This window comes from Ctenopharyngodon idella, chromosome 3 (assembly GCF_019924925.1).
Source record: "Ctenopharyngodon idella isolate HZGC_01 chromosome 3, HZGC01, whole genome shotgun sequence".
Lineage (NCBI taxonomy): Eukaryota > Metazoa > Chordata > Actinopteri > Cypriniformes > Xenocyprididae > Ctenopharyngodon > Ctenopharyngodon idella.
The window spans coordinates 53,963,290-54,024,237 of record NC_067222.1 but is presented as its reverse complement, the minus strand read 5'-3'; the positions used below and the strand labels follow the sequence as shown (position 1 = coordinate 54,024,237).

The 60,948-nt window shown below is 39.6% G+C and overlaps 1 protein-coding gene and 2 long non-coding RNA genes across 5 annotated transcripts; all 3 read left to right on the top strand.

Moving 5' to 3' along the window:
- The first annotated feature begins 18,733 nt into the window (after positions 1-18,733).
- On the top strand, positions 18,734-21,696 carry LOC127508988 (uncharacterized). Its single transcript, XR_007929071.1, has 3 exons — positions 18,734-18,785; positions 20,192-20,350; positions 20,874-21,696. It is a non-coding gene; the product is annotated as an uncharacterized LOC127508988 (long non-coding RNA).
- Positions 21,697-23,096: 1,400 nt separating this feature from the next.
- Positions 23,097-24,189, top strand: LOC127508977 (uncharacterized). The gene is made up of 3 exons (XR_007929057.1): positions 23,097-23,189; positions 23,356-23,406; positions 23,813-24,189. It is a non-coding gene; the product is annotated as an uncharacterized LOC127508977 (long non-coding RNA).
- Positions 24,190-33,903: 9,714 nt separating this feature from the next.
- LOC127508803 (gastrula zinc finger protein XlCGF57.1-like) lies at positions 33,904-54,810 on the top strand. 3 transcript variants are annotated; one of them, XM_051887181.1, is made up of 3 exons: positions 33,904-33,958; positions 34,499-34,619; positions 43,597-50,834. In XM_051887181.1, exons 2-3 carry the CDS (start codon positions 34,499-34,501, stop codon positions 45,006-45,008), a joined length of 1,533 nt encoding a protein of 510 aa, XP_051743141.1. In that variant the 5' UTR covers positions 33,904-33,958; the 3' UTR covers positions 45,009-50,834. The 3 variants fall into 3 exon arrangements, with proteins under 3 accessions (XP_051743141.1, XP_051743140.1, XP_051743142.1); XM_051887180.1 differs by lacking the exon at positions 33,904-33,958 and having other exon boundaries at positions 34,162-34,619; XM_051887182.1 differs by lacking the exons at positions 33,904-33,958; positions 34,499-34,619 and adding an exon at positions 52,821-54,810 and having other exon boundaries at positions 45,010-51,684.
- The last annotated feature ends 6,138 nt before the right edge of the window (positions 54,811-60,948 follow it).

The window sequence follows — 60,948 nt, the reverse complement described above, 5'->3', positions numbered from 1 at the left end:
CCGGTCAGGTGGCTTGGGCACCCACGGCAGGTCAGGTGGCTTGGGCAACCACGGCAGGTCAGGTGGCTTAGGCGGCCACGGTAGGTCAGGTAGCTTGGGCGCCCACGGCAGGTCAGGGTCCGTAACCGGCCACAGCAGTTCACAGGCGGTTGAAGACCGTGGGCGTGTAAGGTCCCCACCCGCAAGCTCAAGCAATTCGGAGGCCGCTGATGATCGCGGCCGTGCAGGGTCCCCACCCACAAGCTCCCCACCCTCAGGTATATGGCCCCCCCCCAAAAAGTTCTTGGGGAATTCAACGGAGGCCGTGGCGGTTTCGTGGGTAAGGAGCTCGGGTGGCGCCGGCAGGGCGAGGAGCTCGGGTGGCGCCGGCAGGGCGAGGAGCTCGGGTGGCGCCGGCAGGGCGAGGAGCTCGGGTGGCGCCGGCAGGGCGAGGAGCTCGGCGACGGCCTCCGTGGCCGTATCAGGAAGAGCGGGCTGCTCTGGGACGGCAGCGGACCGCTCTGGGACGGCCTCCGGGCTTACAACGGGCTCTGGGACGGCCTCCGGGCCTACAGCGGGCTCTGGGACGGCCTCCGGGCCTACAGCGGGCTCTGGGACGGCCTCCGGGCCTACAGCGGGCTCTGGGACGGCCTCCGGGCCTACAGCGGGCTCTGGGACGGCCTCCGGGCCTACAGCGGGCTCTGGGACGGCCTCCGGGCCTACAGCGGGCTCTGGGACGGCCTCCGGGCCTACAGCGGGCTCTGGGACGGCCTCCGGGCCTACAGCGGGCTCTGGGACGGCCTCCGGGCCTACAGCGGGCTCTGGGACGGCCTCCGGGCCTACAGCGGGCTCTGGGAAGGCCTCCGGGCCTACAGCGGGCTCTGGGAAGGCCTCCGGGCCTACAGCGGGCTCTGGGAAGGCCTCCGGACCTTGAGGGATGGAGGAAGCCTTCTTCCTCCTCCTCCTCCGTTTACATGGTTGAGGCGGTGGCTCTATGCCTACCTCCTCTGTGGGCGCTGCAGCGGGCTCATGGGTTGAAGCAGACTCACGGGCTGGAGCTGGTTCTGGAGTGGACTCACTGGCTGGAACGACCCCTGTGTTGCCAGACACTGGCGGGGCGGCCATCTTGCCCGTGGGCACTGGCAAAGCGGCCATCTTGTCCATAGCATCCAGAGAGTTTGAGTGCGTAGCAACCGGCGAGCTTGAGTGCGTAGCAACCGGCGAGCTTGAGTGCGTAGCAACCGGCGAGCTTGAGTGCGTAGCAACCGGCGAGCTTGAGTGCGTAGCAACCGGCGAGCTTGAGTGCGTAGCAACCGGCGAGCTTGAGTGCGTAGCAACCGGCGAGCTTGAGTGCGAAGTGGCCGGCGGAGGCTTAGGAATGCCAGCCGTTCGTGCTGAAGTCAGCGGTGGATCAGCCACGCTGGAACGCAACCCACTCCGCTCCCAAACAGATCCAGAGACGTGATGTAATTCTAGAAGATCAACGGAGACTTGACTTGGCTCTGGAAGATCAGCAGAGACATGATGTGATGATGTTGTGGCCGCCATTTTGTGAATGCTCTCTTTAGAGGCAGCCATTACATGGGGGAACGAGGTGTCGCGTTCCTCCGCGACACCCACAGTAAACAGTGAACCAACAGTAAGCAGAGCAAAGTCCAGAAATTCCACGAACGACCCTCGGGGACCATTAATAAGTAAGTAGTCCTTCAATGGTTCGTTTAATCCATAGCCAAAGAAGTCAATGAGGGCACAGTCAGGCAGGTCAGATAAATAGGCAATGTCTAGAAACTTCTGAATGTGGTCCTCGAGTGTAGAATTACCTTGCCGAAGGCGGACGAGACGTATTGCTGGGTCCATGCTGGGGCTGGAAGCGCTCGTAGAAGCTGCTGGATCGTTTGATGGCGAAGTCTTCTGTAATGATGGGTCGAATGCGTGAGGATCCATTTGCAGCTTGTTTATTAAAAGTACTTACAGAGTAGACAGGGCAAAGGCAGAGACACAAACAGGGACAGGCAATGGTCGAGGCAGGCGGCAGACAAGCAGAGTAAAGTCACAGGCAATGGTCAGGGCAGGCGGCAGACAAACACAGTCCAATGGCAACAGAAATACAATCCACAAGAAACCGCTCAGAAGTGATCACCGGGGCAAATCAAGACTTCGCAAAGGTTGTGTGTGTGTGTGTGTCTTAAATAGTCCAGGTAATGATCTGCAGGTGTGTGTGGCAATTGGTGATTGGTGCATGTGATTGGAAGGGAGGATTATGGGAAGTGGAGTCCAGGAACTGACAGGAACAGACAGTGATCGTGACAGGTGTTAACATTGTTAGAACATCTCCCTAACCTTCTTATAATGTTTTTAGTGGGTTTTGTTCCCAGAATGTTGTTTTAAAAGGTAGGGTAACATTTCCCAAAAAAACATTCTAAAAATGTTTAGCGATAACATTGTTAGAACATGATTCACTTAATGTTCTTTTAATATTTCTGGCAGGTAGTTTTATTTTTGTCCCCAGAATATTCTCTTAAATAATGGGATAACATTTTAAACATGTTGGACCATTCTTCCACTAACATTCTTATAACATTTTGGTGGCTAGTTTTATTTTTGTTCTTACAATGTTCTTCCAAAAATTAATATTTATTATTTAAAAACATTTTAAAAATGTTTTGTGGTGATCTTCTATAAAAGTTTAGACATAACATTGTTACAACATTACTCCCTAACATTCTTGTTTTAACTTCCCAGAATGTTCTTCTGAAAGATAGGATAACGTTCTCTAAAACATTTTAAAAGTATTTAATAACATTGCTAAAACATTATCTCCTAACTCTCTGAAGTTTTATGCAGTGTGTTTCATTTTTGTTCCCAGAATGTTCCTCCAAAATACACAATCTTTAAGATCATTTCAAAGTTTTTCTACTTCTAACATTGCTGGAACTTATAACACAGCTTTAATAACATGACAGTGTTTACATGAACAATGCTTTAATAGCAAAAACTTTCTTAGCTTCAACAGAACTTAATGTATTAATTTCTTCACATAATGTGCACATCAAACATAAAAAGATACATTTTAATAATAGTTTATAAAAAATCAATTTTGGGCTTTTTTGGAAAAATTGAACAATTTTAAACATTTGTAAAAAAAAAAAAGAAAAAAAAAAAAAAAAAACCTGCAACAAAAAAATGTGTAAGAAACAACTGTTAAGTTAAACTTGAAATTGTAAGAGAAATGTATTCATCATTGTTAAATAAAGAAGAGAAAAATCTATCAGATGAAATGCGTTTTGATTTGAGATCAAAATGAATGAATACTATTGGTTGTGGGCATAGTGCAACCTGGAAGAAACAAGGAAGGTGATTGGCCATTGGAACTCAGAACCAGGTGTGCTGGTTTGATTATCCGTGTGCAGAGGAGCTCTGCTGGCAAAGTGAATGTGCATCTTCTACCCAGGTTGGTGTTGATATTGGTTGTAAAATCAAAGGAGAAAGGTCGCTAAAGCATGCACGGATGTAGCCACTGAGTTTGGAATAAACCACATGCTGAGTTTGTTCAAAGACAGCTGGGAAAAGCCACAGTGTGTTCATCAACGTTGAGACGCTACTGGTAAGAAAAAGAGTAATTTCTTAAGACTACAGACTGTTTAAAAGAACAATTGTGAATGTCTTGCAAGTTGTTTGTTAATGCTAACAGTTTTAGCATTTAATATGCTAACTGGCCATGTGCAGTAAACGCATTTGTTTTAGTGTTGCTGTTGAACTGCCATGTACTGTACTTTGATTTGTGAGTATTCTAGTAACATTGTTTGTAGTTTAAATGAGTTAAATCCTTAACTGATCTCATTGCTGTGTGTACTGACTCATATTTGTGTATTTCTCTGTATAGGTTATTAAGCTAAGCATCTGAATTAACCTGTGAAGAAAAGCAAATGAGGATCAAGTTGTTGCTGAAAGATTTTCAATAAATTGCTTCGATGAAGGATGTTTTGAGTTATTCCATGTGCCCTCAAGAGTTGATTGAAGCCTTTGTCAAGTTTGGGCAGACATTGAGGCAGAGAAGAATCCCTAAATAACTTGACAACTATGAGAAATTATGAACTACTATAAACAACATTCTGATGAACTTTTAACTTTTTTTTTTTTTTTTTTTTTTTTTTTTTTCTTGAAAAGAGGGTTTAATCGGAGCCAGCAGGTTCCAACATGGCGCTCTCCTCTGGTGCATCTTCGTTATCTTGACACATGGACAGTCCTTCATTGTTCACCTGAATAGATAATATCATTTAAAATCAGAATAATTTCTGTTTGCTCAAAGGAAATACTTGTTTTTATTGTGTATATTTTATATTCTACAGTGGCATTTACTTCTGACCATAGTCAGTGTTCTTTCTTAATAACTGAACCACAGTTTCCTCAGGCCTGATAGCTCTGAGTGGGAATATATAACAATACTATAATAATAATGTAAAATAAAAGACCCAAATATATTGCTATTGTACTATGTATGCACTGTTAAATAATTTATAATACTAAATTTCCTAGGTTCCTTGCTATTTTAAATATACTTATCATACATCTGGTGCAATGCGGCGCCAGGTGCGACGCAAGTGTTTTTTTTGCTAATTTCAGCCTGTACAGTTATCATTTTCACGTCCAGCACCACGTTGTTTAAATGTTCTTCCATGTTTCTCCCTCGTTTTGGCAGTTTGTTATATAGGGGTAGATTTTTAAAATGCTTAAGGTGCCTTTTTTTTTTTTTTTTTCCTATCTCCATGGTCATATTTTAATATTCATGTGTCTGTAATGAGTGTGTTGCAGGTCTGTTTCATTTTGTGGGGCTTTGTAAACCTGTATTAACTCTAGTGTGGAATTTTTCTACAATATTCACTCATCATGACCGTAAAACAGGGCATTCTAGTCAATCTACTGCAGTATTTCCTCTCAATCAGTAGAAAATGTGGTTAACGCCCGGTCATACATAGGGGAAAAAAATACCGCCATATACCGTGAAACCGATATAATTTTGAAAAATACCGTGACATAAATTTTTGGTCATACCGCCCAGCACTAGTTAAGAGTTTATGTAATGTAATGTTAAAGGGTTAGTTCACCCAAAAATGAAAATTCTGTCATCTATTACTCACCCTCATGCCGTTCCACACCCGTAAGACCTTCGAAAAAACGTCTTTGGTCTAACCGACAAAGTTCAAGAGACAGAGGCTGCGTTTACACTTGGCATTAACATGCGACCTGTGTCTGGATGTTGTCCACATACGCATTGAAAAGACAACTGTAAACGCGTTTGTGATTGGAATGTTATCCGATCAACGTGTCCTGGTTTGGAGGTAGTCGAGGACGCATTGTGGTCGGATCTCAGTGTAAAGTAAAAGTGATCCAGCCATCGTATCTACATTCAGAGGGCGACGTCATTTAAATCCCCGCCCAGTCTCTCTGTGTGGCAGTCAGAAAATAATGGCCATTGGACAGACGCAGTTTTGACAAGAAATTAAACTTCTTTGAACTTAAACGTCTATCTTTAAAACAGTTTATTTAGACTTACATGATACCTTCCCTAGTGGTAAATCCAGCTGAAATCAGCTCAAGCTGGTAGCTGGTACAAGCTGGTCATTAGCTGGTGGGGACCTGGTTGAGCTGGTGGACCAGCTGCACCTAGTATTGCATACCAGTCACTGTACTTAGATGATATTTGTATGGCCCTTTTAGAATGGATATAGTATGCCTATGCTATATTGACTATTAAAAACATCCCATGATATTTTCACGAATTTTTTCCAAACTTGGAAATCACAATTTTGAAATTACCTCATATTCCCAGGTTTTTCATGAAGCTGTTAGATTAGCTTATTTATATAAAAATCCAAGCGCCCCATTCAAGCCATTTCTAAGATGCATTTGATTTGAAATTAAAGATCCCATTGTTGAAAGAATTCCTGGTGCAGTTTACTCTCAGCCAATAAGATCCATGTTGCATTTTCAAATATAGGTATATAGCCTACTGCATGTAGGTATTCAGATAAAAAGTCAGTCGGACAGAAGGCTAAAACATCAACAGCTAACTGGCAAATAAGTAACTGGATTCATCCTTGTTGCTGATTTAAAGTTTGTTAATTGTAGTCTGACGCATGCGGAGTTGTGCGTATTTGCAGCACAGTAAAATGAAGGTGTTCTTAATTTGCTGGTGTTTTTTCTTTCTATGTGCATGTGTTTTCTTCAGTTGCAGTGCGTTGAGGTTTGTGCTAATTACAGCACATTTGCACTAATTAAATACAAAATAAAATACAGATCAAATAAATAGCATATATGAAACTTTCAATAACAAGTTAGGCAAACAGATATTAAATAATGAAACCGAAATTTAAAAATGATTATAATTCATGCACAAGATAAAAATACAGAGCACAGAATACAGCACAATATGCCATTTTAATTAAACACTAATTTAAATAGCTAAACAGATATTTAAAAAATATAATTTTTTAAAAGATATTTATAAAATATACACATATACACATAAAATTTATAATATAATATAATTTTTTAAAAGATATTTATAAAAAATATAATTCATACTTTGGAAAAAAAATACAGTGTACAAATACAAATTAGTACATACTCACCTTTTAAATGCTTTAAATATCAGGTAAAATACTATATATGCTAACATACTATAATTATTCAAAATAATTGTTTTTGCACCTAGCTATATGTAATAAAGTGGAATATCATAACACATGTGACACAATATCACACATGTAACCTAACTTTTTACAATAATTTTGTGGTGCTGTTATAAAGTTCATATTTTCAATTCAATTAAATGTCCCTTTCAATTGTGTTTGGAAAGATGCAGATGTATTTTTCATTCGTGAAGGTAATGTGCAAGCATTTTTTTTAAATTTCGGTTGGTGGAACTGCCCGTAACTGACCAAAATTAGAAGCGCACAGTAAAATATGAGGAAGAAAAACCCTTGATCTTCTATTATCCAAAAGTGGTGCATCAACTGGACAGATTTCTTTTATCAGCACAAGGCATCTCTCTGACTCTTCAATTCTCAAAGTTACGATAAATGCCAAATGTTCCATCCTTCAAAACAACTACAGTGTCATTTGACCTGATTTTAACCTGGTTTTTGGTAATCCGTGGAGTGAATGACCTCAGAGTTTAACATCTACTGCTGACTGATGGTGAACTCTGAGGTCATTCACTCCACGGATTACCAAAAACCGGTCAGGTCAATTGACACTGTAGTTGTTTTGAAGGCCTATAGGCATGTTTTGAACAATTTGCCTCACAGCAACTTCCTCCTCAAAACTGAGTGACAAAATTTCAGCAGAGCCAAGAAAACAGACTTCACCAAGTGAGTCAGTATGCCTCAGTCTGTTTGTTTCAGTAACTTCTCGACAAAACTGGAGTGTGCTCTCACTGATTGTGTCTGTGCTTGCTAACAATGGAAGAGTTCTACTCATAATGAACTTGTTAACAATTTGAAGTGCTGCTCCCCTGGCATATTTAACAAGTCTTACAAGCTTTCCATTGCCATTTTCAAAATTAAATGCTAAATGCGCCCAAAGAGGTCCACAATTTTTCACACTCGCTGACAAATGCTGTAGTAAGTGGACATACACTTTCCTCCATACAGCATCTGAAAGCGAAAAACAAACTCAAGGAGTAGTTGGTCTGCTGTGTTTACATCATCTTTTGAAATGCTGTCACTCAAAAGTAGGTAAACAGCTCGCACTAATAGCGCAAAATGGCAAAGATGCAGTGCATAAAAAAGAAGCCGCGCTCTCCACTCAGCAGCCTTCCAGTGCTTTCTTTCACTGAGATCCCTGGGAAGTCTGCGAATATACTGAGGGGGTTTTATTTTAGACAACACGTTGATTGTCTGGAGAGCCAATGTAGAACTCACTACCAGATTCCTCCAGCCACAACTTTGACAATTGTTTAGTCACGCCAAGTAAAACACAATGCATATAATCTGGCACAAATATATAAACCACATCAAAATATGGTAAATTGACCAATGGTGATAGGCCCTTAACCCCTCTGAGTGGTTGCCCACCGCTAACTGCCTCCTCCATGTCATGGATCATTTCTGATCATTTCTGTCAGCGTGTTGCTCTTCACTAACAGGGTACCTGACTGCTCCACAGATATATTCTCCTGGATGGTAACAAAACCCACAACCATAGTAGCCATTAAACTGGGTGAGGTTTTGCATCATGGGTCTAGCAACAGAGTCCACTCAACAGCAAAGCCCTACCAGTTTACTTTTTATCCATGAATTTGTGATTTTGTTCCACCACATTACTCCATCTACAACCAGTTTTTTTTTTTATATATATATATATATAAGAAATATATCCATCCTTGGTTCCCCTTTCCCATGCCACAAACCAGCAAGTATCACGTTTTTTCTACGTTCGGCAGGTGGAATTTCATTTATAGCCAGCTGTATTGGCCAGATTGATGTACCTGAGGCTTTGTACAAGGGACTTCCGTCTGAATTGAACACGTATGAAAGGTTATCCTTATTGTGCAGAATTCCACCTGGGTGCGAGAGCTCTTTGTACATATCACCATCATAAATGTCCCTGAGTACATTCTCTGGTGTTGCTCTTGTAAATCTAAAATTGAGTGAATTTCTTAAGTTGTCATTTTCAAGGAGTGACTTAACCTGTAAATCCACTGGTAAAGTCTTGTTACAGTGCTAACACACACAGTGTTTCCTCTGATTATCTTTTTTTATGACTTGCAAGATATGACTGACAGAATGTACAAAGGAAATGTAGTTCTGTTCTCTGGCTGAAGTGTGTGAACACCTCACTAAGCTTGTGCTTACTGGCCGGCAGCACCGTTTTAGAGAAAACTAAATGAATCAATTTCAAAAGGTCGAGCAGTGCAAATGCTAAATTGTGCTTTAGTGTGAATGTTATGAGCAGCAGGAGGAGTTCAGCATTTGTAATTGAGAGAAATCTGCATATTGGGACATTTAGGTTTTCATCAAATTTTGGACCCGTATCATGTGCAAATGACTGGCTTTCTTCTCCTCCATCATCATGTTCCTCAACATCACTGCCTTCGTCACTTTCATCGGCTTCAGTGACTTCCCCATCACTTGCCGTTTCACTGTCACCATCTACAGTTTCCTTCCTCTAATTCCATTGCTTCTCCATCACATACTTTGTTTGTCTCACTTCTTCCTCACCATGTCCTTCAATGCCATGTACACGGTTTCTGTGATCTAGTTCAGGATGCCCATAAAAACTGTCATTGTTAGATGGTCCAGGTGCATCATAAGTAGTGTCTGGCTCCAGGTACTTCTTATACCTCTTCATTTTAGAACACAGTCCCTCCGTTGTTGTCTGGTTCTTAAACTCTGTTAAACAATGTATAATCTAAGCTGAGACATAAGCCTACCATATATATATATATATATATATATATATATATATATATATATATATATATATAGATATATAGATAGATAGATAGATAGATAGATAGATAGATAGATATAGATAGATAGATATATATAGATATATATATATATTGCTTCTGCTTTGAAAGTTTTCTTTTTGATTCACACTTTCCAGATTCTCACACACCTAATATAATATAGTTGATTGTTGGTGATTATTTTTCTTCCTTTTTGTTTTTCTCCTAATAACACAACACATGGTTTACACAGCGAACCCTAAACATATATATAATTATATATATATATATATATATATATATATATATATATATATATATATATATATATATTTAAAAAAAAAAAAAAAAACATAAGCAAACCCAAAAGCTCTTTTAAGATGATTGTTGGTGATTGATTATTTTTCTTTTTGTTTTTCTCTCAACAGCAGCCAACATCCAGCGAACCCAAAGGCTTTTTAAAGAGCCATCCACCCTACATCACAGTGTGTACGTATTTGTTGCTGTCATTTTACCTTTTATTTGGAGTCATTCAAATGTTTTGTTTGTATTTTATTTGGAACCATGTATTACTACTAGCTTTTTCTGATTCTGATCTGATTCTGATGAGTGAACTATCCCTTTAAGATCAGAAGATAGCATTAAGGGTTTGTCCCTGTGGAGGTCTGGTAGAGAGGTGAGCAAATACAACAGCCTTAGTGACAACATTTACTGAACTTATTACAAATTTTGATATTTCAATGCATTTCATGAACTTCTGTTATTATTTATTTTTTTAAAAGACTCCCGACAGAGGATTTTTCAGCTATTTTCTTTATTTTTTAAAGTCATGGAAAAAGGTGATAATACACTAATAACATTAACATCAGAACAAATAAGAACAAAAGTAACTGCATATATACAGTGGCAAGAAAAAGTATGTGAACCACTTACAGAATCTGTAAAAATGTGAATAATTTTAATAAAATAAGAGAGATCATACAAAATGCATGTTATTTTTTATTTAGTACTGTCCTGAGTAAGATATTTTACATAAAGGATGTTTATATTTAGTTCACAAGACAAAAAAAAAAGCTGAATTTATTAAAATAACCCCATTCATAAGTATGTGAACCATTGATTCTTAATACTGTGTGTGGTTACCTGGATGATCTACAACTGTTTTTTTGTTGTGTGATGGTTGTTCATGAGTCTCTTGTTTGTCCTGAGCAGTTAAACTGAGCTCTGTTCTTCAGAAAAATCCTCCAGGTCCTGCAGATTCTTCAGTTTTCCAGCATCTTTTGCATATTTGAACCCTTTCCCGCAGTGACCGAATGATTTTGAGATCCATCTTTTCACACTGAGGACAACTGAGGGAGTCAAACACAACTATTAAAAAAGGTTCAAACATTCACTGATGCTTCAGAACGAAACACAATGCATTAAGTGTTGGGGGTGAAAACTTTTGAATTCAAATATCAAGGTAAATTGTACTTAATTTTTCTTCCGGGAAACATGCAAGTTATCTTCTGTTGCTTCCGAAGGGCAGTACTCAATGAAAAACAATGATATTTAAACAAAATAAGAAAAATTTGGACCTCTTCACTTCACTCACACTTCTTTAACTGCTCAGGACAAACAAGAGACTCATGAACAACCATCACACAACAAACAAACAGTCAGAGATCATCCAGGTAACCACACACAGTATTAAGAATCAATGGTTCACAAACGTATGAATGGAGTTATTTTAATAAATTCAGCTTTTTTTTTTTTTGTCTTGTGAACTAAATGTAAACATCTTTTATGTAAAATATCTTACTCAGGACAGTACTAAATAAAATAACATGCATTTTGTATGATCTCTCTTATTTTATTAAAATCATTCACATTTTCACAGATTCTGCAAGTGGTTCACATACTTTTTCTTGCCACTGTGTGTGTATATATACATAACATTTAATGAACCGCATTTAAACAGTTATGGCAGTAACTAGTAAACAGTTACAACTCTTCCATTTCGTATTCTTCCTTCCTATTCCACAGGCTGGATGCTGTGCACCCTGTGGTCTGTATGTCCCACACTTACTCTACGTGGCAGACTGCTGAAAAAAATCTTCTGCAGTGGCCGTTGCCACAGCAGCAGGACCGATGTACTCCTCGAAGGTCTCGGATAAAAGCACCATTCCATCACCATCTTTTAAAATCCCCTCGATGACCATCTCCTCAAAGCTGATTGTTGTTCCAGAACCTTAATTTTAAAGAATGAAAACTGGGTGAAAATTTAATCTGGAATTGAGAATCACTGGTCTAATGTGTTGCACTTAGACCCAATCTCATTTATACCACTTACCCCTACTTGTTTGAAGTGGGGTCCCAAAAAATCCTTGTTTAAAGGGCTAAAACTCCAACTAAAGGAGAATTGAGACGCCCCTACCCCTTCACGTGAATGTGCACAATGGAGGGGTAGGGGCGTCTCAATTCTCCTTTAGTTGGAGTTTTAGCCCTTTAAACAAGGATTTTTTTGGGACCCCACTTCAAATGAAGAGGAATGACACTTGCCTGCATATGTTTGTAGGTGGCAGCAGCAACACGGCTGCCCAAGCGACCCATAAATAAAGATTTTAAAGAATAAAGAAGACCCATAAATATAAGTGTTTTTTGGCAATAAGGATTTTAACCACAAATAATCATTTGTTGTATGTTATGTTAAATCTTGTTCATAATTATAAGTGGGATTGGGCCTTTGTTATGTACCTTGATGGATGAAAAGGTTGACAAATGGAACTTACTGTATCCATTTTGCCTGACTGTGGCCTTCAGATGTGAGACCTCAACTTGGTCTCCCAAATGAAGCTCGGATAATGCTTCGTCCCACCAGAGAGAGACGTCAGTGATCCTCTGTCCACATTTTAAGGACACATCAAGAATTGGGACATTCCCATCTTTAACAGGAGTCATTCGGACCATCTGTAACTACAGTTAAATAAAACATTGTTTTATATATATATTGCATTACCAACAATTACATACAATTGCAAAGACTAGATGAACACTTTCCCCTCCAGTGGTTTTTTTTTTTTTTTTTTTACACAATATATCAAAATAAAGAACAGAACGTCTGATTGGGAAGCATCTTTAAAAATGGAAAATCTTATGGCAGTTAAAGTGTTAAATTCAGCAACGGGTGTGTATATTAAAGGAAGACCTATTATTCATTAAACAAAATATTTTAGGGGCCATGAAAGTTGTGAATCTAAAACACTAGCAACTTAAAAAAAAGAGAAAAGAGTTCGTCAAAGTGATAGAATTTCAATTAACAAAATAAGTAAATGCATTAAAATTCCATTAAAGGGTTAGTTCACCGCCAAAAAAGAAAATAATGTCATTTGTTACTCACCCTCATGTTGTTCTACACCCGTAAGACCTTCGTTCATCTTCAGAACACAAATTAAGATATTTTGATGAAATCCGATGGCTCAGTTAGGCCTTATTGACAGCAATGCCATTGAAAATCTCAAGATCCATAAAGGTATTAAAACATTTTCAAAACAGTTCATGCGAGTTCAGTGGTTCTATCTTAATATTATAAACCGACGAGATAGCGACTTTTAGAAACTCAAAATAGTGACTTTTCAACAATATAGTGATTTCAAAACACTGCTTCTGAGATTCACTGAGCCACTGGATTTAATCAAAACATCTTAATTTGTGCTCTGAAGATTAACGAAGGTCTTACGGGAGTAGAATGACATGAGGGTGAGTAATAAATTACATTATTTTCATTTTTTGGCTGAACTAGCCCTTTAATCTCAATAAATCACTTACTTTTCAATTCTGCCTTTAAGGGACAACGTTACTTTAGCATTTTATACCCGTTTACCTTGAGGAGTTTAGTGCGTGAGTACTGTACTGTCCTCCCTTGAGAAGTCAGACGGCGGGAGTGGAAGGGAGATCGAGTGGGCGGGATTGTGTGTTGCTGTCGCTCTATAGTCTCTTAATAATAGGCCTCAAGAATTTGTCAATAGTCCCCTCTTGGTATTTCAGAAAATGAACTCAGCACTATGATTGGTTTAACTCTTGCTTTTACTTGGAGTACTACGCGTGCACAGAGCCAGGTTTCTGTGTAGTTTAGAATAACAACGTACTTCGAGATCAAAAGGCTTACCCTCTACGCAAAATGCGTACAGGCTGACAGATCTGCAGCAGAAACTGTAAAGTGACTATTGTAGAGTAATCAAAATAGACAGTAAAATTAGTCTGCGCTTTTATTCCCATTTTTGTTAAGATAATTTAACTTCTGCTTTAAAAACATTTTTATATTGTAAAGTTACAATGTTAGAATGGCTTTAAATATTCAAATTTTATAAGTAGTAATACATCACACCACTTTTTAAATTTAACCTCCCCCCAGCCGTCAGTGCTTTGTATAAACTTCTATCACAGCACTTAGATTAGGGTAAAAAAAAACACTTGAAATGAGCGTTCTTTGAACAAGATATATTAGCCTTTAAATCCAATAAGTGAATATTAACTTCACAAACGAAATGCTCTTAATTATGAAAATGTTAAACCAAATGTAAATCAAGCATTTACAGAATATAAAGGTAACATTACAATATGCTCGTGTTTTTCACAAAAAAAAGGGCTTAATTTACAAGCCAATTTACCTGCTAAACTAAAATATCCATATTAAAATTAAATGTTTAAAAAACAAACAAACAAAAAAACACTTGAAATGAACAAGATTAGCTTTTAAATCCAATAAAAGGGAAAAACAAAATGCCCCTAATTATGAAAATGTTAAAACACTAGATGTAAATCAGGCATTGCAAAAAAAGGCTCCATTTACAAGCCATTTTACCTGCTAAACTCAAAAAGCTACCTAAAATATCCATATTAACATTATATAAATGTTAAAGCAATAGAATTAAACGTATACATTTAAAAAAAAAAAAAAAAAAAAAAAAAAAAAAAAAAAAACTTACATGAGCAGATTGGGTTAATTCACTAAAAAAAAGAAGTCATAAACTACTAACCTGCATTTCGTTATAAATAGTAAAGCCATAAATGATTAACATGAAATATGAATAAAATGCATGAATATGAATATTGACCATTTTGGATCCACCAGTCATCAAGTACTCACCCTCATGTCAGCCGAAACCCATAAGACGTTTGTTCATCTTCAGAACACAAATTAAGATATTGTTGATGAAATCCAACGGTTTCTGAACCACACATAGGCAGCAACATCATTGCACCTTTTGATGTCTGTGCAGAAAGGTAGTCAAGACATTGTTAAAATAGTCAACCTGACTACAGTAGTTCAACCTTAATGTTATGAAGCGATGAGAATACTTTTAGTGCGCAAAACAAAAATAAAAACAGTAGTATTGGCTGAAGCTGTACACGTGAGCACAACGATGGATGCGTGTGATGCTGACACAGGATTCGGCCAATACTGAGCTGGTGTTCGGACGTAAACATGGAAGACTGCACTACATCAACTCTGTATGACAACAGTTCAAATTGTTAAATAAAGTCACTATTTTTGTTTTGGTTTTGCACACAAAAAGTATTCTTGTCCCTTCATAACATTAAGGTTGAACCACTGTAGTCATATTGACTACAGAATAGGGATGTGTCACAATTTTCGAATATTCGATTCGTTGATTTAATTATAGAATATCGAATAGGTTGTGCGATTTTCGTCTTTAAAAAATCCTCACGTTTTCAGTGGTGACACGTTCATGTAAACCGAGGGTGACGCGCGCTGCCAATAACGCACCTACAAGCTGTCAATCACGTTGTCTCACACACAAACTGTAGACTAGCGTGGCATGTAACAGAGACGTTAAAATCAATGTTCACACAAGTGCCGTCATTCAGGCTGTTGACAGTGTTATAACGCGTTTAGGCAGCCTAAAATCATTATGGCTTGAGGTAGGCTTGCTGCGATAGTCGGTGTTGTCCCGCGGCACCGCCTCCACTGTCATTTTGATTTTTTTATAGTAATAAAAGAGACACTTCAATTACAAACTGAACACGTCTGCTCAATTCAGCGTGAGCCAAACGAGAGTCGCAGCACAGATCAGCAGAAGGAGTCAGATTTCGCCTCACTCTTGAATAACAAGACTACGGCGGTAGATTTGGTTTCAAAGCGAAATGTAAAAGTGCCCATTTAAGTGAGTTTGTCATTGTACTGTTTTGTTGTTGTGTTTTTCATTAAGAATAATAATGACGCTAATTTGAAAGTGAAAGTAAAATCCCCACGGTCATTCATAATGGTGCGCGAACACTGGCGCAGAGCGAGCGTTTTCAGTTAACGTAATTCCTATGGAAGCTCAAAATAGGAATTAATTAAAAATGTTAACAAAGTAAAAAAACAAAGTACTTACAGATGTAAATTTCATTTTTGGGTGAAGTAACCCTTTAAAGAGGAAAAGATGATCACGTTCTCTCACACTTGAAATGTGGCGCCTGTAAAGAGATCTGTCATGCCACATCAAGAAGCGTAAAAATTAAAGTTTTTGTTTGAATTTCGAGAATAAAATGGACAGGGGTACGTACGTTCAGTATGCAATGAGAGTATCACGGTACGTACCGTACCCTAGACCAGACCAAAGCTGCAGGGGGTACTAGGAATAAATGACACTCAAATATGGACTACAACAAACAACATCCCCAGTGTGAAAACTACATTAGAGTCCTTAATGTACTCAAAAGAACACTGATGTACTGACTGGAGATTGTTGGTAATGAAAGTGTAATAATGAATAAATGAACCATACTGTTATTATAAGAAGTGAAATCTGTGTTATGCTTTTCTGTTAAAATTTTAGTGTTTGTTTACTTGTGTTCGTAACAAGCAAATCTTACCTGCTCCACCTTTCTCAGCGACATTGGGCATCTCTCAGGCAGACCATCACGGAGCCGGCTATGGTGTTGATCCACCTAACACACAAGGTACAAGAGCATTAATTAGGCATGAGGGAATCAAACACATTTAAACAATCTAATACTTATAATTACATCTGTTCAATCCATAGAGCACACCTTTTCTGTCCTGAGACCCTCAGGTGACCACCAAGGAAGAGAACAGAGTATGTTACCTACCAAGTATTTTTGTACATATATTGTTTTATGCTGTCATGAAAACCATCAGCCTCAGCTTACTTTAAGTTTTTACTTTCCAACTCCCCATTTTCAGCTCCAGTGTGTCTTTTAAAGGGTCAGTTCACCCCAAAATGAGATTTGTCATTAAGTACTCACCCTCATGTTGTTCCACACCCGTAAGACCTTCGTTCAGAACATAAATTAAGATATTTTTGATAAAATCTGAGAGATGTCAGTTCCTCCAGTCTTTACAACTGACACTTTGACTCTTCAAAACGATCATAAAGGGCCTGTTTACATCTGGTCACTTCATGCGTTTACACAGATCGGACGATTTCATTTACACTTGGCCACATAAATGTGTCACTGCAAAACGGATATAAATCCGATCTTCAATTCCCACGCTATATGCAAATTTAACGGATTACACGTCAAGGAAAGAAACAGATATGAGCTGCATTTTATTGATCATCAGCTAGCTAATTTCAGAATCAAAGGCCGCAATAGGAGAGAGAGCAGCATCAGCACTGGTAAGATCAATGATCAATGTTTACATGCGAGTAAAAACCTAAATTGAATCTGTTCATCATATAAAGCATAGGTCACTACCAGGCGGACCACGGTCCGGACCCGGACCCAGAAGCCGTCCCATACGGACACGAACCTACAGCCAAAACAGAAGGTTATGATTTAAAACCTGACGGGGCGCTTCTATTTCACCAGCGCAGCTTTTGTAGTCTTTACGGTAGTGGTTTAGAGGATGATGAAACACACAGACCAATTGCATGCGAGTTTAGCTATCCCACGTGATACCACTCAGCCAATCAAGTCCGTGCATCCCAGCCGGTAATCTTTGACTCTACAGTGCAGACAGATGCGAGAGTTAGAGGCAAGTTACACATGAAAAGACGGTAGAAAAAAAAAGAAAGATAGCGATACATGTAGAAAACAAAGGCAGAGACACAGACAAGCAAGACGGAGAAAAGGAGAGAAACAGGCGATTGAGACGGAGAAAGTTGAGAAAAATACGAGTCAGACGGAGATAGGGAGAGAAACGGGTGAGTGAGACGGAGATAGGGAGAGAAACGGGTGAGTGAGACTGAGATGGGGGAGAAACGGGTGAGTGAGACTGAGATGGGGGAGAAACGGGTGAGTGAGACTGAGATGGGGGAGAAACGGGTGAGTGAGACTGAGATAGGGGAGAAACGGGTGAGTGAGACGGAGATAGGGAGAGAAACGGGTGAGTGAGACGGAGATAGGGAGAGAAACGGGTGAGTGAGACTGAGATGGGGGAGAAACGGGTGAGTGAGACTGAGATGGGGGAGAAACGGGTGAGTGAGACGGAGATAGGGAGAGAAACGGGTGAGTGAGACGGAGATAGGGAGAGAAACGGGTGAGTGAGACGGAGATAGGGGGAGAAACGGGTGAGTGAGACGGAGATGGGGGAGAAACGGGTGAGTGAGACGGAGATAGGGAGAGAAACGGGTGAGTGAGACGGAGATAGGGGGAGAAACGGGTGAGTGAGACGGAGATAGGGGGAGAAACGGGTGAGTGAGACGGAGATAGGGGGAGAAACGGGTGAGTGAGACGGAGATAGGGGGAGAAACGGGTGAGTGAGACAGAGATAGGGAGTGAAACGGGTGAGTGAGACTGAGATAGGGAATACATTTTCTTTAACTGGACCTCCTTAAATTTTAGTTGAATACCCCTGATATAAAGCAATCGAGTCTTCAGAAAATTTGGACTAAACTGCTAAATTCATATGGATTAGTTTTCTGATCTCTTTATAAACGTTCTGAAGAGTCAAAGTGTTCATTGCAAAGGCAGTATATGAAGGAACTGACATCTCTCAGATTTCATCAAAAATATCTTAATTTGTGTTCTGAAGATGAACAAAGGTCTTACGGGTTTAGACGTCCTTTGGGTGAGTAATTGAGGACATAATTTTCATTTTTGGGTGAACTAACCCTTTAACCAAACCAGGTAAAAGAGTGAAAAAAAAAAAAAAAAAAAAAAAAAAAAATTACATGAGTGGTAACATCCACTAAGTCAGAGGCACACGTGACAATGAAAACATTGTCACAAAACATTGAAAACCTCACAGTAAATTTTTACTTACAGCTACTTCTGGCGTGAGACAGGAAAATCCAGTCTTGAGTCTTGTACCAAATCAATGTACATGTAAGTTATTTGTCAACTTTGTCTAGACCGGCTGGAGCAAAGTCTGTCAGACAGAGGGTTTCTGCAGAGAATGGTAAGAAATGCAATTGTCCACCTACAACTACTAATGAAATGAAGTGTGTATGTTTACATGCTACTTGCCAAAAGTTTGAAATGAAGATTTTGAAAACATTAACAGTTAAAGGAACGCTCCACTTTTTTTGAAAACAGGCTCATTTTCCAACTCCCCTAGAGTTAAACAGTTGAGTTTTACCGTTTTCAAATCCATTTCATGATATTACGCAGCGCCTGTGACCCCTGCTTGCACAGGGAGCGTGGCTTGCAACCATGGAGACATTTGTGAGAGACGCTGCGTAATATCATTGCGCCTGCTGCACCCATGGTACGGCAGCAAAGCTCCTTGATTATTACGCCGGAATGAGAGTATAGTTCCTAGCCATATCGGCCTAGAAAATCACAACTTTTCATTTTCCGTCGGTCTTAGTACACGATGTAACTACAGAGGAGTCGAGTTTTAAATAGGAAAAATACTGAAACTCTTTGGTCATTTTTGAGCGAGATGCTAACGGTCTAATCAGATTCAATGAACTATGCTAAGCTATGCTAAAAGTGGTACCGCCAGACCCAGAGATCAGCTGAATGGATCCGAAAACTGTGAAACTGAACTGTTTAACTCTAGGGGAGTTGGAAAATGAGCCTATTTTCAAAAAAAGTGGAGTGTTCCTTTAAATATTATTACTATTTTAAATAACTTTTCAATTTGAATATATTGTAAAATGTCATTTATTCTGATCAAAGCTTGATTTTCAGCATCATTACTCCAGTCTTCAGTGTCACATGACATTCTAATAAGACATTTTTATGCTTGGATATTAGCAATTACTATTGGTGGTCAATTATTGATGATGGTTCTTATTATCTACGTTAAAATAGTTTTTGCCGCTTCATGTTTGAGGAAACTGTTCATCAAAGAATCCTAAAAAAGGATCACTAAGTTCAAATGAACAGCATTTATCTGAAATGTAAATCTTCTGAAATGTTATAAATGCATTTGTCATTTTTGATCTTTGCTGATTAAAACTGTTACTCACCCTAAACTTCTGAAAGGAAGTTTATCACAGTTTCCACAAAACTATGAAGCAGCACAACTTTCAACACTGATAATAATCACAAATGTTTCTTGAGCAGAAAAATCAGCATATTAAAATGATTCCTGAAGGATCATGTGCTGCTGAAAATTCAGCTTTGCAGAGCAGGAATTGCTTTTCAAAATAGAAAACAGTTCATATAAATATAATATAAAATGTTTACTGTTGGACTAAATTTTGTATCAAATCAATGCAGTCGGTGAACATGAACAGACTTTCAAAAACATTACAAAGATTAATTATTCCAAACATTTGACGGGCACTAGTGTTTAGTACAGTACAGAAGAGGTCCATTTCTTTGCTAAAGCGTATTTTAATGTACCTGTTGAAGGTGAACAGATTATCCATCAGCGGCGGGCCGACAATGAAGAAGACCGTCTGGAGAATCTGCTCCAAGGTCTTCAGCACTGATGTCGCCCGCCAGCTGAACTGGTGTGGGAGAGGAGACCAGCGGGGATCAGAAAGACAAACATCGGGTCACTGTTAACCGGTAAGTTCAAATGTTGTACATGCATTAGATCCAATGGCAGGAAATTACAGCGTTAAGTTAAATAAGTACTTGGCTAACATGTTCACGAGTCAAACATAATCAAACATGTGGTAATACCAACAGCAAAGTGCCATTTTCAAAAATAGTTAGCAAATATAATGGCTTGTTTACCGGACCTTGGGTTAACCGATCAGATGAGTGTCGTTGCCCAACCACAGAAACGGGCACAACTCGCTCGTTAGTCGCTAACTAACAGATTATCATGATCAACTCAATCAACATAAGGTCATTTCAAGGCTATTATATAACCGATCACAGACACCACACAATTAGTATTAAAATATATTTGTTTTATACTTACCTTAAGCACATTTTCCCTCACAACTCGTCAGGACACGCGCCAGTAGACTCGCGCAGGAAGAGTTTGACGCACCTGAACTCGCTGATTGGCTATCTTTGACAGATTTATTCGTTTTAAAAAATAAAGTGTTTTTATTTGTTTGTTTGTTTTTTTTACATGCAGCTTCAGCCATGAGGAATCCCGTCCTGCCGTCTCCAACGGAAGCAGAGGCGGAGAAATATATCAAAGATTTTCTTCGCTTGGCTCCAGGGAGGGTGTAATTGTTTATTTAAATTAAATGTATGTTATTGTAAGTGTATTGTTTTGTTTGAAATATATGTTATGGCGTTATGTTAATGGATTTTTATAATTAATTAAAAGTTGTAATCAATATAATGAATTAGAAATACGTTTTTTTTTTTTGCCTAATAAATATTTTTAAAATCATCAACAAATGCGTGTTTTATTGTAGGTTCAGAACAGCGTGGTTATTTAACGTTATTTAATCGTGAAGATGTGTAATGGCTGGATTTTGTGAGTTAATTTTATTAATGGGAGGAATTATATCTTAAAACGATGTCTGGGCTACATAAATCAGATGTCTTGCAGCCGTATAAACATCTGATAAACGTCTTTAAAAGAGCGGATTGCCGACGTCCTGAATTATTAACGTCTTCTAGACATCGCCTAGACGTCGTTCTGACAGCAGGGACGCCTCGCCCTAAAATATACGTCTTCCAGATGAAAATGAGTCGTCGCACAGATGTCTGCACTATCTGGGTGCTGAATTCAGGCAAGACGTTTCAAGCTTCATGAAAACATCATAATATCGAAGTTTTCCATCATTCTTTCTAATTTTGAACAATGATCAAGCGCCACTGACACTTTATTTCTTTTAAATCATTTTACTTCTTTTAATCAGTAATGTTTGTGAACGACAGTACGCTTTTTACCTCGAGTCGATCATGATCGTCGAGCTCCGTGTTTGACATCAGAAGTTGTAGTAATCGTGACATGAAGCTTTTGAAATTAGAAATATTTTAAGATAAAGTTGATAAATATATTTATTTTATGTCTAACAATAGCAGTTATCGTTCGCATGTATCTGTATATGATCACGAACAAAACATTCGAAAAATCCCTTGGCAACAGCACTTGTGACGTCACAACCAGAGTGTCTCACATGGAGCCTCGCGCAGCCTGAAGTTCAGCTCATTTGTTTTCTGCTGCATCAATCGATCTGACTAGTGTTGTAGTACATCTGTGGTGAAAAGTGGCTCAAATTGTGTTATATCACTCGGTCTGTGTGTTATATCACTTGATTTGTAGTTTTTCACTGATCTGTGTGCTATAGAAGTTAAATCGATTTGTGATAAAGTTTGTGACAGAACATCAGCGAGACTTCTGACGCAATGGGGCAGTGCACATCTCACAGCTGCACTGCAGTCCATGATCCTTCTGCATGTATGTCACCAACACCTGTCCCTGAGAGAGTAGAAAAGAAGAAGAGAGGGAGGCTTTTTACATGGGCTTTTTCTAGGAAATCCAAGAAAACGCCCATCGAAGCCCTACAGGGTCGGTGCAGAAATTGCAGGAACCAAAAACCTCAGAGATGCTCTGATGGTGAAGATGAACAGAAGATCAACACCCAGAGCATCAACACTCCCAGCAACAACAACATTGTTCATTCACTGGACAAAGCTGAAGAGAGCAGTGACACTAACAGTTCAGTGTTCAGCCATGTGTCTCCCTTCAGCGGTGTGTGGGTAGTTAAAGTAGATGTGCATAGAGCTGAAGACAGCAGCGCCACTACACTGCACAGCCATGTGTCTTCCTTCAGCGCTGTGGAGAAGGTTAACGAAGATGAAGCTGAAGAAAACAGCAGCACTTCAGTGTACAGCTGGCACAGCTGTGTATCTACCCTCAACACTGTGCAGGAGGTTGATGCTCCCAGACAAGAGCAAGAGGACATCAACGGGAACAACAGTACTTCTCCAACTGTGTCATCCAACGGGAACAACAGTACTTCTCCAACTGTGTCATCCAACGGGAACAACAGTACTTCTCCAACTGTGTCATCCAACGGGAACAACAGTACTTCTCCAACTGTGTCATGACAATTTTTGGAAAACTGAGGATGAAATTATCAATTTAAGTTCAAATGCAAAGAGAGGTCAGTTTACTACCACAGAGTAACCCCAACATTAAAGTCTTCTTCATTAATGTGGACTGAGGATGGATTTTGGTTGTGTGAGGCCCCATAACACCACAGTAATGTGTCCATTTTTAAAGTGTTCTTTCATTTTATGGTTTATACTGTACATTTACTATATACATCATATATATATATATATATATATATATATATATATATACATATTTAATCTTTCTTTTATTTTTACAGGGGACATTAACAAGGACTATAAAATTGGTAGACTTCTGGGTCAAGGAGGATTTGGAAAAGTGTATGAAGGAATGCGATTGTCTGATTCACGAAAGGTTTGTTTCTTTCCTTGCTAATAAAAGTATTTGGTACTCTTTAAATTTATTAAAAGTTACATCAAGGTTCATTACTAGAATCATGTGACCTCTGCTCAGATAATTAATTTATTGTAACCCATTCTCACTAAAAAATCTTTCTGTTTTTGTTTCCCTTGGAGAACAGGTGGCACTCAAATATGTGTTCAAGACAGAATGCTATGAAAATGAGCGACTTGTAAGTAGGCTGCTGCTCCCCTTATTTTCTTACTCTCAGAGTACACGGTCACATTAGCGGTTGGATATTTTAACGAAATTTTGCGGGCAAAAAAGGTCCATTGTCAGTAGAGTATTAACTTTCAAACCAAGCAGCTTTCTGTTGGTCAGCAGGGCACATTCACATGACCAACATGATCGAGCTTTTCCACCCTCACGCAAAACTCCAGAGCGTGTGGATTCCTGTTAAAATGACTGAATTTTGCCCCGCGAAATTTCGACAATCAGCCGTAAATGTGACCGCAACTTCAGTAACTATTTCCAGTTGAATTAGTTTAAAGACTTCAAACCTACTTAGGACATAATTAAGATGAGTTACATCACGTCCTCTAATTATCTCACTTTTGTGTAACTTTTATCTCCTGTAGAGTCTATTTGGCAAATTGCTTCCAAATGAGGTCGCTATGATGATTCGTGTGAGCGAAGGCCCCAGCGTTCCCCAAATAATAAAGCTGCTGGACTGGTATGAGACACGGAATGACTACATACTGGTCATAGAGCGGCCCACGCCTTGCAAAGATCTGCGGCAGTATTTAGTGCAAAATGGTGGCAGAATCAGCGAGTCAAAAGCACGAGTTGTGATGCATCAAGTTGTTACTGCTGCAAGAATATGCTTTGAAAAGGGAATCTACCACAGCGACATCAAGCTAGAAAACCTGCTAATCAATGAGAACAGCTTGCAGGTCAAATTAATCGACTTCGGTGTTGGTAGAAGCTTCAAGACGTTTGGTTATACAAGGTACATTGGTACGTATTCTACAAATCTATGGTGACAAGTTATAATGAGCTTTCTAGACAGAGCCAAAAACAGCAAAGATCACTTGTTGAATAAATAGACAAAAAGCTGTAGAAATACAAATTCATTGCAATGGACAAAATCTTGTTCTTTCTTTCAGGTACAAAACTTCACGCTCCCCCTGAAGCTTTCCGGAGAACATGGAGGTACCACGCCAAGCCGGCAACAGTATATTCTTTAGGTGTACTGTTGTTTGTGATGCTGTTTGGGAAGTACCCTTACAAGGTCAAACCTGAGGTCATTGCCGACATCTTGAGAAAAGCAGGAATTTCCAAAGGTAAGAGCATGTGAACGAATCATACAGGAACTTTCATTACAGCTTAAAATAATGTGATCAGTTACACAAAGTATAAAATTAACAATAATAATCTGACATCTCTCCCCACTTTCTTCACAGAAAGCAAAGAACTGATATCTTCGTGTATGGAGACAGATCCAACCAAGAGGATTGACTTGGACAAGATCCTCGACCATGACTGGTTCCAAGTTTTGCTCCTTAAGCCGGAGAGTCAAAACGAGGAACCCATAGTAAGTGAATTCCCATGCGTGGATTCATGCGTCCTGAGGAAAAGAAAGCTTCGCACGGATTCATGCGTCCTGAGAAAAATGTAATCCTCGTGTGCTAGGAAAAAAACTTATATGTACATAGATGCAAATACGGGTCCAAGCACAGCTTACATGAACTTTGGAAAAGAAGAGAAACAAGATTTATTTAAAAAAATATTTATATAAATTACGGGCGACTGCCGCATAAATTTAAACAAAACAACAACATAAAATCCAGGCCTGGTCCTCTCTCGTCTTGCACTGCCGTCACTCTTTTTATCCTTCCGGAGCTCCTCCGTGGGACTCGAGACCGGTGTGGTGGGCAGGTGATGCTCATTTGCACTCACTTCGTTCCCACGGCCTTGTCCTGCTTGTCACTTACCCCCTAACCTTTTCCAGCACCTAAGGGTTAGGACAGATGAGGCGAGAGAGAAGGAGACGGAAGGATGAGGAGACACAAGAGGCACTGCCATCCAGTCTTCCACCAGCTGGGTGAACTCCTCCATGATACCACTCGGTGGACGGCTCAACACTCCTCTGCTGCCTGGTGGACGGCGACAACTTCTCCAGCTTTGCGCACCCGGCAGTGAGTCCCCCTTTCCCACAGCGGTGAGGGATCTTTGGCAGTGCGTTCCTCCTTCCTTCTGGGTTTCGGCTCAGGGAAGAAGGAGGATGGAACCGGCAAAACAAAACAAAAGTAAAGCAGCAGTCGTCCTCTTTTTGTCCTTCCGGAGCTCCTCCATGGGACATTTAATGCTTAACGTGCCGCTTATATCGCTCCGTTCCCATGGCTCTCGTCTCCCCCCTTTTTTGAAATAAAAAAAGATTTATTATTTTTAATAAATATTGCAATATTTCATAAAAAAACAAGTATTATCAGTTTTGATTTCATGGTGACTGTAAAAATGTTTTTGTGCTCATCTAGCAGCTGTTGTGGTTGCTAAGAATTCATCATAAAAAATATGGTGACATTGTTTCAGGTATTATGGGATGGCATATTGATGTCAATATACTTTACAACTTATAACTGCATATTTCATCAAGTGATATAATGTTAAATCATTACTGATAACAAAAATGAGAAGCAAAATTATATATATAAAAAAAGAATCATTTCAATCAACATCACATCATACAGACTTCTTTTGGTAATGTCTTTTTATTATTTTTCATTGGGACTTGTACATCAATGCATTGCTTGCACTTGTTAAACAATTTATATCAGGGGTATTCAGTTAAATTTCCATGAGGTCCAGCCTCCATATTTCATTTCCAGAGGAGGTCCAGACTATACTTTTTGGAATAGTTATAAATGTCCATGTGGACAGCACTAGTAGAAAAAAGAAATTCAAAATATCAAGGATTAGGGTGTTGGGAGCACAGCATTTATAGCCACAAGCACCAATGAGCCATTAGTGATCCAGCTGAAGTGTGTCTTATGATGTGGTTTTTACAGCAAAGTCCACCTTGAATCTTCACTGAAAGTTCAGGTTTGATCATTATATATGTGCTATATGTTTGGATTCATTAAAAAAAAAATAATATAAAGATCAAACTGTCATATTACTTAAGACAGCATGTTATAAAAAATAAAATTAAAAAAGAAAACATTTTATGTATTTAATTTATTTAAAATAAATATAATTCTCGGGCTGCAGGAGCTATTGAGCTGGTGTCAGGTTATATGAGAATGTGTTGTCTGTACGATTACTCATGCTTGCAGTTTAACACAACACATTTGTTTTATTATTCATACCACAACAGTACTTAATAAAAAATGTTATAATATATAATCTTGAATAAGACAAATGAAATTAATCGAGTAATCTGATATTTTTGTGGTAATAAAAATAGACCTAAGCAAAGACCCTTTAAAATGATTTAAAATACATATATAATAATAACAATGAGGCAGTAATATTTGGTTTAAATAAAGTATCAAGAGCAAGTAATCATATGGTTTTATAGAACAACACTATTAAAATACATAATATACACAATTTAAACAATCATCTTATGTACATTATGTATTATAACAAATGCCTGCAGAGGGCGCCAACGGCCTGGTGATTGTTGCACTTTATAGCAGATCAAATCCTTTAATATTGGCCAAACAACATTTAATTCTAATATGTACTTAATCTTTCATATGTGGCCACTTTACGATAGAAATGCTACAGCTACTGTAATTTCTTGAACAAGAATATGTGGACATCAAAACATGCAAACTCAGTATAAACTTTTATTTTGAAATTGCGCTGAACATATAAAGTCTACATTGATATCCTGATTAGAAACATAAACCTATTTTGGCGTAGGTTTATAAATGATTTACCTTACAAATCTGATGAAACGGTGCACACTGTGTTATTTAATTGAATTGACCCTTCGCCAAGAGATTGATTGACAGGCGATCTAACCAATCATAATGCCGAATCCACCATTTTGTCCGACAAAGCAGTAGAAGTTGAAGATTCAAAAGTATTTTTGTTCACAGAAAGAGTACATACTTTTAGGGCATAGTAGAAGTAGGCGAATTGGGACGCAGCATTGGTATTTGGACAGGGCTATTCTCTATGGTAGTGCTAAACCACTACGGATGCAATATTCTTTCGGCCACTAACGCTCTTGTGGCGCTCTTCTGTGTTTTGGCACCCCCAGGAAATTTGAAGTCGCCATTTTCATCCCGACTGGAAAAGTGAAAACCAAGCAGCAACGTCCCCCAGTTTCTCGTGAAGCCAGTACGTAAGCCGCAATTCATCGACTGGCCGCTAGGAACAGGCTCCAAAAGAGAGCAGAATCTCATTAGCTGTGTCCGAGACGAGATGGTCCTCACTGCAGAACATGAGATCCAGGGGCGGAGTTGGATCTAGATCCAACTCCTCCCACTTTCTATACCACGCTCCTCCAGAACAGAGCCATAGAGACATATGTCAGATAATGGTGGCCACACAAAATATTGACACTTTGGGCCCAATTTAGACATTTTCACTTAGGGGTGTACTCACTTTTGTGGCCAGCGGTTTAGACATTAATGGCTGTGTGTTGAGTTATTCTGAGGGGAATTTACACTGTTATACAAGCTGTACACTCACTACTTTACATTGTAGCAAAGTGCCATTTCTTCAGTGTTGTCACATGAAAAGATATAATAAAATATTTACAAAAATGTGAGGGGTGCACTCACTTCTGTGAGATACTGTTATACCAAGAACAAAGACAAATAGATAATTTCAAGAACTGGGCATTGGGGCCATTATCTTTTCTTTCATATTTCTCATTTTTGTTAATTTGCTTACAGTTGCCAGCATCTGTTCTGGAGGACATTTTCATTGATGCATTGATGCTTCAGAGACCTTGTGACACAGGAAGCCTTCAGGAGACGAGCCCATATTCTTTGGCTTGACAGTAAGTGTTAATTGCATTTCATTGCACACAACCATGCATGCACACAGTAAAATCCCCCAAGTTATATCAACTCCACTCAGAGTACATATGGTCCCTCTCTAAATAGTGTTAAAGTAACACTGAAGCAGAGTTAAAGTTAATGTGATGATTAAGCAATTAATAAGGCTGTGACTGAAGTCAGTTGTAGTTCCTGTGTCTCTTTTTTCTTCAGTGATTCTGCTTGTTAACAGCAGGTGTTCATCACTAATGCACAATCATCACTTAATTAATTGCTTAATTATTTCATTAACTTTAACTCTGCTTCAGTGTTACTTTAACACTATTTAGAGAGGGACCATATGTACTCTGAGCAGAGTTGATTTAACTCAGGGGATTTTGCTGTGCAATATACTACTGAATGCTAACTATTTCAGTAGGGGTTCAATCTTCAGCTGGCTGGCAGGAGCAGCCACTGACAGGTCACGTGACCTGGTGGCAGCTGCCAGTCTGATTCTGGTGGGCTGGTGGCTGGCAGAGTGCAACGCGTTCCCTATCACTCTTGCTGCATGGAAATACATAATCATTTTATTATTATGAATATAATATTATGACTCTATTCTTTTGTATGATTTACAAAAGTGAACTGATTTTTTAATCTGTGTGATTTTACATGTGTACAGGTGTCACAAATTGGACTGTGTTCTCCACATCCTACAAGACAGAGTACTATAAAATGTACAGACTGGAAACTTGTAGGCAATGTGGAGACATTTTCAAAAACTGCACTCCAGGAATGAATTCATTGTTGGTTGTTTCCATGGGGTGTTTTGCTTTCAATGATGAATTAAAACACAACAAAAACAATGAACATTGAAATATTTCCTTTCTTTGCTAACCTGTAGGATATGTAGGTAGAGGAAGAAGGGGAGAACTTGTGGGAATTTTTAGTGAGGACACCCACCCAGACTTCTGCCAAATCTGTGCTGACCTGATTTGAGTGTGTTGTGAGCATGATGTAGTGCAGTGCAGTGTAAAAAAAAAAAAAAAATGAATGTGTGATTGATCATTTAATTCTATGTGGAAGTTTTAATTAATTTTGAATCTCCTGTGGTTTGTTAGTAATTAATCAGTGTGCTTACGATGTGCTCCCAATTTGGTTTTCCTTATGTTTTGTGTTCAAAGTTTCCCTACTATATTCAGTGTCTGTTTTACCTTCTGTGTTAATGTTTTTTTTTTTTTTCTATTTCATTGTGCTGGTAATGCATTTTGCCTGCATTTAAGTGATATGTTCTTATTATGTTATGTAAAGTAATTTACCCTTGTGAAGTAATATATAAGTATAAAATTACAGAAGACAACCAGACAGTGAGTGCTGCTATACTTCAGTCATATACAGTTTTATTAGTGGTCACCTTTGTGAGAGATGGCACAAATATTCAAATTTCTTCATTGAAGGTTAGCTCAACAAGTGCCCTTACTGATGGAAAACATGTATACTTATCTTCAAAGAACAACGACACACTAGAGTTTGAAGAGGGTGTTTCATATTTTCTGAAAAACTTAACAATTAGTAAGAGATATGACCGCCAGAATGTATATTTTGTCCGGTCATCTAGTAAATTCAGAGCAGCAGCACTGGCCTTTACTGAAGATGAGGAAAAGGCTGCTAAACAGGCCCTGTGTCCTCCCTCACACCCTGACAGAGGAGAGGAAGACGTCTTCTCCCGAGGACACTACTGGACTCTTCAAGGGCAAGTGGAAAAAGAGAGTTATTTTAATGCCATTACTGGGTGCTTACATGAAGATGAAAATGAAGAATCAAATTTACTTACAAAGGTTTAAATTTTTTCAATTACTAGAAACAATAATATTAAATTAGTAAAAAACAAAAAAAAAACCCTCAACCATAAATTATTTTCCCATAACACAGGGGTCTCTATACTCGCTCCTGTAGGGCCACTGTCCTGCAGAGTTCAACCCCAATTAAACACACCTGAACCAGCTGATCAAGCTCTAAATAAGCATATTAGAAACTTCCAGACAGGTGAGTTGAGGCAAGTTGGAGCAAAACTCTGCAGGACAGTGGGTTTGAGTTTGGACACCCCTGCCTTAACACGACGTAACCATTGGCTATTATTCTGCAGATATAACCTCTGAGGATGGCTGAAGTGCAGGAACCAGGTGCCCGTCCTGGACCTGTCCCTCAGACTTGTATCTGTGGAGAAACGAAGCATTGTGCGAGCTCTAAGTACTCTAAGTAGAGCTCACACATCTCAAGGTGTTCATTTGGGAGAGCAGAAATGGCTAAATGAATTCATCAATGTACATGACTGTTGAGGTACACAATATAATGTGAAATACATTGCTGCTTCTCTAGAACTAGGGATGCACAATATTGGATTTTTGCCAATATCCTACATTTTTTAACTCATTTTGGCCGATAGCCAATGCTAATATCTCTTTATCCTGGACATATTTACAAAGTGTATATGTGTCAGACTATTCAATAAAAGGTTCTCTGTTAATATTTTAAATGAAAGGTTTATATGTAGATGAAGCACATGTTTATGTTTGAGTGGTACCACCTTGTGTGACAAGAAAATATTCTTTAAAAGCACTTCATTGCTAGATTACAATTACCCTCAATGAAAACGTTTCTGCTGGAAAAGATGGTTCTGTCTTAACTGAACAATGTTTTCTCTTTTTGATAGATGCTATGCTTATCTTTTTGATGATACAGATTCTGAAGATGTGGATTTGAATGAGGCAATTGCAAGATCCTTCCTAGATGTGAATCAGTCACAGCACACAGAGTGAGTGAATGTAATTGTACTGTATAGACAAAATAAATGAGGCTATACACTAAACCTGAACAGGTGAATTAAGGAAGTAAACAATCAGCTATAAAAATTGAATCTCAAGTTCAACTATATGTGTTCAATAGTGTTATCTACTATGTGATTTACAACGTTTTTCATTCTACGTTCTGGCATGGTGCATTCTCCTTTTCCTTCAAAGTCAGTTAATCTTCTCTAAAGAAATCTTTTTACCTCCTGGGATGGCATTTCAAGTGACATGATCAGTTTTAACATCACCAGGAAGTGTGTGTGGGAAAGTACTGAACGGACCATGAGACATCTAAATTTCCTACCTTCAAAGACCATTGTCATTAAATTTACAGATGATGTTGGCATTCCTGAAGGTGCAACTGACCAAGGGTGTCCAAAAGGTGAATCCTTTAGGCTTGTCCTTCTGCAACAGTGGAATGTTTGAGGGTGTAAGGATAAGAAAGTCTTAACATGTAACCTGGCTGGTACTGAGAAAAATGTCACAGAATTATTCCAGTTAGTAATTCAATTGCATTTTTAAAAGCCTTTTTTTCATGTCTCTCTTTATTTATTAATTTTTTACAGCTCTAAATAACAGCAGCTATATGAGGGCAGATGTCAATTGTCCAATCTTTACTTTTGTATTTATTCTAATGTGAAAGGTGCAGTCAGTGATTCTTGAGTTTGTTTTGCTGGTGTAACCGGTCCCATGTGATGGGATGTGGACTCTGCGGGGGGTGGGTGTGTGTGTGTGTGTGTGAGTGAGAGAGAATAAAATGGACATCAAACTTCTTTGACTGATCTCTAGCTGCCTCTTTATTTTCTGGACAGACGGAAGAACTAGACAAATGGAGAATTAACATTAGAAAGCATGTATTGTGTGGCTTCTCAAAAACTTCATATTTGGCTCCTTGAGCCACCAGACATCCTCATCTCAGTGTAGCTTAGCAGTAACTTATTTTATGTAAAACATATATAAAACTTCACATAACAGTTTAACAGTTTAATAAGATTTTCACATAACAGTTTAAACAATAAACATATCAGAACAATGACATACTTGGACAAACGAAGCATTAATATTAGAAAGCATGTATTGTGTGGCTTCTCAAAAACTTCATCTGTTAGGAAATAACAGCAGCTTAAGCCACGCGAGCATACAAACAATATAAACTTCGACAAAAACGCCACATCGGTGTAATCCCACACTGTAAATCAAGTTTAAACACTCAAAAGAACAGCTTTTGACATGAACATCAACTAATATGTTGAAATTGTATTACCTTTGGCTCCGTGAGCCACCAGATATCCTCATCTCAGTGTAGCTTAGCGTTACTGAGCCACAGGAGAGAACGCGCCCAAAGTTAAGCGTTTCTTAAAGGGGCAGTACACTTCATTACAAATCATATATAAAACTCCAAAAATATACATACCAGCATAATTAAATCAAAAGACAATACAATGAAATCAAATAATATATTCAAAATAAGAGATTCAGTGTTTTTAATAAGAAAGAAAAGATTTTGAGTGAAAATAATAATCGTTACACTGGCCAATCAGGGTCTTTGGCTTTATACTGAGTGTTGTAGACAGAGAATCTTGCGAAAGCAAAACCTTTTGATTTCTTCATTAGAGATGTACTTTAAGCTGTGCCTTCACTCCATGATTTTTCTGTTATTTTGTGGTGTCACAGACAAATTTCCAAGCTCTGCAACAAAACCCTCAGATTGCAGTCAAATTATGAGCAGTTTGGACACATATCTAAGCCTTGAGCTGTCACAAATACTGCAATTTATCTTCACGCATGTTTGAGATTTTCGCACTCTTTTATATGAGAACAGCACACACAAGGAAACTCAGTTAACATGTGGTAAAAATTCAAAATGTGGAGTTTTTATATTTATAGATACAGTTAAATGCGATACTGATGTCACGACAGTTCAATAAACAAATAGTTAATATTAAGTCACTTACATAAGACGCAGTATTGACTGTTTTTGTTGTATTTCAGCAGTGAAAACAGTTCCGAACCAAGATCACAACAGAACCATTGCGCACGCACCTCACAGCAAAACTCGGCCATCTTTACTGAATGATTCAGTGTTTTGAATGAATCGGTTGAATCAAAGATTCAATGACTCATTTATAAACAACTGCCTCATTCTTGAATAAATCGGCCGTTTGAACAAATCTTTTGAATCAATGACTCAATCATTAAGGGGGTCAAATGCAGCCACTTACTGCCGCTTCATGTTTAAAAGTCATTTTCTCCACAATATTTCTTAATTGTATTTTCAAAAAATATTTAAAACAATCTCTTATTTAAAGCAGCTGTCATTTATAAGTGCCATTGATTTGATTGATAATAGCCCTGTGTGTCTAATTATTCTAATTTAATTTATTGATCAAATAAAAAAAAAAATCCAGCATACATTTAATAAGGTTAGGGGGGAAATACCCTTTATAAAAGGTTAAAAAAAAAAAAAAAAAGCCTTCGGGGTAAATATCACAAAAATGCAGATTTAAATAAGATGAGATATTGCTTCAGAATAGGTTATATTTACACCACACACAAAAAAAACTGCATTTGTAGCATATTGATGTGTAACAAAGACTGAGTAACTTGGCAACACTGATGCAGCTTTCTGCAGGTCACAGCCCGCCACTGTCCAAAACGGCATTACGACAATTTTGCACCGGCCGGAGGCAATTACCAAACTGGTTCTGTGTGTGTATCACATCAATGTACATATTTTTTGACAGCAAATCAAATGTATTAATTATGAAGGCTATATTCAATATAAACTGGTAGTAGTAAAAAATTTTTATACTTTTAATGCCCCGCAGATACCCTGTTAGACAATGCTGTGTGTGAACAGGACTTTTATTTTGGATTGACGACATGACGTCATAAGACTGCGCCGCTCCTGCATCTGTTGTGATTCTGATGAAGAAAGGTTTGTTTTATGAATTTAAGCTGTTTTAACCGATAGAAACAGTTCAACGAATTATACATTTGTTTTTTTTAACAAGCGATGTGAAATGAGTTAATTTAATGTATTTATTTATCTAAGTGTAATGAAGGATATTTGTGTGAGTAAAGCTCATCCACTGATGAGAAACAGTAAACCTGCGTCTCATTTCTCTCTATATATCATAAATCAGTTTATCATGAACACGAGTTCAGTCTCTGGCGAGTAATGATGGAGAAACTGAACTTTTCAACCCCGAGTCAATTGAATCAAATACTTTGAGAAATGATTCAGTGAATCACGACTCGTGCTGCTCAAACGGTGAACATGAACGACAACAACAAACACTAACAAACTAACTAATCATGTTTTCATCAAAGTGTAATCATTTAAATATAATCTAGAATTCAATAAATACCAAGTGTAGATCATAAATGCCTAAATATTAAGTGTTTATTATAGTGTTAGTTTTGAGTGTTTTTTTTTTTTTTTTTCTCTAAACCGTTAATTATTCTCTTCTTAAAGATGGAGTTTAATAAAGAGGAGGCTGAAGACATAAAGATGGAGTTTATTAAATATGAGACTGAAGACATGAAGATTGAAGAAACATTCAGTGTGAAACATGAAGATACTGAGGAACAAACAGGTTGGTTTTATTCTCACAGCTGAACTCAGTCATTTGATCATTATTAAAATGTCCAGCTTTACAGAAATAGAGAATATTTTGTGCAACACTAAACCCAATATTCTGAATAGAGAACAATGGAAAAGTAAAGAAGTTTTTCTGTTCATGCTCAAAAGTGCAACGTCGTTATGTCCCCACGGCACGCCATCCGACATCCTCTACAGAATTTCACATCAGTTCGTCTTTGTCAGGGTACCATATACAGCTTTGTGTGTTTCGTATAGATACGGAGCCCCGCATATGAATGCAAGAAAAATAAATAAACTGTGCGCATGATTTACTAATTCGTTCCCTTGATCATGTGCATGATTTATAAATCGAGGGAACAAATTAGTAAACCGTGCACTCAATTTAGTAAATGGAGGAAATGAATTAGTAAATTGTTCTCATGATTTAGCCTACTATTTATTTTCCCTCCCATGTGTGGGGCTCTGTAAATAGACGACGGCGGATACAAATTCTCCAGCGACAGGCCTCCTGTACTTTAATTCGGCAACTGTCATTCAGTCCACAGCGACAATCTCATAGGTAGCCTACTGGATGAGAGATGAGGTAAGAGGAATTTGATTTTGTGGCTTCTTGCTTGAAGCTTTCTCTCTTGTTTGCCGTCAAAAGGTTGACCATGCTATGGAAGCCCGTTTCCGCCACAATTGAGTAAAAAAATATAATTCTGTAAGTCATAATAATGAGAAACTTTCTCATTATTATGACTTAGTATCTCATTATATTGAGAAACTTTCTCGTAATAATGACTTCGTTTATCATAACGAGAAACTTTCTCGTAATAATGACTTAGTTTCTCATAATAACGAGAAACTTTCTTGTAATTATGACTTAGTTTCTAATAATAATGAGAAACTTCTACGCATGCGCAAAGCAGCGGGGCAGTGACACGCTAGCGACATCCGCTGGTCAAATGCGATAACTCTGCAACCATGGCACGTTCTGCAAAAGTGTAATCTATAAATTCATTAAATAAGTAACATTATTGATAAATTATCAGTAGCCTATGAGACGTTATATAGTCGTTTATTCATTTGTATTTTTGTGTATGAACAAGCAGAAACACAGAGTGGTGGTCCATGGATTTCAAACAGATAGAGGAATGATAAGACAGCACACACCTACATATCCAAGTCTGTTAAAGAACGCTTCACCTGGAAAGCTGTCTTTTGCATACATTCTAATGAGTCATAAACATCTTAAAAGGTGTTTTCTGTAGGAATATCACTGGAATGAAGGTTTATGACTGGGCAAGTGCTTTAGGACCCGGTTTATATTAGAAAAGCTTTCCAGCGCCTTGTCTAGGCAAACCTGCACATCAAATAGCCTAGACTCATCCGCGAAATACGTGTTAACGTTAACACATAAACCCACACATTTTATGAAGACGTTGCACTTAAACTTAACGAATACATGTCATATTCCTTCGTTAATCTGATAGTTTTGTAAGCCGTCGCGTTCATGCAACAGTTTCCACCGTTACCACGGAAACCACTTTGCGTTCCACCTTCTCGTGCGCATGGAAAAGTATTGAAGATATACTGATAATTTATAATAACTGATGTTATTTAATGATACTATAGATAGACTGCACTTTGTAGATTACTTTAACGAAAACAACTGTTTTGCATAACGTGCCATGTTTGCTGTTCTCGCATTTACGAGACTTTGACCAGCGGATGTCGCTAGCGTGCCACGCCCTTCTGCTCCGCTGCTCTGCGCATGCATAGAAGTTTCTCATTATTACGAGAAAGTTTCTCATTATTATGAGAAACTAAGTCATTATTACGAGAAAGTTTCTCATTATTATGACTTACAGAATTATATTTTTTTACTCAATTGTGGCGGAAACGGGCTTCCATACCACGCACTGCCGTGTGTGTATTATGTATCCTGTAGCAAAGTGCGGCGAAAACTCCCACATGACGTTAATAGCGTGATTAAGGTGTGTACATGTCAATAATGCGACTAAAGTAGGAATACTCCACCTGTCTTAATTTGATTTGTGTTTACTTCGAGAATGACTTTAGTCGGATTAAGGTAATCAAAAATAGCTGTTTACATGGTAGTTTCTTAATCGGAGTATTGTCCTTTTTTTTTTTTTTTTTTTTTAATTGTACACATCAAGAACAACCAGCACTACACACAACCGTAAACATACATATGCACATATGCAGTATGTCCTTTATAACACAATGGAGGGAAAAGAAAACATATCCAATTTACATGAACATGTATATAAATAGCCAAATAAACAGGGAAATATAAATTTATACAACAGTTTTCCCCTTATGGGTATATACTGGAATCTTCAATAATCCCTAGAGACTTCAATGGTTCTTTCCATATTTTGTTAAAGTCCGCGTGAACCGGAAGTTGCAAACGACTTTTCTCCAGTGTTGTGACGTATTTCCAAGTGAAACGGAATATTGAATAGAGGGCAGAGTTTTACTTTAGCGCTCCTCCTCTCCATCTCTCGCTCATAGCAGACTAACGGTTGGAGGGAGTGGTTTAAGCGTTTTCAACCCAAGCCGTCAAACTGATGTCATTAGAGAAGGGGCACCGTTGCAGAGGGGAGGAGCATTTTCAGATTTTGATTAAATATTACGAAGCTAAACAATTTTTTTGTGTGGATTGACTTGCACGGATGAATTGTTCACCACAAAACTAGCAATTTGAGCTAACAAAATAAATAAGGTCAATTTTGATTTCATGTGTACTTTAAATGATGTGAGTTTACCCATAAGATGGAACCTAAGTTTTTCCAAAGATATAAGATCCTTTATCATAGCTAACCAATCCCTATACAGTGGGGGGCTATCTCCAACCCATTTATTCATAATGGCCTTCCTTGCCAACATCAGCAAGGGGTGAACAACATCTTTGTATTCCTCAAAAGAAGATGGTAAAATACCAAGTAAACACATAGAAGGTGAGGCTTGAACTGTCACTTTACAAATGTCTGAGAGGGCCTTGCAAATTAAAAACCAAAAATGTTTTATCTTACTACATTCCCACAGACAATGGAAAAAAGTACCAAGAGAATCTTTGCACTTCATACAATTAGATGACACCTGTTGATTAAATTTACTGCATCTATATGGTGACGTGTAAGCCCGGTGTACTATATTAAACTGCATTTCTCTGAATTTGTTGCAGACAGAAATAATGGCAGGAAGCTTAATAATGTTTTCCCATGAGATAGAGTCAACATCAAACCCAATGTTCTTACTCCAAGATTTTGAAGATCAGTAAACTTATTCTGCCTGTGTTCATATAACATTGAGTAAAATTTAGATATGAACTTTTGGGTGTCTGTGCTATCAAGCAAAAATTTCTCCAAAAAGTGATCATGATTTCTAATGGAAAGCCCACCGTTTCTAGAGTTAACATAATGTCTAACTTGTAAATATTTATAAAAATCTTTTTGTGTAATATGAAAATGAGATGTAACCTTATCAAATTACATGATTCACCTTCGTAAAAGTTCATAAATATGATTTATACCAGCTTGTTGCCATGAGAAAAAATATGATCTCATTTTAGGACACAGGCTAGGATTATCTACCAATGAGGAAAGAATAGATATTGGTTGTTTATAATTAAAAAAATTTTTAATTCCGGACCAAACTTAATAGGACTGATGACCTTTAATGAAGCCTGTCTGATCAGCATTAATTATACTAGGAATAACCTGTTCTAATCGTTTTGCTAAGATTTTAGCCAATATTTTTATATCAACAGTTAATAAGCTTATAGGCCGATATGATCCACATTGTTCAGGGTCTTTACCCTTTTTTAAAATAAGTTAAATTAATGCTGTATTCATAACATCAGAAACAGAAGATTCCTCAAATGCTTTAGTTAGGGTATTCAAGATATAACCATTAAGCTTATCCTGCAATATCTGAAAAAATTCAACTGGATAACCGTCAGGGCCTGGTGATTTGCCCGGCTGTAAAGAGGAAATAGCAGACTTAACTTCTAGCAAAGAGAGAGGGGCTTCTAATAAGTCATGTTGTCTGGTGGTTATACTCGGGATTGTTAAATTTTCAAAAAAATCGGTTATCTTTTGAACTATGTAAATTATCTTCAGAAGAATACAATGTAAGATAGAACTGTCTAAAAATATTATTAATTTCTTTATTATCAATACACCTTCTCCCCTCTATATCTCTCACGCCCAAAATAAACTTTTTGCCAGGTCTATTCTTTATAAGTTTTGCCAACAGGCTATTTTGGTTTATTTCCCATCTCAAACAAATGTTGTCTGGCAAAAAGAACATCTTTCTCAGCCTGTGACGTCATTAAATCATTTAATAATGTCTTAGAGTACTTTATTTGAGTCAGCATATCTTCTGATTTCAATATATGATACTGCCTTTGTAAATCGGATATTTGCTTTTCTAATTCAAATTGTTTGGCTATTTTATCCTTGTTCTTTTTGCTTACAAAGGAAATTATGCCTCTAATATATGCCATGTATGCATCCCATAACACCCTAGGATCCGTCTCTTCTAAATCATTAGTAAGAAAATATCAGTCTGTTTGCTCTCTCAGATATTCAACAAACCGCTCATCCATCAAATAATAAGGATTTAATTTCCAAAATCGAGGGGATAGTTTTGAGCTATCAGAGAAGCATATAGAGATAGTGACCGGGGCGTGGTCAGAGATAGTAATAGGACCAATATTAGCTTGGTTGACCAAATGAGCCATATGACATAAAATATATATATAGTCAATACGGGAGGCGGTTTGATGAGGATGTGAAAAGAAAGTAAACTCCTTAGAAGGTTATGAAACCTCCATATACCAAGAAGATTCTGTTCATAACAAGCATTGGATATTAGACTAGAAGCTTGTGGGGCAAAAGTAACAGAAGGAGATTTGTCCATAAAAAGATTAAGAAAACAATTAAAATCACCACCCTCTTCAAAATGTTTAAAATTTTCTTTCTTTTGATTACATTATTTACCCCTTTAAGATTCCAGGTACGTACCTTCATATATAGACTATTTTGCATATTCTTAGAGACTTTCTAGTACCTTGTTACAGATGTTACAAGGATCAACACCCCCCTTTAAAATAAAATAAATCACAAAAAATATCCTCCACATGTAATTCATCCATAAGAAAAACATAAAGTTATTTCCATAGTGCTGTAAGAACTGACATCCTGCATGAGAAACAAGGCATAAACACGTAAACAAATAAAGAAAACAAAAAAAAAAAAAAAAAAGTAAATAAAGAAAATATAAAGAGCTTTTGGAAGCCTCTCAATATCACAGAAAACACCATAAAAATAACATTAATCAGGTACCATTGGAGAGGCAAACCAAACTCTGAAAAAGTCATAATAGTGACTGGTACAAAGTAGCGCAAAAGCAAAACTCCTCGTCTAATAGACTTAGCAAAGTACTGATCTCCAAAACATCTCAAATCGTATTTCTATATCAACCTAAGTATAAACCGTAAGAATATAGGCCTATTGAAAATTAAAGAAAAAAATCTGAGTACATTTTATGCATATAAGTTGTAACTCTGCCCAAAAAACACTCAAACAAAAAAAGAGTCCAATAAGCAACACAAATATGATTTCTAACTCACACAGCTGGTTCAGTGGTCCGTTGGTCTCTGACTGAATTAAGGAAAGTCTCTGCATCCTTCACCGTGTACAGGTACAACACCTTCCCTGTAGGTGAATTAAGCACCTTAATAGTAGCAGGGTAAATGAACGCATATTTAATGCCGGCGCCACGAAATCGCTTTCGGATCTCTGCCGTTTCAGCTCTCCTTTTTTGTACCCCCACAGAAAAGTCCTGGAAAAAGTAAACTCTTTTCCCACCAATGTTGATATCTTTCTTTCTCCTTGCCGCTTCCATGATGCCCATCTTATCCCTATAATTGTGAAGTCTCACCAAGACCGCTCTTGGATTAGCGTCAGCATGACTCGGAGGGCCAGTGCGGTGAGCACGCTCAAGCTAGATTCGATTATCTTTAATCGGCATACCAAGGATATCTGGGATCCAGGACTCAAAGAACTTAATAGGGTCAAACCCTTCTATACCTTCTTTCAGGCCTACGATTCGTACATTCTGCCGGCGACTTATATTCTCTAAGTCCTCCAGGCGTTCAGTCGCTTTTTTCTAATGTTTTTTCAAGATCTAAAACCCGGGTAACCATTGATGTACTCTGGTCTTCAAGATCAGAAATGCGCTGCTCAGCGTTGCCTACTCTACTAAGTAGAGTGTCGATTTTTGCAAACATATAAACAATTGGAGTATTGTCTTAATCGTGTTAATATCGGAATATTGTTGTCCATGTAAACATACTCAATGACATATTTTTACCAAGCTTGACACATACTATATTGCCAAAAGTATTGGGACACCCCTCCAAATCATTGAATTCAGGTGTTCCAATCACTTCCATGGCCACAGGTGTATAAAATCAAGCACCTAGGCATGCAGACTGCTTCTACAAACATTTGTGAAAGAATGGCTCGCTCTCAGGAGCTCAGTGAATTCAAGCATGGTACCCTGATAGGTTGCCACCTGTGCAATAAGTCCATTCGTGAAGTTTCCTCACTACTAAATGAAGAGTTTGGTTCCAAAACACAATGACTCCATTTTGATTAATTTGAGTAAAAAGGAGTTTTCTTTATCAAGAAAGTGGCAAGGTGAAAACCACCATTTTCTGTTTCAAACTTTCACATAGCATCTTTGGGTTATGAAAACACTAAAAATTCAAATCTACATTTTGAAAGGTTTATTATAAAAACTGATTATTTTTTCCCCAAAATGCAATAAATCCATGACACGTTTTTTTTTTTTTTTTTTTCAAGATGCCATTAATCAATCAATATAAAAGTTATTTTTCAAATTGAAAATTCACAACAAAGTAAGTTGATTCACATAAATGACAGCGTCTGAACTTTATCAATACTAATCTTATATACAGGCATTTTACTAAAAATACATTCAGTCGTCGCTCCCAAAATGAATTCAACGAGTCATATTGTTAACGTTATAAATTCATTATTTGTCATTACAGATTAAAGAGTATCTGGCGCCACAGAAGTTTGATTCTGTCGTGGAACAAGCAACAGCCGGCATTGTTGTTCCTCCCGACTCGAGTGTCTTCTTAATCTCCTCATGTATATGATTACATTTCGATGTCTTGCGTTTCTTCCCCACCGCAGAAACCACCACAGGTTCATCAATGCCGTCAAAAGTATTCATTTTTCTGTTTTTGTTGATCACAAAGTACAAAGCAGATAAGGAAAACTAGGATGCCACACCTCATAAGCATTAATTTTTTTTTTTAAAGTTGCCAGCCACCACCAGCATTTTATGATTTTCACTTTAATGAAGATTTTGTATGAATAGCTGAACATGAAATATGTCAAGAAAAATAATACAGCCTCTGCTTTTAATAAAAGAATCAAAACAAAACAAACATTTTATTCTACCTTTATGCAATCTTTTTAATAACACTTTAATGTGATTACGTTTCATTATTATTATTATTATTTTTATTTTATTTTTAAAGCAACATTTTCATCAAAAAGCTGAGAAAATCAAGCTTTTCTTATTTTTATTTTTTTTATAAAGGCCATGTCTGGTTCAGATTCATAGATCACATCCATCAAACCCCCCAAAGCTTGCATTTTCTACTTTTGATACCTTACATATTATCTTACACCTCTTCATGTGCTCAATATTTCATTCAGTAACATTAAAAAGCTTTGATTTTAGTGTTGATTAATGATTGATGATTGTGTTAGTTTGCATGTAATTGATTTAAGCTTTTATCGCTTGTTTCTGCTACTTCGTCTGTGTTTTGATCTGGAGGTTTTATACTGTTTCAGATGAGCACCCCTAACCGTATACCAGTGAAAACAGACTGCTGGAAAATTCTGTCAATAACGGGAAAGCGTGATGTCATAAATGACAGAAAATCTCAAAATGTGTCTTAAAATAAGAAATTACGGGTGTACTTGCACTAAGCAGTCGAAAACTGGCCGAGCACTTTTGACCCCCTAAGTCTGATTCGTTTGATGTGTGTGATTGCTCAGTACTGTTCTCTGGACTGCTTGAAGAGGCACAGTTGGATTAGGATTAGGCTCTGTACAGATGTAGTGAGATTGCTAACCCTGCCAGAGTACAGAATGGTTACTACTTATGTGTGTGTGCTATGTCTGACATAATTACAACAACAAATATCTTCTAAAACTAATAGAACAGTACACTTTTCAATGAATTAATTAAACTATATTTAGGTTTATAACGGGTCCAGTTCTCACCTTATTGATGAACAGGAACAGTAGTTTACGATTAAAGCTGCAAATTCCTCCATCAATGTCAACAATCTTTTAACAAGCTCATGATCTTAACCAGATGTGAAAAATACAGAAGAGATACAGAATGTACAGTGGTGGGTCCCTTTGGACCGGGTTTGAAAACCACTGGAGTATTGAGTATGTTTAGATGGGATGGCCAACTCGGGTCCTGGAGGGACACTATTCTGCAGAGTTTAGCTCCATCCCTGATGAAACACACATGCAAAATTTAAGACAACCTCAAAATTTAACCCCAAGTCTCTGCAAGACGGTGGTCCTCCAGGACCAAAGCTGCCCATCCCTGATCCATAGGGTAGGGTATAGACCAGGGGTGTCCAACCCTGCTCCTGGAGAGCTACCGTCCTGCAGACTACAGTTTCAACCCTGCTCCAACACTCCTGTCTGTAATTATCAAGCAACCCTGAACACCCTGATTATCTGGTTCAGGTGTGCTTGATTGGGGTTGGAGCTGAAATCTGTAGGATTATAGTTCTCCAGGAGCAGGTTTGGACACCCCTGGTATAGATCATACATGTTGTTGGTTTTGATGCTTTAAATGTCTAAATTGTTTTATGTCTGTTTTTGCCCTAGACCTAATGACACTGAAAGAGGTGAGTCATGAACTTAATGAAAGGGAAGAAGAGAAAAAACATAATGATTTCATGACTGGGGAAAGAGTGACACAGGCTGAAAAGTCTTCCTCACGAAAAAGAGCTCAAAAGACAGGAACTAAAAGTTATTTCACCTGCCAACAGTGTGGAAAGAGTTTTAAACAACATAGATACCTTAAAGTCCACTTGAGAGTTCACACTAGAGAGAGCCCCATCACTTGCCAACAGTGTGGAAAGAGTTTCACACGTGAAGACTACCTTAAAGTCCACATGAGGATTCATACGGGAGAAAAGCCTTACACCTGCCAACAGTGTGGAAAAAGTTTCAGTCAAAAAGCATACCTTATAGTCCACATGAGAATTCACACTTTAGAGAAACCTTTCACCTGCCAACAATGTGGACAGAGTTTCAGTCAAAGAGGACACCTTAAAGACCATATGAGAATTCACACTGGAGAGAAACCTTTCACCTGCCAACAATGTGGACAGAGTTTCAGTCAAAAAGGAAGGCTTAAAGTCCACATGAGAATTCACACTGGAGAAAAGCCTTACACCTGCCAACAATGTGGAAAGAGTTTCAGTAGAAGAGGAAGTCTTACAGCCCACATGACAGTTCACACTGGAGAGAGCCCATTCGCCTGCCAACAGTGTGGAAAGAGTTACAAAGAAAAAGGAAAACTTGGAATCCACATGAGAATTCACACTGGAGAAAAGCCTTACACCTGCCAACAGTGTGGAAAGAGTTTCAGTAGAAGAGGAAGTCTTACAGCCCACATGACAATTCACACTGGAGAGAGCCCATTCGCCTGCCAACAGTGTGGAAAGAGTTACAAAGAAAAAGGAAAACTTGAAATCCACATGAGAATTCACACTGGAGAAAAGCCTTACACCTGTCAAGAGTGTGGAAAGAGTTTCAATCTAAAAGGAACTCTTACAGCCCACATGAGAACTCACACTGGAGAGACCCCATTCGCCTGCCAACAGTGTGGAAAGAGTTTCAGTCGAAAAGATAAACTTGAAACCCACATGAGAATTCACACTGGAGAAAAGCCTTACACCTGCCAACAGTGTGGAAAGAGTTTCACTGTAAAAGGAAACCTTATAGCCCACATGAGAACTCACACTGGAGAAAAGCCTTACATCTGCACTCTGTGTGGGAATGGCTTCGCACGGGAACTAAGCCTTAGGGAACACATGAATATTCACACCGGAGAGAAGCCTTTTACATGTGATCAGTGTAGAAAGAGTTTCAGACATAATATGACCCTTTATAACCACATGAAAATTCATACTGAAGAGAAGCCATTCATTTGTGATAAGTGTGGTAAGAGTTTCAGATTTAAAGGTAACCTTAAGAGCCACACGAGGATTCACTCGAAAGAGAACTCTTAGAAGTCGTCACTGTGGAAATAGCAGAGGTGTAAAGAGTACCTAAAAACAATACTTGAATTAAAGTTCAGATACCTTATCTGCCTCATCTCCTAAATCAAACACCTTTAATTCACAACTACCTGCTAATGTACTCGCATTCGTGTAAAGTAGCCTTGTTGACAAGTTTGGGTGGGTAAAGGCAAACATACAAGATATAATACCTTCAATGCCATCTTTATAGCAGGAACTGCTGCAGAAAATGTAGTGAAGTAAAGTATATTTACTTGTTCCAAAATGTTGTCAAGTAGAGAGTAAAAGTTTCTAATATCTTTGATACAAAGTAGCCAAGAAGATTTACTCAAATACTTGACACTACTGGGAAATAGTTTCACAGACAGGAAAACTATGAGAATCGTGTAATAACTCACCAGAGAGTTCCCATGTCTTCAGTGTGAGAAGAGCATCCCATATCAAAAAGACCTGTGCCTCGTAAGAATAGTCTTAAGCTTTGACTTAAGTGTCAAAAAATTCTTAGTAAAAAGTAGGACTTTTCTAAGAGTAAGAGACTTTTACAAAGAAGCTAAAAACAAATATCAGTAAAGTCTAAGACTAATTTTTAAGTGCTGATTGAGGTGGTACTTTAGTGTGGTGAACACAATTATTTGTCATATTTAGCAAATAATCTTTAAAAGGACCAACTTGGGCAAGGGCCTTAGTAACCATGGATACCAACTGATAAGGTGGTTTATTGCCCTCCCAGCCATCTGGAAAAGCAGAGGCTTTAGGAAAAACCCATAGCCCTTAAAACCTATATCAGGTTTGGGGTTTCTGAGTTTGTATTTTGAAGATTTAAATGCTTGTGTATATGATATGTTGATACCTATGCAACATATTAGAATGACAAGAATCTTTAATAGTTTGTTCTTCAATAACCCAGCCAAACACAATAACCCAGCCAAACACAATAACCCAGCCAATAACAATAACCCAGCCAAATACAATAACCTAATAACCCAGCCAAATACATAGGCAAACACCCTGCGACAGACACATTGAGCCATAAAAAATCCACAGAGGAATTTCCCACTTAGAAATTCTACCTTTCTCATTGGTCAAGTCAACCCTAAGAGGTGCGAATTCTCCCAGACCTTAAAAGACCCCACCCAGTTCGTTCCCTCTCTCTTGCTCCTGACTGATTCTCTGTAGCTCCTGGCCGCTAGGTGGCCTCGACCTGCCCCAGCCATGTGCTCACCTAGAAGAGAGAGAGAACTCTTCCCCAAGACAGAAGAAATCCATTGTATCTTCAGCACCATCGGACCAAACTCTTAAAGACTCTCTGTGGTGAAAATCAAATTTTTAATGTTAACTAATGTTTATATGTCTATGTGGTGTTTTTAATATGCTTTAAGACAAAACATGTGCAAATTCAAGAATCAGCACCATTGCTGAGTATTTACTGTTTAAAACTGCAGTGAAAAAAAGAAAGTCTCAAGCCCGCGGTTTGAAATCAAAGGAAAGCATATTTACATTGCCTGAATCGTTCCTTGCTCTCTATACAGTGCACTACTTGCCATTCACCATGTAGAAACTAGTAAATATGTGAAGAAATTACCAATTTCAGCTGCAGCTTTAGCATCTGTAAGGGGCCGTTTTTTTTTTTTTTTTTTGCCCTCATAGTTTACTGACAAGGTTTGTACTGTAAATGTGATTGACTGTTAAAGGTGGGATATTTTTTCCTATTGAAAGAGTGATCTGACATAACAGTTCACTTTCAGCAGTTATTTTATCTATGGTTCGTAACATTTCTTACAGATTTCTGCTCGTTGTAAATCAGATACAGATAAATTAGCACATTACCAGTACATAATGAGAGCGATTGCGTGTGTGAATTAGTCATACCGTATCTTTATTAATTGTGAAGCTGTGGGTTGTAAATAGTTCCTTCAAAAGCAGAAAAATATATGCTATAATAAGTTTTAAGGTACTTGCGTGATAAATCACAGGACAACGCTGACAACTAGTTTCTGCGATCCTCTCTGTGCGCGCGATCTTCACGTTTTGTGCAGCTACTGTTTGTATGAGTGTTCGTGCCACAATGCAGCTGCGTGAGCACGGTAGCTCGATATAATAATACACATCCGATCGTCTAAATCGCTTGAATGTCCAAACTGGCAAACCTTAAAACACATACAACTGACAAAGTTTAGTGAAAACGCAAGGCTCACCACTCGCGCGCCGTCTCTGTGTTGACTCTAGGTGTTGCCTGGATGGGGCGGAGTTACGTAGCTACACACGCGGTAGTATGTTTTTATGTACGAAGTATTAACAGGATTAAAAAACGAAATAACCGACATGGGAAAAGACGCCGTATCAAGTTAAAAGAATTTCAACTTTTAAAAGAGCATAATTTCTGATGAGCAGATTTCTCACGCCATTGTTTCAGTGTCCCTCTGCACATGGATGACGGGCACAGTGAGTGTGTGCGATGTCTGGGCAAGTCCCACACAGAAGCCACTCTCACTGAAATGACCTGCTCTTATTGCGAGAGCACGAGTGTAGCCTCCTTGTTGCTCGCGGATAGCATTCTTTTCAGAACTCGACTCTGTCCCTCACGCCCTCCCATTTTTCTTCCTCCCAGGAGACCTCTCAAACCCATCCTCGACCTCAGATATTTGAATCAGGCCCTGATAAAGCGCTCATTCAAGATGATTACTTTGAACAAATCTTCTTGCAAATTTGCCCAGGAGATTGGTTCTTTTCTCTAGGCTATCTCTGGTTCGCTACACTTTTACGAAGTGTATGGATGCGGTTCTCTCCCCTCTCCCCTCAGATGGGAGTATGCATACTCTACTAACTCTACAACTGGTTTGTTATGGCCCAGTCAGAGGTGGAGCTAGTGTCACACAGAACCCTTCTCCTCAACCACTTAGAGTGCTTGGGGCTCAGGGTCAATTTTCCCAAGAGCTCATTATCTCCCAGCCAACGGGTCTCCTTCCTGGGTATAATTCTCGACTCAACCTGCATGAAGGCTGTAATCTAGCCAGAGCAATCCCTTTCAGAGGATGCTAGGTCTCATGAGCTCAGCATCACCAGCCCTGCAGTTGTGTCTGCTTCATATGCGCCCACTGCAGTTCTGACTGAAACCTCGAGTCCCGGCCCAAGCCTGGCAGCTGAGAGCAGCACACATTCAGGGCGTATTGAACACAGGGGTGGACATGCTGTCCCGGAGCAACCTTCCCACAGAGGAATGGTCGCTTCACCCCCTTATAGTCCAGGGAATTGGGGATGTCTTTGGAAGGGCAGATGTCGACCTCTTCGCCTCACAAGACAACTATCGTTGCCCAACTTATTTTTCAAAGACCAGGGGTGTGCTGGCCCATGTTTTTTTTTTTTTTTTTTACTTCTTGTTAGCAGCTTTTTCAGCGTCGGGCCAAACCATTATCTTTGCTTTCCCATTCCATTCTGTGCTATTCGTTTTCCACTGTGGGGCTGATAACGGTGCTCTTCAGTCGTTGCCTTAGTAACACAAGATTTTACACACGATATGCTATGTAAATAGTGACCTCGTTATGTAGGATGATCAGTTATTTCTTTTAATTGTATGATCAATTTGTGTTCATGTTGCTCAAATATCATGTTTAGCAAGCTACGGAGAAACTGGCAGCCAGACGACAGACAAGTGACTGTTTCTGATTGATGACGTCACTACTCGCATTCTAGCAGTAGCCTACGGTTCGGCACGGTTGGCTAATTCCGATGACTACGGTGTCTTCAAGTCACCGATTTTTCGGGATGCACTATACTATGAGCACCTGTTGCAAGCACTTCTCAGTGCGCTGCTCGAAAGCTCTGTTGCCCCCCCTTAGTAGCACGGTGTGATTATATTGTTCCGTAGCGTCTTACCTTAGTAAGAAAAATGACGCAGTACGAGTGTAGTATCGAAAGGTAAAGTACTCGGTTACTAATGTAACCTTTGTTCCTTTAGATATGGAACGAGTACTGCATACTTTGCCGCGCTACTCGCGAGGCACCTAATGCCATTGCTTCAGTCAGAATAAAATCTGCTTAAATAGCCCGATTCCCCACCCATTTTGGCGGGCTCGCTCACCATTGGCTTGGTTTGTTTACTTTAACTTCAGGAACCAATGGCCATGCAGTTTCACTGCGTGATTGAAAAAGGCTTCAGTAATCAGAGAAAAAAAGAGTTTTCCCCCCGTAGCATCTTGTTTTAGAAAGACAAATGACGCAGTTCTCGTTCCGTATCTAAGGGAACTGAGGTTACATTAGTAACCGAGTACTTTCATTATGTAGTTACTATGGTTTTACTTCAAAAACTATAGTTAAACTATGGTTACTGTAGTAAAACCATAGTTTTACTATAAAAATCATGGTTACTACAAAAAAACATGGTTGAGTTTCATAAGGGTGAGCGTTTGTAAGGATACTGATCGTTAGAAGGCAGCTGTCTGACTCTGAGATGAAGAACAGGAACGGTGAGTGTAACATTAGCAACACGTTATTAGCTGTTTGATAACGTAGTCAAGCAAAAGGCTAATCATATTAATTCATATTAATTAATGACAGAACCGTCGCAAGGGCTGTGCCAAGTGTGCGAGCGCATAGGGGCTCACGCTAAAGTAAAGTGACAGCTGACGTGAAGTAAAGCCAATAAAGTTCATGTTTTTGTCCTTCGAAATATTTTAATATTATAAAACATAGCTAAAACAATATTGCTCTGAGCGTGTGACCGTGATTCATGTGCATATTCAGTGTGTCCTCGCACACCAAGTTCTGAGAGAGTTATTCAGTCCATTATAAATTAGACAGCAGTCCAAATGTTTTGCAAAGGCGTTTTACCAATTCATAATTTAAAACACAATTTAAGCGTCAGAACATATGAGCAGTTCAGTTGCAGAGCTGTTAAACTGAATATATGAAGCGAAGCAAGCTTTTTTCTTAAATATCCACAACACAAACAACAAATTGCTCGTATCCAATAAAATAAGTTTTTTTTATTGTTAAAACCGCCTCCTGTGAGGCTCATGTGAGAGTGTGCACACACACACACACACACACACACACACACACACCTCATTTACATTTAGTTCACACTTTGATTCATCCTCTCATGTAGCCTGTACTGGTGATTATACTGGATTTAATACAGATCACTGCTTTGATATCTTAAATATGAGATGATTCTGTATTGTGACGACAACCCTACTTTGTGCTGCTCTTTATTTCGAATGGTTTTGTGATCATTGTTTCTTCTGATCTAATTTCACTACTGCAGTGTACTTATTAGAAAATCAAACTTTCAGTTCATATATATTATATTGCTGTAGTTATTTAGCAGCAGTGGTTGATGAAGATGAGTGTCATTAGTGTGTTTTTGTATTATTGGTGTTTTATCCACATCATGTTGTGAGAAATAACAGTATTGTCTTTAATTAAAGAAGTTTTATAGGATTTTCTCACATATCCTGACTCCAATAATCAGTTTCTAACAGAATAAAGTGAGATGATCTGCTAATGATCTGAATGTCTTGTTGAATGGGTGTTGATAGTCTGAGGATCATCAATATTAACAGAGCTGCTGAAAACACTCTTTATTTCATGTCAATAGTTCCTGTTTTCACCTCATTTATTATGCTGATGTCTTCAGATCTGCTGTAAATTGACACTTAAAGCTCATTTCATTGCTGTCAACAGACTGAGGGGATTTGTGGACCTCAAATATGAACAATTATTTTTGTCTTTATGCTTTTAACTGTTTTTCTTACAGTTCTTTACTACTAGATATCTCAATATTTTAATGGAGAAACTGAATAAAGTTCTGAATTAGCATCAGTTGCTTTACGATAGACCGATATAAATTCTTAATGCTCTAATGCAGTTTATGGGTGAAATACAAAAAGTGGTTAATATAGCACAAAAAATAATTAATTAAAAAAGAAAGAAAGAAGAAAACAACTTTTCAGGCATATTTAGAAGGAGAATCACTTGATGACAAATTCAAACACTGTTGAAGGATCACACTGCAGCCCAAAATACTCTCTAATTGTCATTTTAAATCTTTAGACTTTACACCACTTTCCTTCAAACCACTAGCTTTCACCAGTTTGTCAGCAAGAAGTTTTTAATCATTTAAAATATAATGAAATTTAGTATGATCTCTTATTCTTATATATATTTTTTAAATACAGGTCAAAATAACTGATTCCTTTTTGCATTAAATGTATCCGTTACACTAAATGATGATGGGACATTAAAACATTTTGTTTTCACAAAAGTAATATGAAACATTAAAACACACACATTTCACCTGATGGGTTTTCTATGTAAAATCACTTTTGTACATTTCATTTGATACAGACACTACAGTTTGATCTCTGGACTTTAACCCTATAAAAACAAACACAGTAACTGATTTATTTTTGATTTGGGCAGATCAGCTCCTCCAACCAATCTGCAGTTCAGTCAACAAAGCCCCGCCCACTGCAATTACTTAATGAAGCTCCTCATATAGCAGTCACATCACCAGTGAAGCTCCTCCCACAGCAGTTAATCAATAAATGCTGGAATATTCCCATCAGAAGAGCACTGAAGCATCAGGAAGAGCTGAAAACTGCAGAGAACATGAGTGATCCAGAACCCTGCAGAATGAAACACACTGAAGATACTGAAGAACAAGGAGGTTGGTGTTTATTCTTCATTCATTCATGATGCTGAACAACATTCATGTTAGAAAGATTTAAGCACTTCTGCACATTTAGAGAAACAGTAGAACTATGAAATGATACATACACAAATGATACATGCTCGGTTTGATAAACCGTCATATTGATTGTCAACATCAGATCAAACTAAATATGCATTTTACATTTATTTCATATCTGGTTCACAATTTGCAGGAGTGTTACCAGAATTTGTTTTCAATACAGTTTTCAACACTGTTATTTTTAGGAATAAACTGTAACACCAAAATGTTTGAAGTAAATGAACTTTCCAGAATGGCTGACAGGGTTGTGAGTGTAACTTGAGCAAAATCTCTTCTTACAGTAACTTTGGTAACAGGGCTGATGAATGCAGTCTTTTTTTTTATGTAAAAACTGAGACAATGGATTGAGATTATTTTCAGATGATGTCACTTCCTGGGCGTTTTTGAAAGGAGGAAAATCATGTCAGAAGTAACAGGGTTGAGTGAATCATGTAGGACACTGATAATAACACATTTAAAGATGCAGTCAGTCTAGACTTTGAGCATGTGAACTTTCTACAGAGACGGCAACGTCAAGATATGACGTGATATATTTTTTTAAAAACCTAAATAACAAATAATAATCACTCCAAAATTTGAAAATATACAATCTACTCCACTTCACTGCAAACTTCACTTGATCTTGTGTTTCTAGTGTCACACATTCACATGTGTATGAATGGAAGTCAGTGGAAGGAAAAGTCTAGTGTGACCGGCCCTTAATAATTACACAGTTTTAGGAAAATAAATTAAATACTACAGAAATATGCTCTAATGTTTCAAATTAAAATAAATTGTGTAAGGCTTGATTTTCCTGCTAAAACAAAAGCTGAGATAAAACACCCTGCAATAAAACACCCCCAGGAGAGAAGATATTTTCTCCTTGTTTATCTGTGCAAAATAAAGTGTTATACTTGATTCATTCTGGACTGTGCATCAAAATGATCTGAATGTTTTATAGCAGTTGTCTATCACAGCAAGTCTCAATTTTATGACCTTTCACTTCATATTTCTCTCTTTAAATTATTTTGATATACTGAAAATTAAATGAATATTTTTTTCTCTCATTTCAGACCTGATGGAAGAAAGCGAGGAGAGTGAAGAACTAAAGACATTTCTAAAGAAAAGAGCCAAGAAATCTTTCACCTGCACTCAGTGTGGAAAGAGTTTCTCAACCAAACAACATCTTAAGGATCACATGAGAGTTCATACAGGAGAGAAGCCGTTCACATGTGATCAGTGTGGGAAGAGCTACAGTCAATCATCAAGCCTTAAAGCACACATGAGGATCCACACCGGAGTGAGACCGTTCACATGTCACCAATGTGACAAAACATTTCTTGGGGAATCAACCTTAAAGAAACACCTGAGAGTTCATACAAATGAGAAGCCATATTCATGTTCTGTGTGTGGAAAGAGTTTTTCACAGCTGCATTATTTACATAAACATGAGAAAATACACACTGGTGTGAGAGAGTACATGTGCTTTGAGTGTGAGAAGACTTTTACTATAGCAAACCATTTAAAACAGCACCAGAGAACTCACACTGGAGAAAAACCTTACAAGTGTTCACACTGTGACAAGAGATTCAGTCAGTCATCATCTCTGAAAACACATGAGATGATCCACACTGGAGAAAAACCTTACAATTGTTCACAGTGTGACAAGAGATTCAGTCTGTCATCAAATCTGAAAACACATGAGAGGATTCACACTGGAGAAAAACCTTACAATTGTTCACAGTGTGACAAGAGATTCAGTCAGTCATCACATCTGAAAACACATGAGAGGATCCACACTGGAGAAAAACCTTACAAGTGTTCACACTGTGACAAGAGATTCAATCAGTCATCATGTCTGAAAACACACAAGGAGATCCACAGCAGAGAGAAGTGGCACACGTGTGATCAGTGTGGAAAGAGTTTCTCTTTTAAAAATCAGCTGAAGATACACATGAAGATCCATGCAGTGGAGAAACCACATCACCACAGTCTGCAATCATGATAAGTAGTTCATCTTTATGTGCTGAGCAACAATCCCTCTTCTGTGTAAGGTAGACAAATCTCTCCTCTCCACCTATAGTTGGCGCTGTTGCTCTGTGGCTGCTGTTGAATTATCCAGGTTGTGAATGAGGAGAGACCCCGAAATGCCTCATTCATTCATTTATTCATAGTTAATTGTTTCTCAATATGTGCTCTTGTCTGTACTTGTTTGAAACGTCATCAGTCGCTGTCCAAGTACTGTTCCAATTCAAAGTTCACATCTAGCCAAGTACAGTTCAAATCCCCGGATGTGTTCTTGATCCGCCATTTTATCGAGGATGCATTGAGAGGTGACTTGTGCGGACTTGAGACAGCCAGGTATCCCAGAATGCATCTTGCACTAACCTGCAAGTGTCAGCAGCAGAGGAGAAAACCCATGTAACACACTACTGTTATTATGTCATGATATGTAGTTTTAAGAGTTTTCAGGCATGTAGGAATGTACTGGTTTAAAGCTCAAATTTGTGGTTTATTGATAAAAGTAGCACCTATTTGGAGTTGTGAGATCCAGATGATCACTGGGCGCTCATGTACCCCGCTGAGAGCATCCTTACCTCGGCTAGTCCTTCTGACGTTTGCCGCTGGCTCTGATGTCTCTGTAGTGCTTAAACATAATATAATTCATCTTTTGTAAATCTAACGGGTGATCTTTGGTCTCATAAATCTATGATTTGTTGAACTAAAAGTGAAATCTCATAACTTATAGTTTACTGTTGTAGCCTCATTTGCTTTATTTTTCATTGTAGCTTCTTATACCTTTTGCTTATACTTATATAATGGGTATTTGGCTATTGTTGGCCATTAAAACTGACATTTAACAAAAAGAGTCAGGGGTGTGTTTTATATTTGCAGACTATATGCACATATTGACACATATGTTTGATATTTTTAAAATGGAAACAAAAAGAGGAAGAACTGTGTTTTATAGTTTGTTTGGTAATAACTATACATGCAGTGAAGACTGTAACACTCTGCCTAAATAAGGCAGGCTACACAAATAAAGTTTTTTCTTTTCCCTCCTAAAACTGTTTGAATGAGTGCAGATACAACAAATAACCACAAAACAAAGAATAAATTCCAACCTAGAGTGTATTATACAAGATGAAACAGAAAAGCAATATATAAAAAATGTATGTGTGTGTGTGTGCAAGATTGTCCTTTTAAGTCGTTTTGAGTTCGGGAGCGCGTTGAACAGCACTGTCCTGTGACGAAGTCCAAGGCAAAATAATCCCACCAGGTTGGATATTTCCACAAGAATAAAAAACAGTCACAGACAAAAACAGGGAGTGAGAACGGCGCAATCGCGTTTAATTATCCAAAAAGAGCATGTCGAGTGTTGCTCCAGAATGCCAGTAAGTTCACTTCTTTTATGGGAAATGTCATGATCCTGATTACGTCACAGGGATTCCCTGGCGGGTTGTGGCGGAACTATCGCGAGACAAAAAAAAGGAACACAAACACTTGACGGGGCAACAGAAAGACAGGTGAACGTCTCGGTTACAAAGGTAACCCTCGTTCCCTGAAGGAGGGAATGGAGACGTACGTCGGACAGACCGACGAATAGGAATCTCGCTAGAGAGGCCAATCTAGTTCGAGTGTAACTACAACGAGCCAATGCACATTGGCATGCAATCATATGCATCAGCTGCTCGCCTCGCAGCGCGGGTATATAATGAGCAGCAGGTGCGTTGCATCTTCAGGTTTTCGCTGAGGAGCCGAACCGGATAGGCGGCAGCATCAGCGGGGTACAGCGACTGTGGCGACGGGACGTACGTCTCCGTTCCCTCCTTCAGGGAACGAGGGTTACCTTTGTAACCGAGACGTTCCCATTCAGTCGGTCACGTTCGACGTACGTCGGACAGACCGACGAATAGAAATCCCTACCAAAGCGCCACAGGAGCTGCCCCCTTCCAGCGCTCTGTTGTAAGCCACCTGAACCCCCTTGCCTACGGACAGTGGGACAGGGCTAACACAGAGAGTGTCGATCACTGCTGTTCCCCAAAACCCATTCAGTGATTCTATTGGATAACGCTGGGAAAGCGCACCCTTCTGCTGGGAAAGGAACGCTGCTGTACTACGTATGGAAGAACTGGGGACTCCAACTCGATGAGAGGCGGGTTCTCCCAGAGGGAAAGACACGGGCTTCGTATAGGAGCAACCGTGGAACTAGACATATGGGATCCCAGTAGGGTCACACATATGGTACCCAGCCTAAACCCGGTTCTCAAGGATACAACGGAGTATAGGCCTAGCGCCAGACGCTCCGCCACGTCGGCTGCCGAAGGGAGATCGGAGGACTCAACAGGGTCTGCCTTGTAGGGACTCTCTGGAGAAAAAGCGCATGTAAGCGCAGCAAGCCGACACTAAGCCGGGGCCTCTCCGTGCCTCTGACCTGAGGTGAGAACACGGGAGGAGACCGGCTCAACACGAAGGCTATAGAATCTAGCGAACGTGTTAGGTGTCACCCAGCCCGCAGCTCTACAGATGTCTGTTAGCGAGGCGCCACGAGCCAGCGCCCAGGAAGATGCGACGCCTCTCGTGGAGTGCGCATGCAACCTGAGTGGGCAGGGCACGCCCTGAGCTTGGTAAGCCAGGGCGATGGCATCCACTATCCAGTGGGCCATCCTCTGCTTGGAGACAGCCTTTCCCTTCTGCTGGCCTCCATAACAGACAAAGAGCTGGTCTGAGGTCCTGAAGCTTTGAGTTCTGTCTATGTACAGTCGCAAAGCGCGAACTGGACAGAGCAAAGCCAGGGCTGGGTCTGCCTCCTCCGGGGGCAGCGCTTGCAGGCTCACTACCTGGTCCCAGAAGGGAGTGGTAGGAACCTTGGGCACATAGCCAGGCCGGGGTCTCAGTACCACGTGGCCGTCACCCGGCCCGAACTCTAGGCACGATTCGTCGACCGAAAAAGACTGCAGGTCCCCTACCCTCTTGATGGAGGCCAATGCAACCAGCAGCAAAGTCTTCATAGACAGAATCTTTAAGTCTGCTGATTGCAAGGGCTCAAAGGGAGCAATCTGAAGTGCTCTCAGCACCAGAGCAAGGTCCCAAGAGGGTATGGAGGGAGGACGAGGAGGATTCAATCGCCTCGCCCCGCTAAGGAACCTGGCGACCAGGTCGTGCTGACCAACAGACTTGCCATCTATGTGGTCATGATATGCGGAGATAGCAGCAGTATGGACTTTGAGGGTGGAGGGGGACAGCCTACGCTCCAACCCCTGCTGCAAGAAGGAAAGCACGACACCGATCGAGCATCTTCGGGGGTCCTCTCGACGAGAAGAACACCACTCGACGAACAGGTTCCACTTCAAGGCGTAAGCCCGTCTTGTAGACGGTGCACGTGCCGAAGTGATGGTGTTAAGTACCTCGGGGGGTAAGTCACCTAGAACCTCCGCGTCCCGTCCAGGGACCAGACATGGAGTTTCCAGAGGTCTGGACACGGGTGCCAGAGAGTGCCCCGTCTCTGAGAAAGAAGGTCCTTCCTCAGAGGAATGGGCCAGGGAGGGGCTGTCGCGAGGAGTGAGAGTTCTGGGAACCAGGTCCGGTTGGGCCAATAGGGCGCAACTAGCAGGAACTGCTCCTCGTCCTCCCTGACTTTGCACAGGGTCTGTGCAAGTAGGCTCACTGGGGGAAACGCATATTTGCGAAGGCGCCGGGGCCAGCTGTGCGCCAGTGCATCTGTTCTGAGTGTTCCCTCGGACAGGGAGTAAAACAACCGGCAATAGGAGGTTTCTGGTGATTCAAACAGGTCTACCTGAGCCTCTCCGAACTCTCTCCAAATCAGCTGGACCACCTGGGGGTGGAGTCGCCACTCTCTTGGCAGCGCAGCTCGTGATAGCTCGTCGGCTACACGGTTGAGCACACGGGGAACATGAATGGCACGAAGCGACCTCAGATGCTTCTGACTCCAAAGGAGGAGATGGCGGGCGAGTTGCGACATGCGACGGGAGCGTAGACCACCTTGACGGTTGATGTACGCAATGGTCGCAGTGTTGTCTGTACGAACCAGTACATGCTTGCCCCGTAGCGGCCCTTTGAGGCGGCACAGAGCAAGGCGTACCGTTAGCAACTCGAGGCAGTTGATGTGCCAATGCAGATGGGGGCCCGTCCGCACCCCAGCCTGTGGCAGAGGCATCTGCGAATACCACAGCATGCCGGGACACCTGCTCTAGGGGCACTCCAGCCTGAAGAAACAAGGGGTCCGACCACGGGCTGAAGGCTTGGCGGCACTCCTGAGTGATTGCCACCCGGAACGTGCAGCGTTGCCACGCCCATCTCGGGACCCGGCCGTGGAGCCCCACCCATCTCTGGGTCACCCGTCTCAGGGGTGATTTTTCACTAACCACTTAAACAGTAGCAGAGACGGGAGGCGTCATTTTCCTGCAGCGGACACAGTAGAGCAGACTGGGCCGGAGTTTTTTTTTTTTCTGCAGGGGACAACACCCTTGGCAACGAGCAGACTGAGGGCCCACGAGGAACTCAATGGTTTGTCGGGGGAGGCTCCCCGGTCTGCCACTAACTGAGGAGAACTGCTGGGCTCAGTCCCCGACAGTGTCACCGAAAAGGCCACCTTGTGAGATGGGAGTGTCGAGAAAGCGTTTAGCTTGACGACCTCTTGCACCTCAGCAAAGTAAGCCAGGGGGGCGCTTCTGGACCACTGAGGTGGACATCGTCTGGCCGAAGGCCTGCACTGTGACTTTGATCACGGTTAGTCAACAAGCGCAGCTCAACCCCGGCTCAGAACTACCTTCATGCATAAAGAGTGCCTTGGCCTCACATGCAGGGTGGGTGTGGTCTGTGAACAGCCACCCCACCCATAAGGGTAGTGAGAGAGGAAAAACTTATGCAGATTTTGGCACTTTTGGCATTCCATATTTATGGCACCAATATAGCTCCATACTGCCAAGTTTTTCCATGCACATCCGGAACACCCGGGAAAGCATGGCTGTAAACTCTGAATCTGAGTCAGCATAAGCACACACCATTACAGTGGGCAGCGTCACCCTCATTTCCAGAGCATAACAGCCCTCTCTCCGATGCTGCAATCGACATCTGACCCTCAGCTGGAGCCCTGAATGAAATGCTAGGTTCCCCTATGAAAAGGACCAGCAATCCAATCCAGAAGCTGCACAGCATGTAATGCGCTAGAGAGGGAGGGGCCCTAGGGGGTTGGTTCCCCGAAGGAACCCCTCAACCTCAAGTCACCCAAGCCATTTCACCAAAGTGGCGCTACAATGTGGCGCTACAATGGAGATTAGGCAAGGAGACCGCGCATCTAGAGTGCCGAGCGAGCGCTGGGTTGCCGTGACAACCCGCGCTGCAGCCCGACAGCTCGACGGCACACGACAGGCAGAGGAGCGAGAGGTTTGCTCTCGCTGATCTCCGCGGTCTCCCAGAGTGTCGGGCAGACCCGCGGCTGTGCTTTTACACACAAGTGGCAGCTGGCCAACAACAGAGGGGACTCAGGCTTCCCGGAGAAAGAAGAGTCACGACCGGTGTGTCGATGTGATCATGTTCTCATACGAAAACATGAAGCACCCACGAACATTGTTTCAGCATGCGCCCAGACATGTGAAACAGTGATCGTGGCCATCAGTGAGGACAGGAAACGACCGCATCCAGAAACACACAAATAGAATGTCATCTTTAAAAAGACGCAAGCTCTACTTGTGTAAGCTCTTTTAGGGACTTTACTCTTTTAGAGTGCTGAAGCACGCAGGGGAACGGCCGCCGCAACACAGACAGGGATTGTGTGTAGCCTGTCGTGTGCTCTTTCTCTCTTTGAAGGCGCTCACTCTTACCTGCTGTAAAAACGGCTTTCAGCGCTCGAAGCGCACCGTACCGGACGTGAGAACAGCCTTCTGACGCTGTCAAAACAGCTATTTGCTCTATAATGGCAAACGAAACAAAAAACAGAAAATAAAGAGAGGACTTCGACCCCGCTGCAGTGCTGTTCGCCCGCACTCGAAAAAAAGAGAAGTTCAACCAAAAAGCTTGACTCGTCTTCTAGCAGACACTTGCTTGCAGAGAACAGGAACAAACACCATTTGGCTCCGAAGCGAAAAGCTGAAGATGCAACGCACCTGCTGCTCGTTATATACCCGCGCTGCGAGGCGAGCAGCTGATGCATATGATTGCATGCCAATGTGCATTGGCTCGTTGTAGTTACACTCTAAGTAGATTGGCCTCTCTAGCGAGATTCCTATTCGTCGGTCTGTCCGACGTACGTCGAATGTGACCGACTGAATGGGAACACAATTATACACAGACAGTTGACATATATACACAATTTAGAAAGCAGCCTTATAAACCCCAGGCGATGACGTCAAAGTAGAGTGTCCGTAATAACGCTTCAGATTAACCATGTTAAATACATCAGTTTTAGGTGAGTTACCTCAGCACACAGTGTAATTTATTGGCCCTGTTTTGCTTTTTACTTCAGCTGGTACTCCCACTTGGGCATTAGCTTGGTAGAAAATTTATTAGAGGAACTGGAAAGAGCTTGGACACACAAGTCATAGTGACTCCTTAAAATAGTTTGTAACAGTTCGTAAATGCATTCATAAGTGCAGGAAGATTTAGAAGAACTAGAGAGTTTTAAAATGCCCTCTCTGAGCAGTGGCAGCTAATAGCGCCAGCATTCACCCGGAAGTCATGGATTTCTCCTGTGTTGAATGAAGAAACGATGACAAACTTGCATGGTTAGTTTGACTCTTGTAGTAGGGAAGAGTTCTTTCTCTCTTCTAGGTAAGCATATGGGGTGCTGGTTGAGGCCTGGCCGTGGAACACCCAGCAGATGTGGAGTGTTGGCCGGAGGAGGCAAGAGAGAGGGAGGGGGAGCTGTGTGTCACTCTTTAAAGTCTGGGAGAAGCTACACCTCTTAGGGTCAACCTGATCAATAAGTGGGAAATTCCTCTGTTTTTGAGCATGATTAAACTGGGCCTGGGATTGTTTTCATTTATACTCCAATTAATACAGCAAACACAAATTGCAAAATGCATCCTATGAGGAAGTTATACATGAAAGTGTAAGTCATGAAATGAGCATTAATTTGATTGGAGACACAATATACGTGAGGTTACATGAACTAGTAGTTCGCACATAAGACATGCATAAAACAAAATACAAAACAAAAGACACTTTACAAGACAGTTATAA

Excerpts from the sequence above, each read along its gene's own strand:
- LOC127508803 (XM_051887181.1), top strand. The coding sequence starts at position 34,499 with ATGGAGTTTAATAAAGAGGAGGCTGAAGACATAAAGATGGAGTTTATT. Across the intron at positions 34,620-43,596 it reads AGATACTGAGGAACAAACAG|ACCTAATGACACTGAAAGAG; the intron begins GTTGGTTTTATT and ends TTTTTGCCCTAG.